We start from the raw sequence: 72,089 nt of genomic DNA on the forward strand, positions 1-72,089 counted from the left end.
TGTTGAATGGATAGCTGATTGCTTTAGTTGTAGAAAGTCCCAAATGATACCCCCTATATTGTTATTTATTGACTTGCCTCGTTAAATAAAGGTTAAATAAAGGTTAAAAAAAACATTTTAAGAAGCAGACCATAACTTGGTCATAGAGAGCTTTCCTTTATATCTCAGATTCTAAACCATAAAGCTACTGTTACTGGCTCTGTAGACTCCCATACATAAAGTTACCGTTACTGGCTCTGTAGACTCCCATACATAAAGCTACTGGCTCTGTAGACTCCCATACATAAAGCTACCGTTACTGGCTCTGTAGACTCCCATACATAAAGCTACTGTTACTGGCTCTGTAGACTCCCATACATAAAGCTACTGTTACTGTCTCTGTAGACTCCCATACATAAAGTTACCGTTACTGGCTCTGTAGACTCCCATACATAAAGCTACTGGCTCTGTAGACTCCCATACATAAAGCTACCGTTACTGGCTCTGTAGACTCCCATACATAAAGCTACTGGCTCTGTAGACTCCCATACATAAAGCTACTGGCTCTGTAGACTCCCATACATAAAGCTACCGTTACTGGCTCTGTAGACTCCCATACATAAAGTTACCGTTACTGGCTCTGTAGACTCCCATACATAAAGCTACTGGCTCTGTAGACTCCCATACATAAAGCTACCGTTACTGGCTCTGTAGACTCCCATACATAAAGCTACTGGCTCTGTAGACTCCCATACATAAAGCTACTGGCTCTGTAGACTCCCATACATAAAGCTACTGTTACTGTCTCTGTAGACTCCCATACATAAAGTTACCGTTACTGGCTCTGTAGACTCCCATACATAAAGCTACTGGCTCTGTAGACTCCCATACATAAAGCTACTGGCTCTGTAGACTCCCATACATAAAGCTACTGGCTCTGTAGACTCCCATACATAAAGCTACTGGCTCTGTAGACTCCCATACATAAAGCTACTGGCTCTGTAGACTCCCATACATAAAGCTACTGGCTCTGTAGACTCCCATACATAAAGCTACTGTCTCTGTAGACTCCCATACATAAAGCTACTGGCTCTGTAGACTCCCATACATAAAGTTACTGTTACTGGCTCTGTAGACTCCCATACATAAAGTTACTGGCTCTGTAGACTCCCATACATAAAGCTACTGGCTCTGTAGACTCCCATACATAAAGCTACCGTTAATGTCTCTGCAGACTCCCATACATAAAGCTACCATTAATGTCTCTGCAGACTCCCATACAAATCTGAAGTAACCAATTAAACTTTACTTTGCTAGATTAATCATCCAATAACAGACCGTGCTGTTTGTTTTCCAGTTCCATTGCATGCTCTAATGAACATGACCAATGCTGCAGCAGTTCAAATAATGCAAGGTCGACCATTTAATATAGTTATTTAACCTTTTTTCCCCCACCGGTTATTGTTACAGTTAACAGTGCCACCTTGGCGGTCAATCTGATTGGCTGCCTGGCGTGGATGTGCGGCGGGGGCGGAGCCACTAACTTTGGCATGGCCATTCTGTGGCTCATCCTGTTCACCCCCTGTTCCTACGTGTGCTGGTTCAGACCCATCTACAAGGCCTTCAAGTAAGTACATCCTTCTTTCTGACACTTGGGGTGCGTTCAGTTCGGTTCAACATTTTGCCAAAGTTTGGTCGTTCAGTAACAGTACCGATTCCGTTGAAATAAATGTTGAACACCGTTCTGTCTTACTCAACGCACGCACCCTTATGTTACGTTATACTGTCATGGATGAGGCAGAGAGAAGTGAGTCAAGTTAACGTACAGTACATGTATAATGAGAAGGTGATGGGGCAACAAGCATAGCTCATACATCTGGATTCCACTTTTGACCCTGTGTTACGTTATCATGAGGCAGAGAGGACGCCAGTCAAGGTACAGTAAACCATTTCCACAGTAGCTTAAATCCTGGATTTCTGACTAGATTTACTTCTCTTCTCCCCCCCCCCCCTTTTAGGACTGACAGCTCGTTCAACTTCATGGCATTCTTCTTCGTGTTCATGGCCCAGGTGGTGATCAGCATCATTCAGTGTATAGGCATCCCAGGCTGGGGCGTCTGGTAAGGATGGAGCCTGGTTCAGTCTGATGAAGGCCATCGACGTAGGGCTGGGCGATATGGGCAAAATATCATATATGGTATTTTTTTGAAACATTTTGACGGTATTTGACGGTATTTTATGTTTTTGATTCATAAAAGTTCTAAATTTGCTTCATGAGTAGTCGTGGCCCTACAGTGGCAACACACATATTCTAAATTATTTCAATGGGTCTTTCTCCATTCTGATTGTTTTATACTGTTCAATTCAACTTCAACCTAAAATAATTTCCTACAACCAAATGTTGAAATTGCGATTTAGATCAAAACACTTGGGTGAACTTTTGGAATCATGGAAATAGAATGTTTATTATAATTCTATAGTTAGAATATAAATAATAGTGGGCACTTTGAATACAGTGCTGTTTGACATGACAACAAATGAAAATGCCATGGATTAGTTATTATGACAGGGTAGGAACCAAAGTGATGTTCCGTGTTTTCTAGGGGACCCTATAATCTTTGGCTACATTAAATCTTTATTCATATAGCCAACATATTCATGCTTTTCCTATTCCTCTTTGAATTAGAAAACAAACAACATGCTGATTTAAGCCTTCATCAGTACTGGTATCAGGTTGTATTAGCTAGCTACGTTTGCTCTGACTCAGTACTTGTATTAGGATTAGCATTAGTGGCTAACGCGATTTAGCTTAACTTGCTAAGAAAATACAAACTAGCTGTTTGCAGATGTAAGAAACACAAACTAATATTATAATTATAGAACGCTTGTGGATTTATATTAAGATCAAATTGGTAACAACATTGTTGCATGACCATGCAGACTGAACGACAGTGTCTCGTGGTCAAGCAACAACAAATGTTCTCTGAGTGACGGGGGGTGGGACTAGGTCTGTGTGGAAGCGGCGTGGAGAGAGAGAGAGAGGGGAGGGATGACTCAAGTAGCGGAGTAAACTATAAAAATGAACGTTACACACGGCGTATCACATTTAACAAACCAAACATTCAAATACCGTTATAGAAGTTAAAGTAAAACCCAAACCGGTCCATGCATCAATACCGGTGTATATAGGAAAATACAGTATACCGTCTAGCCCTACACTGGTGGTCAAAACGTCAGTGGAAAAAAACTTGAAATAGCCTATTAAAACACCAGCGTTTTAAATTGTTGGCGAAAGTCGTGCCTATTGGCTGTGAAAGGAATGGCCTTTGAGTCTGGTCCCTGGTTTCTTCCTTCTAGGGAGCTTTTCCTTGCCAATGTCGCTGCTCTTTAATGGGGTCTAGGCTGGGTTACTGTTAACCATTTTGTGACAACAGTTGATGTAAAAAGGGCTAAACTATTTGATTGATTGACCTGGTTGTCGGCCATTGGCCTACAGTTTAATAGTATTGTTAGCATTAGGGAACCCTGCCTTAGAACAGTCCTCCACGTGTTTCTTCTTCTCCTTCTTTCCTCCAGTGGCTGGCTGGCTACCATCACCTTCTTTAGCACCAATATAGGCTCTGCTGTTGTCATGCTGATCCCCACCATCATGTTCACTGCCATGGCTGTCCTCTCCTTCACCGGGCTCACCAAGGTACAATATACACTTCAGCACAACCAAGCACTTTTTTCACTCTGACTACAGTATAATGCAACTCTAGTAACTATGTGTGGATCGTGTTACTGTATGTCAGGGTTTCCCAACTGGCGGCCTTGCGGGACGAATTTTTTATTGGTCCCCCAAGTTTTTTCTGAGCCTAAAAATTTGATACAATTTATTATTATTTTTTTTGTCATTGGACATAAAAGACTAAAAATACCAGCAAATCAGCTCCAAGTGATTTTAAAATTTAGGAAATCTGTAACAAAGTATTCCCACGCATAATAGAGATATACTGTATTTGATTGTATACACATGTAAGTATTGATTATGTTTTAGTCATATTATATCTGTTTGGCCTTCTTGTGGTCAATTTGCAGTCTACTAATTATTTGCAATTATGTTCCGGGCCCTCTGACCATGCGCTCTAGAAAAAAATCTGATGAGCTGCTATAGTAACAGGAGATCAGATCTTATTTAGAGCAAAGACAGTATTTATTTCTTGGTGACCTCAGTTTGACTTGGCTGTAATATGACTCACAAAGTCTCAGGGACTGGCGGTTAAAAATAATCCCTTTTGCGAACTCGGGCACATTTAACCCCTCATTGATGTTTGAACACTGAAATGTTAGTTAATATGCCCCAGTTAAAAATAATAAAAAATGAATCCATAAATATCTCTGACTCATGCAGGTCCACAACCAGAGACGATGGGGCCGTTGAAGATATATTTTTTGTTGTTGCCTGATCTGACTTTTTTACCTTTTTTTTGTTTGACGAGCAGTAATATGAATCTCTAACATCATCTCAATCTCTCCCTGACTCTCTCCAGGTCCACAACATGTACCGTGACACTGGGGCCAGTATTATATACAGTCTGGTCCAAAAGTATTGGCATTTATATGGTCAAATTATATGAAAATAGAGGTGTTTGGCCACACACACACACACACCAGTAGTGGGGAAGAAAATACCCTCTATGTACTGTAAAATAAGGTAATAAATCTTTGCTGTTATGGGGCTATTTTGCTTCCGTCCTGGGGCTCAGGTTAAGGTCGACGGCATCATGAACTTTACACAGTATTAGGACATTTAAAAACCCTGGTTGCCTTTGCTAGGAGGTTGAAACTTGGCCACAAGTGGATCTTCCAGTAAGACAATAACCCCGAGCACACATCAAGATCCACAAAGAAATGGTTAATTGACCACAAAATCAACATTTTGCAATAACCATCTCAGTCTCCCAGCCATGATTGAACCCCATTGAAAACAGGTGGCTTGAATTAAAGAGGGCAGTCCATAAGCGCAGACAAAGGATATCAAGGATCTGGAAAGATTATGTATGGAAGAATGGTCTAAATCCCTCCCAATGTGTTCTCCAACTCATAAAACATTTTAGAAAAAGTGCAGTGTTGTTATCCTACCAAGGGGAGGGTTCTGGGGTACCAAGGGGAGGGTTCTGGGGTACCAAGGGGAGGGTTCTGGGGTACCAAGGGGAGGGTTCTGGGGTACAGGGGTGGCAATGTTTTTGCCCTATTTTTTTATTTAATTAATTCTTTCTGTTGTTGTTTAACTAGTTAAACAAAATCTATTTCTCTGAGCAATTGTATAAAATATGAGTTTCCATTTCAGATCAGTATTTTCATTATTTATTTTATAGTTTTTTTTCTCATCTTTATCAAGGGTGCCGATAATTTTGGACCTGACTGTGTGTCTGTATGTCTCTCACACTTTCTCTCTCTCCACGTGCAAAACATGTACCGTTGCACCGAAGGACAGTCCTCTTTCTCTCTGTTCTCTGTTTGACTTTCTTGCTCGCTCTCTCAATTCAGTTCAATTGAAAGGGCTTTATTGGCATGGGACACATGTTTACATTGCCAAAGCAAGTGAAATAAACAAAAGTGAGAAGACACATCAACAAAAAATATGTTTTTGTCTAGGAGAGAAAAGACCGTATTCATTCTCAAGACCTCTGTATGACTTGCAGTAATTTAACTCACACATCATGTCTCCCTGACAACATGTACAGTGGCACCGGGCCAGTATTCTGTATGTCTCTCTCACACACTAGCTACAGTAATATAACTCAATCTAATACCATCTCTCTGACTCTCTCCAGGTGCACAACATGTACCGTGGCACTGGGGGCAGTATGAGTAAAGCCCAGGAGGAGTGGACCACCGGGGCCTGGAAGAACCCTCACGTCCAGCAGGCAGCGCAGCAGGCTGCTGTGGGGGTGGCGCAGGGAGCCATGCAGCAGCAACAACCCCAGTACTCACAGGCACCCACCTACAACTACGACGACCCGGGCATGTAGGGCAGGGTGGAGGAGAGTGTCAGGGTGGGAGATGGGGGAGTGTGAGAGGGGGTTGAGATATAGCCAGGGTGGAGGGGGGGTGAGATATAGCCAGGGTGGAGGAGAGGGGGAGGAGATATAGCCAGGGTGGAGGAGAGGGGGTTGGAGATATAGCCAGGGTGGAGGGGTGGAGGAGAGGGGGTTGGAGATATAGCCAGGGTGGAGGGGTGGAGGAGAGGGGGAGGAGATATAGGCTGGATGGAGGATAGGGGGAGGAGATATAGGCTGGATGGAGGATAGGGGGAGGAGATATAGCCAGGGTGGAGGAGAGGGGGAGGAGATATAGCCAGGGTGGAGGAGAGGGGGAGGAGATATAGCCAGGGTGGAGGAGAGGGGGAGGAGATATAGCCTGGATGGAGGAGATATAGCAAGGGTGGAGGAGAGGGGGAGAGGGGGAGGAGATATAGCCTGGATGGAGGAGAGGGGGAGGAGATATAGCCAGGGTGGAGGAGATATAGCCAGGGTGGAGGAGAGGGGGAGGAGATATAGCCTGGATGGAGGAGAGGGGGAGGAGATATAGCCAGGGTGGAGGAGATATAGCCAGGGTGGAGGAGAGGGGGAGGAGATATAGCCTGGATGGAGGAGAGGGGGAGGAGATATAGCCTGGATGGAGGAGAGGGGGAGGAGATATAGCCAGGGTGGAGGAGAGGGGGGGGAGATATAGCCAGGGTGGAGGAGAGGGTGAGGGTGGGAGATGGGGGGAGTGTGAAAGGGGTGCAAGATATATAGCCAGGGTGGAGGGGAGGGTGAGAGGGAGGTGAGATATAGCCAGGGTGGAGGAGAGGGTGAGAGAGAGCCAGGGTGCCAGTCTATTTCTCGTCAACTCCTTATGGAATTGTCAGTTGGCATGAGGGATAAAACGGAGCCACACAGGGTAGGTGAGGGACAGACCGAGAGATGAAAAGAGATGATCATCAAATGAGAACAAAATTCACAATTTAGGGTGCAATTCAGAATATGATGTAATGTTTTGATTTTGCTTCAAAAGGTTCCCCTAAGTGTAGGAATAATATGTTTTACTGAACTCCCACATCTATCCCCTAGGATGGACCAACACTTTAACCATGCACATAGTTATTATTACACATTGTCCACGCAAGCTGAATTTCTCTGCTTCCATGTGCCAGACAGACACTCGCACTGCCCCGTAATTCTGATTCGCTTTGAATAAAAGATTATAACACAGTCTTACTAGAGCCAATGCCATGTTTCAGAAAATATTATGGGTTTAGTGAGTGATCTGTCATTGCTTTTGGAAAGATGTTTTATTTTATGGAAGGAGCTTAGCAGAAACTAGTAGGATTGTGATGTCTTGTTTTTGAGAAACAGTCTATACTTGTTTTTGCAGTGCTGTATTATTATAAAGGATACAGTCTGGCCACGTGGACATGACAAAAAAATGCAGGAAAAATCTTATTTTAATCGTATTTAAAAAACGATTAGCGCAATTTTGTCCATGTTGAATTGTATTTAGATTCTCAGGAAAGGTGTGATATCCATCTACCTTGTTTTAGACATAGAAATGGATAGAAATACAATAGAAGTCTATTTCTAGTCTGTGTGTTTAGATCTTACCTAGTTGCTGGATAGGTAATAGCTACATGTCAGTCTTTGGCTAGCATTGCCTAGAGTGGAAATACCAGACTGCTGTTGGCTTCTTCATCTCCAGTCACAAGTCATAGCAAAGCCATGTTAGAAGTGTCTACTAGTTCCTTACCATTTTACATTTCAGGTTACGGGGAGTTTTTTTTTTTACAGTCATTATGCTATTGACTATCAGTAAAACAAAGAATAGGTGTTTGATAATAACAAGTCATTTAAAACACACACGTACAGTGTTCAGGTTTGCATAGGATGGAACATTCCAAGTAAGTATGGCAACTAACCCAGTTAAGAATTAAGTTGTAAATGTAGTCTTCCCCCATTTGAAGATATTGTATTTGCTTTTAGTAGATGTTATGAACGTTTATTCCCATTGGTCAATCCTCTCACTAATCCTAAAGTGAACCCTGTGAAGAGAATGCAACAACAACAAAGAAATGACCATATTACCCAGGGGGCAAAGTTGGTTGTAATGGTGTCATCAGTGACGTCATAACAATCCGTTTTGCTCTGGGTAATGGTGGATTGTAACCTTGACGAGCGAAAGCAAAATGTGGTTGTCAACGTTAGTACATGAGTGTGGTTATGACTAGAGGGAGTACAGCTACAACCGGAAGGGACTTTTCGTTGCAGGTTAGGAGAGCATTTTAGCTAATCCTAACCCTTTTCCTCCTAACCATAACCTAAGTCTCCTAACCTGCTGTGTAAATTAACCTAACCTGCTACGAAAACGTAACTTCCAGGTCGTAGGTGTACTCCGTCTAATCAGAACCCATGAGTATAGATGTGAAATGGTATATAAAAAATATAATATTGTTGACACATATCTCATTTTATGAACTGAAAATGTAAGAAAATAACTATCTAGCCTTTGTCTTTAGCCTCAATAACTCTTAAATGAAAAATTATTTGATGAATAGATATTACAAAAATGTGTATACAGTATTAGACTTGAAACAAATGTGAATGTGTACATGAACGACAGTTATTTCAAAATCCTGTGATTTGTCTTGTCTGATTTGTGTGATGATATTCAATATGATTTTCTTTTTAAATATTTCTCAATTTTTTTGGGGTGGGGGGGGTTTGTACAGACCTGCCTTTCCCTGTATATTTTCTATGATGTGTGTGAATGCAGCTCAGTTCTTTGTCTCTCTGGTTGTTGGTATTATATGTTTGTAGAGGCTTCTAATGTGTTTTATTCGAGGCACATAGAACCATTCACTAAAACTGGAATTTCAACCTCAGTACTTGCTGCATTCACTTTCACATGCACTGGAGCAACGTAAACGTGAATTTACAGATCAACTTGTGATCATAAAATGATGAACATCAGAGAAGCCCGTGTATGTTTGTAAATTGATATATAGGCACCACCCAGATGATAGATTGTGTTGTAATGAATTAATATTGCACCAGAAAAAAAAATCACATAGTGTAACCTATCCTGTAGACTATAATCTCTTTAGCCTGGCATCTGAACGGATGTCATTTACGTTTCACCAGTGTTAGTGGTGAGTGTCTGGTTTAACCAGGCTACAATCCTTAACCATGTCCATCTGTAGTAACAATGCTCTGTTAGGTTGACAGAAGCCTTGGTTCTTTACTGTTTAATTCTAGTACGTGCAACAGAACAAAACAACGTTTCTGTGTGTAGTGAGTCAATAGGTGTGGTTTTGGTGAATTCGTGAGTCAAGATAAGACCGTGTGCAATGTTGTGTACATAAAGTCACATAACAGTATGTGTGGTAATTGATGTTAAATACAAATGTGTCCAAGCTTACCATTTACAATGCTCTGTAGATTTTTTTTTATCTCTCAAATGGCACCTATTCCCTATGTAGTGCACTACTTTTAACCAAAGCCCATTCCCGATAGTGAACTACTTCTCATGCACTATATAGGGTGCCATTTCAAATGCAGACCTGGTCTGAAGTAAGGCACTATATAGACAATAGGGTTCCATTTCAGGGACACACCCTGTGACCAGAACTGTAGTCCTTTTGACAGTCGGCTATATTCAATCTTCCATGTTGTTGTTGGATATGTTGTTTCCACAGCTTTTGAAAGACATTTCTCATTGACCATGATCTACCCTGGTTCCCTTCTGTATGTGTTTTTAATATGTATTCTGTACTATAATAACATAAGTAGAGATATATCAATGACTTGAAATGAGGTAAATATTAATAACGTTGCCATGGATAAATAAAACACAGGTATCCAGTGCATTTGTATGGATTACAAAGAAAAAAATCTCATGTACTCACAATAGCCTGTAATGACAAAGCAAAAAAAACAGGTTATTAGGAATGTTTGCATATTTATTAAAATAAACTGAAATATCACATTTCCATAATTATTCACACCCTTTACTCTGTACTTTGTTGAAGCATCTTTGGCAGCGATTACAGCGTCGAGACTTCTTGGGGATGAAGCTACAAGCTTGGCACACCTGTATTTGGGGTGTTTCTCCCATTGTTCTCTGCAGATCCTCTCCAGCTCTGTCAGGTTGGATGGGGAGCGTTGCTGCACAGCTATTTTCAGGTCTCTCCGGAGATGTTAGATCGGGTTCAAGTCAGGGCTCTGGCTGGGCCACTCGACATTCAGAGACTTGTCCCGAAGCCACTCCTGCGTTGTCTTGTCTGTGTGCTTAGGGTCGTTGTTTCCCAGTCCCTGCTGCTGAAAAACATCCCCACAGCATTATGCTGCCACCACCATGCTTCACCGTAGGGATGGTGCCAGGTTTCCTACAGATGTGATGCTTGGCATTCAGGCCAAAGAGTTCAATCTTGGTTTCATAAGACCAGAGAATCTTGTTTCTCATGGTCTGAGGGTCCTTTTGGCAAACTCCAAGAGGGCTGGCATGTGCCTTTTACTGAGGAGTGGCTTTCGTCTGGCCACTCTACCATAAAGGCCTGATAGGTGGAGTGCTGCAGAGATGCTTATCTTTCTGGAAGGTTCTCCCATCTCCACAGAAGAACTCTGGAGCTCTGTCAGAGTGACCATCGGGTTCTTGGTCACTTCCCTGACCAAGGTCCTTCTCGCCCGATTGCTGAGTTTGGCCAGGCGGCCAGCTCTAACAAGAGTCTTGGTGGTTCCAAACTTCTTCCATTTATGAATGATGGAGGCCATTGTGTTTTTGGGGACCTTCAATGCTGCAGAAATGTTTTGGTATCCTTCCCCAGATCTGTGCCTCATCACAATCCTGTCTCGGAGCTTTATGGACAATTCCTTCAACCTCATGGCTTGTTTTTTGTTTTGTTGCTCTGATGCACTGTCAACTGTGGGACCTTATATAGACAGGTGTGTGCTTTTCCAAATCATGTCCAGTCAATTGAATTTACCACAGGTGGACTCCAATCAAGTTGTAGAAACATCTCAAGGATGATCAATGGAAACAGGATGCACCTGAGCTCAATTTCGAGTCTCATAGCAAAGGGTCTAAATTCTTATGTGAATGTATTTCAGCTTTTTTATATATATATAATATATATATATATATATATACATTTGCAAACATTTTTAAAAACCTGTTTTCACTTTGTCATTATGGGAAATTGTGTGTAGATTGAGGATTTGTATTTATTTAATCCATTTTAGAATAAGGCTGTAACGTCACAAAATGTGGAAAAAGTCAAGGGGTCTGAATACTTTCCAAAGGCACTGTATACAGTCTATATGTACATGCTATGAGCAGATGGAGAGTAATGTTATATGATCGTTCAGGAAACTGTTGTCTCCATGATAAGTAATGACTTTTAGGGAATTTTTTTGTTGTGTTTTTATATTATTTTTTTTATCTTTCACTGATGGATAAACAGTTTTTGTTGCATCTTGTGTCTGAGTGAGTTTTTTAAAATATATTCCCCATTTTCTGACTGGTGGATTAACGTATTGAGTGTATCGGTCCTAACTACTTTCTCTTGTGTGCTAACAGTAATTGCATTTCAGTCAAGGCTTTATATTATAACTATTAGAGCTACCAACCATTGATGTAGACTTCATGAGACAACGTGACGTAGTTTTCCGTCACAGACGGAAATTCAGAGTATCAAGGAGTGAGTGGGAGAAGTCCGGGAAAAAGTTACAGACCTATATTAAAACTACATATGACTCTGACTCCTAGTTGGTCTCAAGGATGTCTGATAAACATAGTCCATTTTCCTTTCTTGAGTAAATGAGCTTTTGAGTTGAACCTATAGCGCTGACGGGAAACAAATTCAGGAAAGGTAGTAGTGTAGCGGAGGAATCTCTTAAGTTGTTCATTAGCTGTTATTTGGAGAACGTCCAACTGTTTATTACATTTGAGTCATTTAGCAAACACTGTTACCCATAGTGACTTGCAGGAGCTATCAGGGTTCAGTGCCTTGCTCGAGGGCGAGAGAGAGATCTCAATCGCATTGGCTGTCCTGCCTTGAACTTTTTGAACCTTCTCCTGAGGGCGTGGGCAGTTATGTCAATGATTGGATGAACAGAGAGAGAGAGAGGCACACAGGCTCCAATGATTACACCTTGGCTTATTATCCTGAACAGAAATATATAAATGCAGCATGTCAAGTGTTTCATGAGCTGAAATAAAAAAATCCCAGAATTTTTTCTATAAACACACCAAAAAAAAGCTTATTTCTCTAAAATGTTGTGCACACATTTGTTTACATCCCTGTTAAGTGAACATTTCTCCTTTGCCAGGATATGCCACACCTGTCAGGTGGATGGATTATCAAGAAGCTGATGATTAAACAGCATGATCATTACCACAGGGGCACCTGATGCGGAGATAATAAAAGGCCACTCTAAAATATGCAGTTTTGTCACACAACACAATATCACAGATGTCTCAAGTTTTGAGGGAACGTGCAATTGGCATGCTGACTGCAGGAATGTCCACCAGAGCTGTTGCCAGAGAATTTCTTTACCATAAGCCGCCTCCAACATCAATTTAGAGAATTTGGCAGTACGTCCAACCGGCCTCACAACTGCAGCCTACGTGTAACCACGCCAGCTCAGGACCTCCGTATCCGGCTTCTTCACCTGCGGGATCGTCTGAGACCAACCATCCGGACAGCTGATGAAACTGAGGAGTATTTCTGTCTGTAATAAAACCCTTTTGTGGGGAAAAACTAATTTCTGATTAGGCTGGACCTGGCTCCCCAGTGCATGGGCAAATGCCCTTCCAAATCAAATCAAATTTTTATTTGTCACATACACATGGTTAGCAGATGTTAATGCGAGTGTAGCAAAATTCTTCCAGGCCCACCCATGGCGGCTCTCCTGCCCAGTCATGTAAAATCCATAGATTAAGGCCTCATTTATTTATTTCAATTGACTGAACCGTAACTCAGTAAATTTTTTGAAATTGTTGCATGTTGAGTTTATATTTTTGTTCCATATATAGGAAGAATAAAGGGGTTTACTAACATCTGTTGACAAGATTGAAGAACTGCATTGAATGACGACAGCTTTCTTTTGATATAGGACTGTTCATTATAGTGTGGAATATCAGATAAAATGATTGACACCTAATGATATTTCAGCTCTAAGGTTTTTTGTTTTTTAAAGATTATCCTGGTTTTCGATTTCGATAATTTTTTTAGACATGAAAAGCACTGTGCATTATGTGGGTTGAATGCTGTAACAACACAGAATAAAACAATTAATTAAAGTCCCATGATGGTAGTGACTGTCCATTACTGCTTATCACTTATTAACTTAAATTTAATAAAATATTTATGTTGTGTATATTACATTTGTTTTAGGCTTATTCGATAAATATTATTCAATTCCAAGTCATTATCTCATGACAAAATCTATATTTTAGTAGTTCTTCAAGGTAAATAAGGCATACTTTTATGAATGCTGAATACCACTATCAATCTTAGGTCATGTATTTTCAGGTAGAGACCCTCTTGATTGTATGTTCTTCAGTCTCTTCTCTCAGTCTCAGACTGGACAAGTAGGCACGCAATGGATTATGGTCATTGTAGTTAATTACCACGTTTTCTGTGCTAAACTTTGTCGAATATTGGCCTGTTAGAAACTGCAAATCCCTACTACATCGCACAGTTTGGGCTTGATCTAACGAAATGCAATTCAAATAATTGAACGGACCTTGGTCAATTAGTTGTTTGAAAACAAAAAAATGAATGGCAGGTCGGTTAATCACTCAGCCCAAATTCTCACTGTAGTTGAGGGGGTGTGAAGACACCTGATTTCTACCTATTTATTTGTTCATTAAGGTCGGTTGCTATGATTGTCAAACCCACCACACTAGTGAAAGAACATGTTGAGAGACTGGTTGTGTAACAGTTTAACTTTAGTCCGTCCCCTCGCCCCGACCCGGGCGCGAACCAGGGACCCTCTGCACATCAACAACAGTCACCCACGAAGCATTGTTACCCATCGCTCCACAAAAGCCGCGGCCCTTGCAGAGCAAGGGGAACCACTACTTCAAGGTCTCAAAGCGAGTGACGTAACCGATTGAAATGCTATTAGCGCGCACCACCGCTAACTAGCTAGCCATTTCACATCCGTTACACTTGGAAGGAAATTGTTTAATTGAATATAAGGCATGTGTGCCAAAATCAAATCAAATGTTATTGGTCGCATACACATGTTTAGCAGATGATATTGCAGGTGTAGCGAAATGCTTGTAAATGCTTGTGCCATTCAGAGGGTTGTTCTTAGGGGAAGGTGTTCTTAATGTTTTGTACACTCCGTGTACAGTAGGTCTACACTGACCCCTTTAGAATGGACGCAAAGTGTTCACTTGCATGCTTGTTCATAGCATAGAATTAATTATGATTTGTTCTATTGCTATGTTTCAGGTGTTTGGAAGACAAAGGTTAAATAAAGAGAAATATATAAATTAACATTTGTATTGTTCATTAAAATAATGACAACAATCCTCCATCATGAGAATTACTGTAGTCCTATAATAATAATTCTACACTGAACAAAAATATAAACGCAACATGCAACAATTTCAAAGATTTTACTGAGTTACAGTTCATATAAGGAAATCAGTCAATTTAAATAAATTCATTAGGCCCTAATCTATGGATTTCACATGGCTGGGAATACAGATATGCATCTGTTGGTCACAGATACCTTTAAATAAAAGTAGGGGCGTGGATCAGAAAACCAGTCAGTATCTGGTGTGATCACTATTTGCCTCATGCAGCGGGGCACATTTCCTTCACATAGAGTTGATCAGGCTGTTGATTGTGGCCTGTGTATGCAGGCCATGGAAAAAGTTGGACATTTTCAGCTTCCAGGAATTGTTTACAGATTCTTGTGATATGGGGCCGTGCATTATCATGCTGAAACATGAGGTGATGGCAGCGGATGAACGGCACGACAATGGGACTCAAGATCTCGTCACGGTATCTCTGTGCATTCAAATTGCCATCAATAAAATGCAATGGTGTTCGTTGTCCGTAGCTTATGCCTGCCCAAACCATAGCCCCACCGCCACCATGGGGCACTCTGTTCACAACATTGACATCAGCAAACCGCTCACCCACATGACTCCCTACATGCTGTCTGCCATCTGCCCGGTACAGTAGAAACCGGGATTCATCCGTGAAGAGCACACTTCTCTAGCGTGTCAGTGGCCATCAAAGGTGTGCATTTGCCCACTGAAGTCGGTTAACGACGCCAAACTGCAGTTGGGTCAAGACCCTGGTGAGGACGACGAGCACGCAATTGAACTTCCCTGAGACAGTTTCTGAAAGGTTGTGCAAACCCAGTTTCATCAGCTGTCCGGGTGGCTGGCCTCAGACTATCCCGCCGGTTGTGGTGGTTCTGGGGTGGCGTGGTTACACGTGGTCTGTGGTTGTCAGTCCGGTTGCAGGTATTGCCAAATGCTCTAAAATAACGCTGGAGGCGGCTTATGGTAGAGGAATGAACATTCAATTATCTGGCAACAGGTCTGGTGGACATTCCTGCAGTCAACATGCCAATTGCACGCTCCCTCAAAACTTGAGACATCTGTGGCATAGTGTTGTGTGACAAAACTGCACATTTTAAAGTGGCCTTTTATTGTCCCCAGCGCAAGGTGCATCTGTGTACTGATCATGCTGTTTAATCAGCTTCTTGATATGCCACACCTGTCAGGTGATTTGATTATTTTTGCAAAGGAGAAATGCCTATTAACAGGGATGTAAACACATATCTGGGTTGTGAAACCAACGCATTACATGTTGAATTTATATTTTTGTTCAGTGTACATAGGTAGCCTATATTTCAGATTCCATCTAGGTTCTACCTTGCTGAATAATCACAATAGCGGCCAGTATGATGACCATACCTACCAGAGGAATTTGGTTTATCTGACAGGACTGTGAGCCTCATGGCCTTTCAGGATGGTGCTGAGATCCCATCTCAATAAGTGCCCTGCACTGGCTCAGCATTGTGCAAAAAAATACATTTTACATATATATTTTTTTTACAGAATTTGATCTCAATCAATATTAACCATACATCTATCTACTTCACCCGTTACGTATTCAGAAACATTGGGACCACACACTATTTTGTTGTTGCTCTCACGCTAACGTGCGAGATCCAGCCCCGACTACGCGGTCTCAATATGCCCCAACTTCCCCCCTCCCCAGCGGACTGCCTGGTTTGAGATGAGTGGAAGATGTCGGTTTCGGGTCTGAAGGCCGAATTGAAGTTTTTGGAGTCAATTTTTGACCCAAACCACGAACGTTTCAGAATTATCGATTGGAAGCCTGATGAGCTTAGTTGTCAGTTTAATGTAACCGGTGAAAAACTGTTGATAATACATTGCAACATCACGGTAAGAAAGAAACTAGCTAGCTAACGTAGCTAGTTAGCTAGCACAGGCACAGGGCGATAAACATGACGAATTTGGATTTCTCAAGCCGAACACTGCGAAAACACAAATCAGCTAAGCTAGCTTTGTTTTTGGAGATCATTAGCTAGCCACATAATATATAAATGTGTTGAGACTTTTCAGTTAGTTTATACTCTAATAAAGGGGCCATATGTCCAGGTATAATTAGCTAACTCGTTAGAAAACAAGAAATAATATCATATTTGTAAACGTTACCGTTGGTTGTTAAGCTAATGTTAGCTAGTAGGCTAATGCGTCTAAAAAAAACTCAGAATGCCTTTTGCCACAAGGCCAATCTATAAAATGTATCTGATATTTGTACCTTATTTTACTTATACAATAACTTGTCAAAAGGTAACGTGACCTGCGAACACAATTGCTGACTAATGTAGATAAAGAATAGTCCTGCGTAAAAGGGTTGTTCACATTAGCTAGCTAACTAAAAACCAGGACATAACGTTACAAGTCAGCGCTACTAGGTAGGTAGTGCGTGTTGCATATTTATCGATGCTTCTATATGTCAAATATCATTCCTTTTATTCTGAAGTAGCTCCACCTACTAGCTACAGTTCAGTCCTGTTCCATTAGAGCTTTACCAAATAATGATGTGATCAATTGATCATCCCTCCCAGGAGTCATACCCCTCTACACCCCCAATCTGGTTTGTTGACTCTGATGACCCAAGTCTGACAGAGGTGTTGGAGCGCCTGGAAGATGTCAGAAAAGGAACATCTTTGGTAAGTCACTTACCTGTGTGTGTGTGTAGACTGTGGACTTTTCTTCCTTCATCTTCAACACTATGTGCTGTAGGATGTAGCTACCGGCTCTCACAGAAGGCATAGGCCCTAATATCACCTACAAAATTGGTTGATTGTAAAAAGGGTCCGTCACACTATATATGCCTTTTACCCGAAGTGAATTAGTCAATACGTGCATACATGAACCCACTACCCTTGCAGTTGTAAGCTGCATTTAAAAAAAAAATGAACCTTTATTTAACTAGGAAATTCAGTTAAGAACAAATGCTTATTTAATACCTCGGCCAAACCCTAACACGGACGACGCTGGGCAAATTGTGCGCCGCCCTATGGGACTCCCAATCACGTCCGGTTGTGATACAGCCTGGAATCGAACCAGGGTCTGTAGTGACGCCTCTAGCACTGAGATGCAGTGCCTTAGATTGCTGCGCCACTCTGGAGCCATGCTCTACTGACTGAAGGTGTCCGTGTGCCTCCCATCCGAGAAACAGTTTGGAACGTTTCGCATATGTATTATGACATTTTGTGATGTTTTTTTTAGTCTTGGTATTTGGCAAAGTTTGTTTTTTTCTGTCTGAAACGTTTTTCGAGGCAAGCTGAAGTCTACACCCATTCGTCAGTGAAATCGTCAACAGTAGGGATTCAGTGATTCGTCAACAGTAGGGATTCAGTGATTCGTCAGCAGTAGGGATTCAGTGATTCGTCAACAGTAGGGATTCAGTGATTCGTCAACAGTAGGGATTCGTCAACAGTAGGGATTCTTCAATTAAGTCTGTGTCACTCAAAGAGCAAATTGTTTTCATGCACATTTTTTCATTTGAAATCTAACCTTCATTTTTATTTAACTAGGCAAGTCAGTTAAGAACAAATTCTTATTTACAATGATGGCCTATCTCGGCCAAACCCTAACACGGATGACGCTGGGCCAATTGTGCACCCCACTATGGGACTCCCAATCACGTCCAGTTGTGATACAGCCTGGAATCGAACCAGGGTCTGTAGTGACGCCACTACCACTGAGACGCCTCTCGGGAGCCCCTATACAGAAATACTGAACCAAACATCTTAGTTAGATGTAAAATTCCACGACTAAGATCTCCTCTGCAAAAACATCAAAATTAATGACCGATTTCTTCAATTATCTTAGATTAATTCGGACTATTTTGAGAAGGTGGATACTGGCTACGGCATCTCAAGATGGACAAACAGTACTATTGCTGCTTTTTTCCCTTGTTTTTCAAGCGAAGGTATTTAAGGGAGTATGCGAGCACACTCGTTCGGTTCTCAGCTAGGCGCCAGCTGAACCAAAGCATGCGGAAGGCTTGAGCCACATAGAACACTGACTGTAAGTCGCTCTGGCTCTTATGAAAATCTTAGTACCTCCCTCATAATTGGTTGATAAGTTACTGTAAAGCAGGGGTAGGCAACTAAATATAGGGGGCCGGAACATAAATATAATAATTTGTATACTGCAAATTGACCACAACTAAGCCCAAAAAGAGATTTGTATTTTCAAATAAAAAGATTCCATACCTTGATAACATTAAGACACAATCACATAAAGTGAGCACCAAAAGTATTGGGACAGTGACAATGTTTTGTTGTTGGCTCTGTAGTCCAGCACTTTGGATATTAAATAATACAATGACTATGAGGTTAAAGTGCAGACTTTCAGCTTTAATTTGAGGGTATTTTCATCCATATTGGTTGAGCCGTTTAGAAATTAAAGCACTTTTTATACATAGTCCCCCCATTTTAGGGTACCAAAGGTATTGGGACAAATTTTCTTACAGTGGGGCAAAAAAGTATTTAGTCAGCCACCAATTGTGCAAGTTCTCCCACTTAAAAAGATGAGAGAGGCCTGTAATTTTCATCATAGGTACACTTCAACTATGACAGACAAAATGAGAAAAACATTTCCAGAAAATCACATTGTAAGATTTTTAATGAATTTATTTGCAAATTATGGTGGAAAATAAGTATTTGGTCAATAACAAAAGTTTCTCAATACTTTGTTATATACCCTTTGTTGGCAATGACAGAGGTCAAACGTTTTCTGTAAGTCTCCACAAGGTTCACACACACTGTTGCTGGTATTTTGGCCCATTCCTCCATGCAGATCTCCTCTAGAGCAGTGATGTTTTGGGGCTGTTGCTGGGCAACACGGACTTTCAACTCCCTCCAAAGATTTTCTATGGGGTTGAGATCTGGAGACTGGCTAGGCTACTCCAGGACCTTGAAATGCTTCTTACGAAGCCACTCCTTCGTTGCCCGGGCGGTGTGTTTGGGATCATTGTCATGCTGAAAGACCCAGCCACGTTTCATCTTCAATGCCCTTGCTGATGGAAGGAGGTTTTCACTCAAAATTTCACGATACATGGCCCCATTCATTCTTTCCTTTACACGGATCAGTCGTCCTGGTCCCTTTGCAGAAAAACAGCCCCAAAGCATGATGTTTCCACCCCCATGCTTCACAGTAGGTATGGTGTTCTTTGGATGCAACTCAGCATTCTTTGTCCTCCAAACACGACGAGTTGAGTTTGTACCAAAAAGTTATATTTTGGTTTCATCTGACCATATGACATTCTCCCAATCTTCTTCTGGATCATCCAAATGCTCTCTAGCAAACTTCAGACGGGCCTGGACATGTACTGGCTTAAGCAGGGGGACACGTCTGGCACTGCAGGATTTGAGTCCCTGGCGGCGTAGTGTGTTACTGATGGTAGGCTTTGTTACTTTGGTCCCAGCTCTCTGCAGGTCATTCACTAGGTCCCCCCGTGTGGTTCTGGGATTTTTGTTCTTGTGATCATTTTGACCCCACGGGGTGAGATCTTGCGTGGAGCCCCAGATCGAGGGAGATTATCAGTGGTCTTGTATGTCTTCCATTTCCTAATAATTGCTCCCACAGTTGATTTCTTCAAACCAAGCTGCTTACCTATTGCAGATTCAGTCTTCCCAGCCTGGTGCAGGTCTACAATTTTGCTTCTGGTGTCCTTTGACAGCTCTTTGGTCTTGGCCATAGTGGAGTTTGGAGTGTGACTGTTTGAGGTTGTGGACAGGTGTCTTCTATACTGATAACAAGTTCAAACAGGTGCCATTAATACAGGTAACGAGTGGAGGACAGAGGAGCTTCTTAAAGAAGAAGTTACAGGTCTGTGAGAGCCAGAAATCTTGCTTGTTTGTAGGTGACCAAATACTTATTTTCCACCATAATTTGCGAATAAATTCATTAAAAATCCTACAATGTGAATTTCTGGATTTTTTTTCTCATTTTGTCTGTCATAGTTGAAGTGTACCTATGATGAAAATTACAGGCCTCTCTCATCTTTTTAAGTGGGAGAACTTGCACAATTGGTGGCTGACTAAATACTTTTTTGCCCCACTGTATGTGTATTAAAGTAGTCAATAGTTTAGTATTTGGTCCCATATTCCTTGCACACAATGATTACATCAAGCTTGTTACTCTACAAACTGGTTGGATGCATTTGTTGTTTGTTTTGGTTGTGTTTCAGATCATTTTGTGCCCAATAGAAATGAATGGTAAATAATGTATTGTCTCATTTTGGAGTCTCCTTTTATTCTAAATAAGAATGGAATATGTTTCTAAACACTTCTACATTAATGTGGATGCTACCATGATTACGGCTATTCCTGAATGAATCGTGAATAATGATGAGTGAGAAAGTTAGACGCACAAATATCATACCCTCAAGACATGCTAACCTCTCGCCATTACGATAGTATTCGAGGTTAGTGTTTTGGGCCTCTGTTAGATATTTATGCCTCTGTAACTTTCTCACTCACAATTATTCACGATTCAATCAGGATTATCCGTAATCATTGTAGCGTCCACATTAATGTAGAAGTGTTTAGAAACATTATATTCTTATTTACAATAAAAGTGACTCCAAAATTACACAATACACGGTTCACCCAATATGGATGAAAATACCCTCAAAGGAAAGCTGACAGTCTGCACTTTAACCTCCATAGTCATTGTATCATTTAAAATCCAAAATGCTGGAGTACAGAGACAAAACTACAAAACAGTTTGTCACTGTCCCAATACTTTTCTCTTTTCTTTGTTATTCCTGGGAATACTTGGTCAACAGATTACCTACATGAAACTCATTTTTGACTGAATTCCTTGTGTTTTTCCATCTGTTAACGACCCCTGCTCCAAAGAGATACTGTGGAATGACAGTTGACCTGTTGTTTTTTTGTTTGTTTCCCCCAGCTCCTGCAGCAGCTGAAGCGTCTCATCTGTGACCTATGTCGGCTGTACAACCTGCCCCAGCACCCAGATGTTGAGATGCTAGATCAGCCCCTCCCTGCTGGGCCCATCAACCCAGAGCGCAAGGTAGGGCTCTTTCTAGAATTAAATTCTATTTCTTTGGTAGACCTGACAACCCCATATAAATAGAATCTAGAACTGGTGTACTCTGATTTGAATCACGTTTGTAGGCTAACCCCCCACAGTTTGAAGTCAGCAAATATTCAGTTGGTTTGAATCAGTGGAAATGAGTGGAAATTTCAGTGGAAATGGAAATACTGTTAGCCTCAAATGTGTATCAGACTAAGCTAAATATTGTGACTCAAGGATGGGGACAGCCCTATCGCAAGGCAATAATCATTCCATAACGTTCCATACCAAAATTGAGTCAGAAGGCATGCCTCGTCTTTAAACTCACAATCCATTTTTTGTCTTTCCTTTTCCTCTCTCTTTGTAGCATGGACCAGCCGATGAAGTGACATCCGAGGAGGAGGAGGAGGAAGAAATGGGCGAGGTGTGTGTGTACCGGTGTGTGTGTGTACCGATTTTGTTTGTTTGTTTTTGTGTGTGTGTGTGCATGTTTACCTACCTGTGTACAACGAACATTACATATAGAGATAATATCCACATTCATCTTAAACGTATTGTGCGTATGCTGTATATAACTTATCTTGTGTGTATGTATACTATATAAAACCTCTCTTGTGTGCAGGCCTTGAATTTAAGGGTGTCCTGTCATCCCTGGGATGATGGAAAAACATGTCTGGGACGGTTCAAAACAGACTCTGGGACAGTTCTTGGACGATAGATCCTAAATTCATACAACCACTGAACATAATTACAATGTTAAACAGTAATGAGGCGGATGCAATTGATCTGAACGTTTAGTTTAAAATGTTGATAAACAATATATTCACACGGCAGTAGGCTACGTGCAGATGTTCCAAAATGCAATTTTCGGCAAAACGCGCCGTTCTAAAACGCGCCGTTCTAAAACGCCACTGCACATCCGAGCGGTTTCATGTGACTGAAATGAAAGGGGAGATCTAAAGATGCAACAATTAGCATGGGTTGCTAATATGACTAGGATTATCGTCAACTAGCATGGGTTGCTAATATGACTAGGATTATCGTCAACTAGCATGGGTTGCTAATATGACTAGGATTATCGTCAACTAGCATGGGTTGCTAATATGACTAGGATTATCGTCAACTAGCATGGGTTGCTAATATGACTAGGATTATCGTCAACTAGCATGGGTTGCTAATATGACTAGGATTATCGTCAACTAGCATGGGTTGCTAATATGACTAGGATTATCGTCAACTAGCATGGGTTGCTAATATGACTAGGATTATCGTCAACTAGCATGGGTTGCTAATATGACTAGGATTATCGTCAACTAGCATGGGTTGCTAATATGACTAGGATTATTGTCAACTAGCATGGGTTGCTAATATGACTAGGATTATCGTCAACTAGCATGGGTTGCTAATATGACTAGGATTATCGTCAACTAGCATGGGTTACTAATATGACTAGGATTATCGTCAACTAGCATGGGTTGCTAATATGACTAGGATTATTGTCAAATAGCATGGGTCGCTAATATGACTAGGATTATCGTCAACTAGCATGGGTTGCTAATATGACTAGGATTATCGTCAACTAGCATGGGTTGCTAATATGACTAGGATTATTGTCAAATAGCATGGGTTGCTAATATGACTAGGATTATCGTCAACTAGCATGGGTTGCTAATATGACTAGGATTATCGTCAACTAGCATGGGTTGCTAATATGACTAGGATTATCGTCAACTAGCATGGGTTGCTAATATGACTAGGATTATCGTCAACTAGCATGGGTTACTAATATGACTAGGATTATCGTCAACTAGCATGGGTTGCTAATATGACTAGGATTATCGTCAACTAGCATGGGTTGCTAATATGACTAGGATTATCGTCAACTAGCATGGGTTGCTAATATGACTAGGATTATCGTCAACTAGCATGGGTTGCTAATATGACTAGGATTATTGTCAACTAGCATGGGTTGCTAATATGACTAGGATTATCGTCAACTAGCATGGGTTGCTAATATGACTAGGATTATCGTCAACTAGCATGGGTTACTAATATGACTAGGATTATCGTCAACTAGCATGGGTTGCTAATATGACTAGGATTATTGTCAAATAGCATGGGTCGCTAATATGACTAGTATTATCGTCAACTAGCATGGGTTGCTAATATGACTAGGATTATCGTCAACTAGCATGGGTTGCTAATATGACTAGGATTATTGTCAAATAGCATGGGTTGCTAATATGACTAGGATTATCGTCAACTAGCATGGGTTGCTAATATGACTAGGATTATCGTCAACTAGCATGGGTTGCTAATATGACTAGGATTATCGTCAACTAGCATGGGTTGCTAATATGACTAGGATTATCGTCAACTAGCATGGGTTGCTAATATGACTAGGATTATCGTCAACTAGCATGGGTTGCTAATATGACTAGGATTATCGTCAACTAGCATGGGTTGCTAATATGACTAGGATTATCGTCAACTAGCATGGGTTTCTAATATGACTAGGATTATCGTCAACTAGCATGGGTTGCTAATATGACTAGGATTATCGTCAACTAGCATGGGTTGCTAATATGACTAGGATTATCGTCAACTAGCATGGGTTGCTAATATGACTAGGATTATCGTCAACTAGCATGGGTTGCTAATATGACTAGGATTATTGTTAAATAGCATGGGTCGCTAATATGACTAGGATTATCGACAACTAGCATGGGTCGCTAATATGACTAGGATTATCGTCAACTAGCATGGGTTGCTAATATGACTAGGATTATCGTCAACTAGCATGGGTTGCTAATATGACTAGGATTATCGTCAACTAGCATGGGTTGCTAATATGACTAGGATTATCGTCAACTAGCATGGGTTGCTAATATGACTAGGATTATCGTCAACTAGCATGGGTTGCTAATATGACTAGGATTATCGTCAACTAGCATGGGTTTCTAATATGACTAGGATTATCGTCAACTAGCATGGGTTGCTAATATGACTAGGATTATCGTCAACTAGCATGGGTTGCTAATATGACTAGGATTATCGTCAACTAGCATGGGTTGCTAATATGACTAGGATTATCGTCAACTAGCATGGGTTGCTAATATGACTAGGATTATTGTTAAATAGCATGGGTCGCTAATATGACTAGGATTATCGACAACTAGCATGGGTCGCTAATATGACTAGGATTATCGTCAACTAGCATGGGTTGCTAATATGACTAGGATTATCGTCAACTAGCATGGGTTGCTAATATGACTAGGATTATCGTCAACTAGCATGGGCTGCTAATATGACTAGGATTATCGTCAACTAGCATGGGTTGCTAATATGACTAGGATTATTGTCAACTAGCATGGGTCGCTAATATGACTAGGATTTAGAGTCAAATAGCATGGGTTGCTAATTTGACTACGATTAGCATCAATTAGCATGGGTTGATAATATGACTCGGATTAGCATGGGTCGCTAATATGACTCGGATTAGGATCAACTAGCATGGGTCGCTAATATGACTAGGATTTAGAGTCAAATAGCATGGGTTGCTAATTTGACTACGATTAGCATCAATTAGCATGGGTTGATAATATGACTCGGATTAGCATGGGTCGCTAATATGACTCGGATTAGGATCAACTAGCATGGGTTGCTAATATGACTAGGATTAGCATCAACTAGCATGGGTTGCTAATATGACTAGAATTAGCATCAACTAGCATGGGTCGCTAATATGACTAGAATTAGCATCAACTAGCATGGGTCGCTAATATGAGTAAGATTGTGTCTTTGGCTGCTGGACAATGAAAGAAAGTTGATTTTGAAAACCAATAGAACATGAGAGAAAAGCTGTTTTCAATGTTTATAAAATAATTCCCTCAACGTTTCTATGGTCCTATTTTGGTTAGGTTTCCTTAAAACAAGGTTAAGACATGCCCCATAAAATGACATAAAACCTCCAGGTTTTAAACAATTACATTTATGGTTAATTAGTTACAAAATAGTGACTGCCTCCGCTCAGATTGCAAGGTGTGTGACGTGTGCGTTGCGCAACAGGCACTCTCACGCTCTTGTGACCATTCGATATGAACAAACCGTCCCTTGAGTGGCCTATGTCCAAAGTATCAAGCCTATAGACGTTAATGTTAATTATCCTACAATATATTTGTTATAAGCATATAAGCATCTGTCTGGACATGACAGGCTGTAGCCAATACGCATAGGCTATCACCTACACTTTGACATGTAGGCTAATTATTTATACTGAACAAAAATATAAACGCAACATGTAACACTTTCAAAGATTTTACTGAGTTACAGTTCACATAAGGAAATCAGTCAATTTAAATAAATTCATTAGTCCCTAATCTATGGATGTCACATGGCTGGGAATACAGATATGCATCTGTTGGTCACAGATACCTTTAATAAAAAGTAGGGGCTTGGATCAGAAAACCACTCAATATCTGGTGTGATCACCATTTGCCTCATGCAGCGCGGCACATTTCCTTCGCATAGAGTTTATCAGGCTGTTGATTGTGGCCTGTGTATGCAGGCCATGGAACAAGTTGGACATTTTCAACTTCCAGGAATTGTTTACAGATCCTTGCGACATGGGACAGTGCATTATCATGCTGAAACATGAGGTGATGGCAGCAGATGAACGGCACGACAATGGGCCTCAAGATCTCGTCACGGCATCTCTGTGCATTCAAATTGCCATCGATAAAATGCAATTGTGTTTGTTGTCCGTAGTTTATGCCTGCCCAAACCATAACCCCACCTCCACCATGGGGCACTCTGTTCAGAACTTTGACATCAGCAAACCGCTCGCCCACACGACTCCATTCATGCTGACTGCCATCTGCCCGGTACAGTAGAAACCGGGATTCATCCGTGAAGAGTACATTTCTCCAGCGTGCCATTGGCTATTGAAGTTGAGCATTTGCCCACTGAAGTCGGTTACGACACCAAACTACCGTAGGGTCAAGACCCTGGTGAGGACGACGAGTATGCAGATGAGCTTCCCCGAGACGGTTTCTGACAGTTTGTGCAGAACTTCTTTAGGTTGTCCAAACCCACAGTTTCATCAGCTGTCCGGGTCGCTGGTCTCAGATGATCCTGCAGGTGAAGAAGCAGGATGTAGAGGTCCTGGGCTGTCGTGGTTACACGTGGTCTTCCGGTTGTGAGTCCGGTTGGATGTACTGCCAAATTCTCCAACTGCTTATGGTAGAGAAATGAACATTACATTTTCTTGCAACAGGTCTGGTGGACATTGGCGCAGTCAGCATGTCAATTGCACGTTCCGTCAAAACTCGAGACATCTGTGGCGTTGTGTGACAAAACTACACATTTTAGAGTGGCCCTAGCACAAGATGCACCTGTGTAATGATCATGCTGTTTAATCAGCTTCTTGATATGCCATTCCTGTCAGGTAGATGGATTATCTTGGCAAAGAAGAAATTCTCACTAACAGGGATGTAAACACATTTTTGCACAACATCTGACAGAAATAGGTTTTTTGTGCGTATGGATTTTGTTGGGGGATCTTTTATTTCAGCTCATGAAAAATGGGACCAACATTTTACATGTTGAGTTCAAATCAAATTTTATTTGTCACATACACATGGTTAGCAGATGTTAATGCGAGTGTAGCGAAATGCTTGTGCTTCTAGTTCCGACAATGCAGTAATAACCAACAAGTAATCTAACCTAACAATTCCACAACAGCTACCTTACACACACAAGTGTAAAGGGATGAAGAATATGTACATAAAGATATATGAATGAGTGATGGTACAGAACGGCATAGGCTAGATGCAGTAGATGGTATCGAGTACAGTATATACATGTGAGATGAGTAATGTAGGGTATGTAAATATTATATAAGTGGCATTGTTTAAAGTGGCTAGTGATCCATGTATTACATAAAGATGGCAAGATGCAGTAGGTGGTATAGAGTATAGTATATACATACGAGATGCGTAATGTAGGGTATGTAAACATTATATTAAGTGGCATTGTTTAAAGTGGCTAGTGATACATTTTTTACATGTATGGCAGCAGCCACTCAATGTTAGTGGTGGCTGTTTAACAGTCTGATGGCCTTGAGATAGAAGCTGTTTTTCAGTCTCTCGGTCCCTGCTTTGATGCACCTGTACTGACCTCGCCTTCTGGATGATAGCGGGGTGAACAGGCAGTGGCTCGGGTGGTTGTTGTCCTTGATGATCTTTATGGCCTTCTTGTGACATTGGGTGGTGTAGGTGTCCTGGAGGGCAGGTAGTTTGCCCCCGGGGATGCGTTGTGCAGACCTCACTACCCTCTGGAGAGCCTTACGGTTGTGGGCGGAGCAGTTGCCGTACCAGGCGGTGATACAGCCCGACAGGATGCTCTTGATTGTGCATCTGTAAAAGTTTGTGAGTGCTTTTGGTGACAAGCTGAATTTCTCAAGCCTCCTGAGGTTGAAGAGGCGCTGCTGCGCCTTCTTGACCACGCTGTCTGTGTGGGTGGATCAATTCAGTTTGTCCGTGATGTGTACGCCGAGGAACTTAAAACTTTCTACCCTCTCCACTACTGTCCCGTTGATGTGGATAGGGGGGTGCTCCCTCTGCTGTTTCCTGAAGTCCACGATCATCTCCTTTGTTTTGTTGACATTGAGTGTGATGTTATTTTCCTGACATCACACTCCGAGGGCCCTCACCTCCTCCCTGTAGGCCGTCTCGTCATTGTTGATAATCAAGCCCACCACTGTAGTGTCGTCTGCAAACTTGATGATTGAGTTGGAGGCGTGCATGGCCACGCAGTCGTGGGTGAACAGGGAGTACAGGAGAGGGCTCAGAATGCACCCTTGTGGGGCCACAGTGTTGAGGGTCAGTGAGGTGGAGATGTTGTTACCTACCCTCACCACCTGGGGGCGGCCCGTCAGGAAGTCCAGGACCCAGTTGCACAGGGCGGGGTCGAGACCCAGGGTCTCGAGCTTGATGACAAGTTTGGAGGGTACTATGGTGTTAAATGCTGAGCTGTAGTCGATGAACAGCATTCTCACATAGGTATTCCTCTTGTCCAGATGGGTTAGGGCAGTGTGGTTGTGATTGCGTCGTCTGTGGACCTATTGGGGCGGTAAGCAAATTGGAGTGGGTCTAGGGTGTCAGGTAGGGTGGAGGTGATATGGTCCTTGACTAGTCTCTCAAAGCACTTCATGATAACGGAAGTGAGTGCTACAGGGCGGTAGACGTTTAGCTCAGTTATCTTAGCTTTCTTGGGAACAGGAACAATGGTGGCCCTCTTGAAGCATGTGGGAACAGCAGACTGGGATAAGGATTGATTGAATATGTCCGTAAACACACCAGCCATGCGCATGCTCTGAGAACGCAACTGTGGATGCCGCAAGGCCTGCAGCCTTGCGAGGGTTAACACGTTTAAATGTTTTACTCACGTCGGCTGCAGTGCCTTCACTGAGTCTGCAGGTTTTGGTAGCGGGCCGTGTCAGTGGCACTGTATTGTCCTCAAAGCGAGCAAAGAAGTTGTTTAGTCTGTCTGGGAGCAAGACATCTTCGTCCGCGACGGGGCTGGTTTTCTTTTTGTAATCCGTGATTGACTGTAGACCCTGCCACATACCTTTTGTGTCTGAGCCGTTGAATTGCGACTCTACTTTGTCTATATACTGACGCTTAGCTTGTTTGATTGCCTTGCGGAGGGAATAGCTACACTGTTTGTATTCGGTCATGTTTCCAGTCACCTTGCCCTGGTTAAAAGCAGTGGTTCGCGCTTTCAGTTTCGCGCGAATGCTGCCATCAATCCACGGTTTATGGTTGGGGAATGTTTTAGTAGTTGCCGTGGGTACGACATCGCCAATGCACTTGCTAATGAACTCGCTCACCGAATCCGCGTATTCGTCAATGTCGTTGTTTGACGCAATGCGGAACATATCCCAATCCACGTGATCAAAGCAATCTTGAAGCGTGGAATCCGATTGGTCGGACCAGCGTTGAACAGACCTGAGAGCGGGAGCTTCCTGTTTTAGTTTCTGTCTATAGGCTGGAGTTTGTTTTTGTTCAGTGTACATTTATACAAAAATGAATTTCATATTATTCCAATGTTGCCTTTTTTAGAGGTACATCTTTGTCTATTTGAATGTTCTAGAGTAGAACCCATGTTGGCATATCAAAACACAACAAATATTTTTATTCATTTGGGATGGTTTATCTTCAGGTTTGGGATGGTTGAAATTGCACTAAGGTAGGATTCTTGGATGGTGATGAGGAAAGTTAGCCTGGAGCCCTGCTTGTGTGTATGCATAACTCTATATGTGATAACAGCGTTTGTGTTCAGCAGGATATTGAAGACCTGGACCACTATGAGATGAAGGAGGAGGAGCCTGTACATGGGAAGAAGTCAGAGGATGACGGGATTGAGAAGGTGACTACTGTGATACACACCTCTTTCTCTCCCTCGCTCTCTGTCGGTCTCCCTCCCTCGCTCGCTGTCGGTCTCTCTCTCTCCCTCCCTCGCTCTCTGTCGGTCTCTCTCCCCCCTCCCCCGCTCTCTGTCGGTCTCTCCCCCCTCCCTCGCTCTCTGTCGGTCTCTCTCTCTCCCTCCCTCGCTCTCTGTCGGTCTCTCTCCCCCCTCCCCCGCTCTCTGTCGGTCTCTCCCCCCTCCCTCGCTCTCTGTCGGTCTCTCTCCCCCCTCCCTCGCTCTCTGTCGGTCTCTCTCCCCCCTCCCTCGCTCTCTGTCGGTCTCTCTCCCCCCTCCCTCCCTCGCTCTCTGTCGGTCTCTCTCCCCCCTCCCTCGCTCTCTGTCGGTCTCTCTCCCCCCTCCCTCGCTCTCTGTCGGTCTCTCTCCCCCCTCCCTCGCTCTCTGTCGGTCTCTCTCCCCCCTCCCTCGCTCGCTGTCGGTCTCTCTCTCTCCCTCCCTCGCTCTCTGTCGGTCTCTCTCCCCCCTCCCCCGCTCTCTGTCGGTCTCTCCCCCCTCCCTCGCTCTCTGTTGGTCTCTCTCTCTCCCTCCCTCGCTCTCTGTTGGTCTCTCTCCCCCCTCCCCCGCTCTCTGTCGGTCTCTCCCCCCTCCCTCGCTCTCTGTCGGTCTCTCTCCCCCCTCCCTCGCTCTCTGTCGGTCTCTCTCCCCCCTCCCTCGCTCTCTGTCGGTCTCTCTCCCCCCTCCCTCGCTCTCTGTCGGTCTCTCTCCCCCCTCCCTCGCTCTCTGTCGGTCTCTCTCCCCCCTCCCTCGCTCTCTGTCGGTCTCTCTCCCCCCTCCCTCGCTCTCTGTCGGTCTCTCTCCCTCCCTCGCTCTGTCGGTCTCTCTCCCTCCCTCGATCTGTTGGTCTCTCGCCCTCCGCTCGCTCGCTCTCTGTCGGTCTCTCTCTCGCTCTCTGTCGGTCTCTCTCTCGCTCTCTGTCGGTCTCTCTCTCGCTCTCTGTCGGTCTCTCTCTCTCTCTCTGTCGGTCTCTCTCCCTCCCTCGCTCTCTGTCGGTCTCTCTCTCTCCCTCTGTCGGTCTCTCTCCCTCCCTCGCTCTCTGTCGGTCTCTCTCTCGCCCTCCGCTCGCTCGCTCTCTGTCGCTCTCTGTCGGTCTCTCGCTCTCTGTCGGTCTCTCGCTCTCTGTCAGTCTCTCGCTCTCTGTCGGTCTCTAGCTCTCTGCCGGTCTTTCGCTCTCTGTCTGACTTGCTCGCTCTCTCTCTGTATGTCTATCTACACTGAGCGAAAATATAAACGCAACATGCAACAATTTCTAAGATTTTACTGAGTTACATTTCATATAAGGAAATCAGTCAATTGAAATATATTCATTAGGCCCTAATCTATGGATTTCACATGACTGGGAATACAATTATGCGTCTGTTGGTCACAGATACCTTTAAAAAAAACAGGGATGTGGATCAGAAAACCAGTCAGTATCTGGTGTGACCACCATTTGCCTCATGCAGCGCGACATCTCCTTCACATAGAGTTGATCAGGCTGTTGATTGTGGCCTGTGGAATGTTGTCCCCACTCATCTTCAATGGCTCTGCGATGTTGCTGGATATTGGCGGGAACTGGAACACGCTGTCGTACACATTGATGCAAAGAATCTCAAACTTGCTCAATGGGTGACATGTCTGGTGAGTATGCAAGCCATGGAAGAACTGGGACATTTTCAGCTTCCAGGAATTGTTTACAGATCCTTGTGACATGGGGCCATGGATTATCATGCTGAAACATGATGGCGGCAGATGAGTGGAACGACAATGGGCCTCAGGATCTCTTCACGGTATCTCTGTGCATTCACATTGCCATTGATAAAATGCAATTGTGTTCATTGTCCGTAGCTTATGCCTGCCCATACCATAACCCCACTGCTACCATCGGGCAATCTGTTGACATCAGCAAACCGCTTGCCCACACGACGCCATACATGCTGTCTGCCATCTGCCGGGTACATTTGAAACCAGGATTAATCCGTGGAGAACACACTTCTCCAGTGGCCATCGAAGGTGAGCATTTGCCCACGGAAGTGTGTAACAGCGACAAACTGCAGTCAGGTCAAGACCTTGGTGAGGATGACGAGCACGCAGATGAGCTTCCCTGAGACGGTATCTGACAGTTTGTGCAGAAATGATTTGCGTTTCCACTAGTTACCACAACTACAGTCAAAATTTGGCTATGTAGTAAAAATATATAAATATAAGGTTAAGTTTAGGATTTGATCCTGAGTCGCTTTACCACAGATATATCCTCCAATCACAAAGGTTATATAAATATTGGAACTTTTCTTTCTCCACAGATCGTGTTGGTGTCTGGTTACTAAGCAACCATTTTTTTGTTTTTCCATACAAAACCATTCTGTCAAACTACATTTTCACCTACATTTTCACCTTTCATGGCATTTCCAACTACAAACAAACAACTTTCCTTCCTAACAGCTAAACGTTTTTTGTTTTTGACTTTGTTATAAATCCTATTCTACTTTCGAGGCTCCTCCGCATGTTGTCATGGGAAAATATGAATGTTATTTCCAACAACCAATGAGCAGCTCCTCTGGAAATCATATTGAATGCTGAGATTTCTGAAAGACAATTCTCTTTGGCAATATGATCCAAGAAGTAGAATGTTATACTGGTTACCCAGACTGTCTTTACCTTGCATGTTTTTTGAAAATTGCTTCTTGTAATTGTGCAAGTAAGCGTTACATTGTACTGTGTACACTTTGCTGTATATTACTTATTTTTACTATTGTTTTGCTATTTGTTAACATTTAGTTTTTATCTTTCTAACTTTTTATTATCTTAATGAAGCACTTCCTACTGCATTTTGTACAAAATGTGCTGTATTAATAAAGTTGAATGTGCTTTGATTTGAAGGAGAACCTGGCCATCCTAGAGAAGATCCGTAAGAACCAGAGGCAGGACCACTTGAACGTAAGTGCTCATTCGGTAAGGCGTCTTTCTTATTTTTCGGGGGGGGGGGGGGAACGAGAACATTTCCACCGTTTTATAGTCTCTTGTCTTGCTCTAAGGTACCCTGGTTCTGATCCGTGTTGTGATGCCTGTTTCAGGGTGCCGTTTCTGGTTCAGTTCAGGCGTCTGATCGTCTCATGAAGGAACTCAGGGAGATATACAGATCACAGAGTTACAAGACAGGTGAGCGATCGAACAGGTCAGAGTTACAAGACAGGTGAGAGATCGACAGGTGAGAGATCGACAGGTCAGAGTTACAAGACAGGTGAGCGATCGACAGGTCAGAGTTACAAGACAGGTGAGAGATCGACAGGTGAGAGATCGACAGGTCAGAGTTACAAGACAGGTGAGAGATCGACAGGTGAGAGATCGACAGGTCAGAGTTACAAGACAGGTGAGAGATCGACAGGTCAGAGTTACAAGACTGGTGAGCGATCGACAGGTCAGAGTTACAAGACAGGTGAGCGATCGACAGGTCAGAGTTACAAGACAGGTGAGAGATCGACAGGTCAGAGTTACAAGACAGGTGAGCGATCGACAGGTCAGAGTTACAAGACAGGTGAGCGATCGACAGGTCAGAGTTACAAGACAGGTGAGCGATCGACAGGTCAGAGTTACAAGACAGGTGAGCGATCGACAGGTCAGAGTTACAAGACCGGTGAGCGATCGACAGGTCAGAGTTACAAGACCGGTGAGCGATCGACAGGTCAGAGTTACAAGACAGGTGAGCGATCGACAGGTCAGAGTTACAAGACAGGTCAGAGTTACAAGACTGGTGAGAGATCGACAGGTCAGAGTTACAAGACTGGTGAGCGATCGACAGGTCAGAGTTACAAGACAGGTGAGAGATCGACAGGTCAGAGTTACAAGACTGGTGAGCGATCGACAGGTCAGAGTTACAAGACAGGTGAGCGATCGACAGGTCAGAGTTACAAGACAGGTCAGAGTTACAAGACAGGTGAGAGATCGACAGGTCAGAGTTACAAGACTGGTGAGCGATCGACAGGTCAGAGTTACAAGACAGGTGAGAGATCGACAGGTCAGAGTTACAAGACTGGTGAGCGATCGACAGGTCAGAGTTACAAGACAGGTGAGCGATCGACAGGTCAGAGTTACAAGACAGGTCAGAGTTACAAGACAGGTCAGAGTTACAAGACAGGTCAGAGTTACAAGACAGGTCAGAGTTACAAGACAGGTGAGCGATCGACAGGTCAGAGTTACAAGACAGGTGAGAGATCGACAGGTCAGAGTTACAAGACAGGTGAGCTATCGACAGGTCAGAGTTACAAGACAGGTGAGCGATCGACAGGTCAGAGTTACAAGACAGGTCAGAGTTACAAGACAGGTGAGCGATCGACAGGTCAGAGTTACAAGACAGGTGAGAGATCGACAGGTCAGAGTTACAAGACAGGTGAGAGATCGACAGGTCAGAGTTACAAGACAGGTGAGAGATCGACAGGTCAGAGTTACAAGACAGGTGAGAGATCGACAGGTCAGAGTTACAAGACAGGTGAGAGATCGACAGGTCAGAGTTACAAGACTGGTGAGCGATCGACAGGTCAGAGTTACAAGACAGGTGAGAGATCGACAGGTCAGAGTTACAAGACAGGTGAGAGATCGACAGGTCAGAGTTACAAGACAGGTGAGAGATCGACAGGTCAGAGTTACAAGACAGGTGAGAGATCGACAGGTCAGAGTTACAAGACAGGTGAGAGATCGACAGGTCAGAGTTACAAGACAGGTGAGAGATCGACAGGTCAGAGTTACAAGACAGGTGAGCGATCGACAGGTCAGAGTTACAAGACAGGTGAGCGATCGACAGGTCAGAGTTACAAGACAGGTGAGCGATCGACAGGTCAGAGTTACAAGACAGGTGAGCGATCGACAGGTCAGAGTTACAAGACAGGTGAGCGATCGACAGGTCAGAGTTACAAGACAGGTGAGCGATCGACAGGTCAGAGTTACAAGACAGGTGAGCGATCGACAGGTCAGAGTTACAAGACAGGTGAGCGATCGACAGGTCAGAGTTACAAGACAGGTGAGCGATCGACAGGTCAGAGTTACAAGACAGGTGAGCGATCGACAGGTCAGAGTTACAAGACAGGTGAGCGATCGACAGGTCAGAGTTACAAGACAGGTGAGCGATCGACAGGTCAGAGTTACAAGACAGGTGAGCGATCGACAGGTCAGAGTTACAAGACAGGTGAGCGATCGACAGGTCAGAGTTACAAGACAGGTGAGCGATCGACAGGTCAGAGTTACAAGACAGGTGAGCGATCGACAGGTCAGAGTTACAAGACAGGTGAGCGATCGACAGGTCAGAGTTACAAGACAGGTGAGCGATCGACAGGTCAGAGTTACAAGACAGGTGAGCGATCGACAGGTCAGAGTTACAAGACAGGTGAGCGATCGACAGGTCGGAGTTACAAGACAGGTGAGCGATCGACAGGTCAGAGTTACAAGACAGGTGAGCGATCGACAGGTCAGAGTTACAAGACAGGTGAGCGATCGACAGGTCGGAGTTACAAGACAGGTGAGTGCTGGCCTGGCTTAGCACCTCATTGGCCCTAACCCTTCAGTGATTGTAGATCTGATGATGATAACATGTTGATTTAACAGTGATGTTCACCTGCATATCTTGTTATTCATTTCCAGGTATTTATTCAGTGGAGCTAGTCAACGACAGTCTTTATGAATGGCACGTCAAAATAAGAACGTAAGTATTCAAATCCAGGTATTATTTCTTAGAGCTGTGGTAGCTTCCCCTGTTTCCTAGCTGTCTAAGTCTGGATAATATTGTGTAATCATCCTGTCATTATTTTACAGGGTCGACCCAGATAGTCCGTTGCATAGTGACTTGCAGGTTCTGAAGGAAAAGGAAGGGGTGGACTACATTCTGCTCAGTTTCTCATATAAAGTGAGTTTCATTCGTTGATTAGATTTTGTTTTTATAAATGAATTGGTTTTTATGAGGCGGGAAAGAGGTTTTGCGATCGATGTGTTTTCTTGTTTGACTCTTGCAGGATAACTTTCCTTTTGATCCTCCGTTCGTACGGGTCGTCTCTCCTGTGCTGTCCGGAGGGTGAGTGCTACTCAGTGAAGTCTGGATGGACTTATTGTCCTACGCTTCTGTTTTTACCCTAGAGTATTCTGTCTGTCCTTTTCTTCATGTCCCTGAACGTGATCTAGTGAATTCTGTCTGTCCTTTTCATCATGTCCCTGAACGTGATCTAGAGTATTCTGTCTGTCCTTTTCATCATGTCCCTGAACGTGATCTAGAGTATTCTGTCTGTCCTTTTCATCATGTCCCTGAACGTGATCTAGTGAATTCTGTCTGTCCTTTTCATCATGTCCCTGAACGTGATCTAGTGTAGTCTGTCTGTCCTTTTCATCATGTCCCTGAACGTGATCTAGTGTAGTCTGTCTGTCCTTTTCTTCATGTCCCTGAACGTGATCTAGTGTAGTCTGTCTGTCCTTTTCATCATGTCCCTGAACGTGATCTACTGTATTCTGTCTGTCCTTTTCATCATGTCCCTGAATGTGATCTACTGTATTCTGTCTGTCCTTTTCATCATGTCCCTGAACGTGATCTAGTGTATTCTGTCTGTCCTTTTCTTCATGTCCCTGAACGTGATCTAGTGTCCCTTTTCTTCGTGTCCCTGAACGTGATCTAGTGTAGTCTGTCTGTCCTTTTCATCATGTCCCTGAACGTGATCTAGTGTATTCTGTCTGTCCTTTTCTTCATGTCCCTGAACGTGATCTAGTGTATTCTGTCTGTCCTTTTCATCATGTCCCTGAACGTGATCTAGTGTCCCTTTTCTTCGTGTCCCTGAACGTGATCTAGTGTATTCTGTCTGTCCTTTTCTTCATGTCCCTGAACGTGATCTAGTGTATTCTGTCTGTCCTTTTCATCATGTCCCTGAACGTGATCTAGTGTAGTCTGTCTGTCCTTTTCATCATGTCCCTGAACGTGATCTAGTGTATTCTGTCTGTCCTTTTCTTCATGTCCCTGAACGTGATCTAGTGTATTCTGTCTGTCCTTTTCATCATGTCCCTGAACGTGATCTAGTGAATTCTGTCTGTCCTTTTCATCATGTCCCTGAACGTGATCTAGTGAATTCTGTCTGTCCTTTTCATCATGTCCCTGAACGTGATCTAGTGTAGTCTGTCTGTCCTTTTCTTCATGTCCCTGAACGTGATCTAGAGTAGTCTGTCCTTTTCTTCATGTCCCTGAACGTGATCTAGTGTAGTCTGTCTGTCCTTTTCATCATGTCCCTGAACGTGATCTAGAGTAGTCTGTCCTTTTCTTCATGTCCCTGAACGTGATCTAGAGTATTCTGTCTGTCCTTTTCATCATGTCCCTGAACGTGATCTAGTGTAGTCTGTCCTTTTCATCATGTCCCTGAATGTGATCTAGTGTATTCTGTCTGTCCTTTTCATCATGTCCCTGAACGTGATCTAGAGTAGTCTGTCTGTCCTTTTCATCATACTTTAGCTTCTGCTAAATGACTAAAATTAGATGGGCCAAATTATTTTCTGGTTCGTTAACCAGTCTTGGTACTTCTCTGTCCTGTATTTCAGGTACGTTCTTGGCGGAGGGGCCTTATGTATGGAGCTTCTCACAAAACAGGTCTGGATTTTAATACTATTCATACATTGTTTATCCCTAACCAAAGTTCCTGAAGAAGCTGTCTGTTTCTCTTTGCTCAATTGTCTTTAAAAAAATATATATATATTTTTTAGTCTGTTCTCCTCCTCACCTCCTCTCCTTCATTGCCACTGATCTGATGAGGTTTCAGACAGACCAATTAGTATTTCTTTGTGTTGTTCCAGGGCTGGAGCAGTGCCTATTCCATTGAGTCCGTCATCATGCAGATCAATGCGACCCTCGTCAAAGGAAAAGGCAGGGTGCAGTTCGGAGCCAATAAGGTAAACGACTGTAACCGTTGGTAAACATTTAGATATTTTGTCACACCATTTGAGGTTGTTGAAGATGATTCTAATCTGTATTTTCACCTCATATTCTTCTAGAATCAGTACAGTTTTGCCAGGGCACAACAGTCATACAAATCCCTGGTGCAGATTCACGAAAAGAATGGTAAATGATCCTCATTGGACTATCGATCCATATAAACATGAATGAAAATAGACGACGATGATTATACAAATCCGTGGTTGTTGTGGCAACCTTGTGTGTTATTTTTTTTCCAGGCTGGTACACACCTCCTAAAGAAGATGGGTAAAGAGTTCACTCATTCTCCCTGGGAACATAATGTATTTTTTGGGTAAAAAAACAAACAATATATTTTTAATTTCTTTTGGAACTATTTTCTCCCTTCTGACTTATTGGGAGTTATATCATCTTTCTTGTGGAAACCAACTGGCAAATTCTTCCGTTTGGCCTGTCGTCAGCTCAGTAGACCAGTATCTCCCCTCTGCCTGGCCCAACAACGGGCTCGACTGTCTCTCCTCCCTCCTGTATCACTCCACTTCCCCCTTAGTACTTCACCTGAGGAGAATGTCTGTTATAACTGAGGGGCTCGGCGGTCCTCCTGCATCACTCCACTTCCCCCTTAGTACTTCACCTGAGGAGAATGTCTGTTATAACTGAGGGGCTCGGCGGTCCTCCTGCATCACTCCACTTCCCCCTTAGTACTTCACCTGAGGAGAATGTCTGTTATAACTGAGGGGCTCGGCGGTCCTCCTGCATCACTCCACTTCCCCCTTAGTACTTCACCTGAGGAGAATGTCTGTTATAACTGAGGGGCTCGGCGGTCCTCCTGCATCACTCCACTTCCCCCTTAGTACTTCACCTGAGGAGAATGTCTGTTATAACTGAGGGGCTCGGCGGTCCTCCTGCATCACTCCACTTCCCCCTTAGTACTTCACCTGAGGAGAATGTCTGTTATAACTGAGGGGCTCGGCGGTCCTCCTGCATCACTCCACTGCCCCCTTCACCTGGGCAGAATGTCTGTTATAACTGAGGGGCTCGGCGGTCCTCCTACATCACTCCACTGCCCCCTTCACCTGAGGAGAATGTCTGTTTATAACTGAGGGGCTCGACGGTCCTCCTGTATCACTCCACTGCCCCCTTCACCTGAGGAGAATGTCTGTTATAACTGAGGGGCTCGGCGGTCCTCCTGCATCACTCCACTGCCCCCTTTACCTGAGGAGAATGTCTGTTTATAACTGAGGGGCTCGGCGGTCCTCCTGTATCACTCCACTGCCCCCTTCACCTGAGGAGAATGTCTGTTATAACTGAGGGGCTCGGCGGTCCTCCTGCATCACTCCACTGCCCCCTTCACCTGAGGAGAATGTCTGTTATAACTGAGGGGCTCGGCGGTCCTCCTGCATCACTCCACTGCCCCCTTCACCTGGGCAGAATGTCTGTTATAACTGAGGGGCTCGGCGGTCCTCCTGCATCACTCCACTGCCCCCTTCACCTGGGCAGAATGTCTGTTATAACTGAGGGGCTCGACGGTCCTCCTGCATCTTTTATACATGCACATCATCTCTTCACATTTTGTTTTCCCTTATCTCTCTCAATGTGGAGAACAGCTTTTTCTCCTTCCATACATGCGCTGGTTTGACGACTTGGGCTCGACTAACGGATCATCTTGCTCAGTTCCTCCTCGGTGAGAGAACCTACCTACTGTACAGCAGACAGGTCTGACTAGAGATGGTTTGTTCGTATCCACAACCACCACCACCTGTTTTTAGTGTGAAGCTGTAAGCTTTACAGCCAGCCACAGCGTTGGCAGTTGGATTTGAACTGAAACCTCTGTGGTGACAGTTGGATTTGAACTGAAACCTCTGTGGTGACAGTTGGATTTGAACTGAAACCTCTCTGTGGTGACAGTTGGATTTGAACTGAAACCTCTCTGTGGTGACAGTAGGATTTGAACTGAAACCTCTGTGGTGACAGTTGGATTTGAACTGAAACCTCTGTGGTGACAGTTGGATTTGAACTGAAACCTCTCTGTGGTGACAGTTGGATTTGAACTGAAACCTCTCTGTGGTGACAGTTGGATTTGAACTGAAACCTCTCTGTGGTGACAGTTGGATTTGAACTGAAACCTCTCTGTGGTGACAGTTGGATTTGAACTGAAACCTCTCTGTGGTGACAGTTGGATTTGAACTGAAACCTCTCTGTGGTGACAGTTGGATTTGAACTGAAACCTCTCTGTGGTGACAGTTGGATTTTAAAGCGAAAATGAAGGAAGATGGAGGATCACTTAAGACGTTTCAATGATGTCATCTTTAGTGACGCTGCTCCTTTTTCTCCCCTGACTTTGTGTAATATTTACTGGTACAAAATGCAGACGTTGTTTAAAAGAAATAGTATATGCTTAAATGTATTGTTATTCTGCTTGCTGGCTTTTTTTGTTGCTTTTTTAAAATGTCCCAGCAGTAACATCATGTGCCAGATTGGTGACAAAATGGTGGGTGCCTAGGATGCAGGAAGGGGTCTCCCAAATGACACCCTAGTACCTAGATAGTGCACTTCTTTTGACCTTTGCCCTATGGGAATGAAAAAGCAGGATATGGACAACATTCTTACGAAAGCAAAGTAACTCTGGATCATTCATTTTTTTTCTGATAAACGTGTTGGTCAAAAAATACTGCACGATGTAGGAAATGAGTTGCCATTTTGGGATGAAATCTACCACTGCGTACTATCTCCCTGCTGTCCTGTATGATGCGACTGTTGATCCTCAGTTACATCACACCTGAACATATTTTTTTTTAGAATGGTTAAGTGAGCTAGCTCCACCAAGCGCCTGTCATGTCATGACCACTGTTGTGTTCTATTTAAGGGGATCACATAGTTGCATCACCAGCTTGTTACCGTAGTTGCATTACCAGCTTGTTACCGTAGTTGCATTACCAGCTTGTTACCATAGTTGCATTACCAGCTAGTTACCGTAGTTGCATTACCAGCTAGTTACCGTAGTTGCATTACCAGTTAGTTACCATAGTTGCATTACCAGTTAGTTACCATAGTTGCATTGCCAGTTAGTGACCATAGTTGCATTGCCAGTTAGTTACCATAGTTGCATTACCAGTTAGTTACCATAGTTGCATTACCAGCTAGTTACCATAGTTGCATTACCAGCTAGTTACCATAGTTGCATTACCAGCTAGTTACCGTAGTCTGCTTTAACTGGAGATTGAAGCATTGTGAGTCTTACATAGTTGTATGTTTTCAATAGATCATATTTTGAGTTATTAAAGGACAAAGAGTTTTCATTGAGCTAGTATACCAGTAGTGAGTTTTATTAGGGTTAGTTTTATTGGGTGATATATTCTAAATTCTATAGCTACCTAAATTGAAACGCAGTTAACTATACTGAACAAAAAATATAAATATGATTTTACTGAGTTACAGTTCATATAAGGAAATCAGTCAATTGAAATACATGAATTGGTCCCTAATCTATGGATTTCAAATGACTTGGCATAGGCCCACCCAACTTGGGAACCAGGCCCACCCCCAGCCAATCAGAATTAGTTTTTCCCCCAAAGGGGTTTTATTACAGACAGAAATACTCCTCAGTTTCATCAGCTGTCCGGGTGGCTGGTCTCAGACGATCTAGCAGGTGAAGAAGTCAGATGTAGAGAGGAGCTGGTGTGGTCACACGTAGTCTGTGGTTGTGAGGCCGGTTGGACGTACTGCCAAATTCTCTAAAACGAAGTTGGAGGCGGCTTATGGTAAAAAAATTAACATTCAATTCTCTGCCAAAAGCTCAGGTGGACAATCCTTGCTGTCAGCATGCCAATTGCACACTCCCTCAACTTGAGACATCTGTGGCAAAAACTGCACATTTTAGTGGCCTTTTATTGTCCCTCGTACAAGGTGCACCTACGTAACGATCATGCCATGTAATCAACTTCTTTATATGCCACACCTGTCAGGTGGATGAATTATTTTGGCAAAGGAGAAATGCTCACTAAGAAGGATGTAAACACATTTGTGAACAAAATATGACAGAAATAAGCTTTTTGTGCATATGGAAAATTTTGTGGATCTTTAATTTCAGCTCATGAAACATGGGACCAACACTTTACATGTTGTGTTTTTGTTCAGTATGTATGGAGAGGAGCTCTCCTGACCTGGCAAAATAATAACATCTTAAGATGCATCCTAAATTGCACCCTATCGCTCCCCATATGGCTCCGGTCTAAAGTAGTGCACTATATAGGGAATAGGGTTCTCTAGGGCTCTGGTCTAATGTAGTGCACTATATAGGGAATAGGGTTCTATAGGGCCCTGGTCTAAAGTAGTGCACTATATAGGGAATGGGGTTCTATAGGGCCCTGATCTAATGTAGTGCACTATATAGGGTTCTATAGGGCCCTGATCTAATGTAGTGCACTATATAGGGTTCTATAGGGCCCTGGTCTAATGTAGTGCACTATATAGGGAATAGGGTTCTATAGGGCCCTGATCTAATGTAGTGCACTATATAGGGAATAGGGTTCTATAGGGCCCTGGTCTAATGTAGTGCACTATATAGGGAATAGGGTGCCATCTGAAACACTGCTAGGGTCTTATCTGCATGTCCACCTCCATGCTTTTTGGCTTGTACCAGAAACATGGGTATGTGCTGGTCTTTGTTGTCTTTAGCCCCTAATACATATATCTAGGCTAGGCTACTATGGGTTTTTATTTCTGAGTGCGACAGGAGGTCTTTAAATATATCTTGTCTGTAATGGTAAGTATATTTTTTGCACAAAATGGCAAGGATGTGCCTCAGAAGTCAATACACCTGAACTAACAAATCAAGTTTTTTTTTTTTTTCTGCTTCTTTTCATTTTTTAAGACCTCACCTTTTCCGAATCAGAGGAAAATCTGTCTTTCTAAATGTAACTATTATGTCCTTTTAAAAAAAAATTGTTCAATTGATACCTGAATCATACAGGCTCCCAGAAAGGTGGCGAATGACGACGAAGCCACGGGTAGTTCACATTTCTAGGGGTCGACAGGGCAGAAGGGGGTGGTAGTTTAGTAGTACGTCTACTTGGCTCCGTATGACCGAGATTACGTCCCAAATGGTACCCTTTAATTCCCTAAATAGTGCACTAATTTTGACCAGGACCCATAGGAGCTGTGGTCTAAAGTAGTGCCCCTACATAGGGAATCCGGTACCGTTTGGAATGAAGCCAAAGCTTTGGTCCGTTACTTCTGCACAGAATTTATGTCTTGTGGTGTGATTTTCCCCCATCTTTTTTTTAGAGTAACTTAGTTCAGCTCAGTAGAACTTTTCTCTCACGTTTATGTAACTGCTTCCCACTTGATACCCAAGCCCTGTCCAAAAAACAAGCCCTAGTCCTCCCCCCCACCTACCCCCAGACACCGGTGGGATCTGAGGATGTATGTATCAAGTGTCTCACAGTGGGAGTCTTGATCTAGGAGCGTTTCTCTTCACAGATAATTATGAAATGATGACATGGACAAGGAGGGATCAGATCCTAGATCAGATCCCCATACTCTTGAGATGCTTGATACGGACTCTGATACAAATTTGATAGGTTTAAGCAATATGCTCTGATAGGGGCTAGGTGAATATATTGCCACATTTATTACACGTGTCCAATCTTCTCAGATCTCCACAAGTGTCTGGGGGGCGGGGGGTAGGTAGAGGGGCTAGGGGTTGATTCTGGACAGGGCCCAAATCTCTGGACAGAGGCGGAGGGCGGGGTATAGGAGCTCATTCACTTTGGGAAGAGTCAGTTCAGTCATTCATTCTGTGATTTTTAAATAGGTTTTGCACGTTTCTCTGTAACTGAACAATGTTTTTGATAAAAAGGTTAATCTGTCTTCTCTCTCTAGACTAATTGTAAAATCATTTTCTGGTCGTCAACAAATGGTTGGGACAGATTGTCAAGTTTTGCACCGTTGGCATGCTTTGTTTTTTTTGTTTTCAAGGGACATTTTGACCATGTACAGTAATTTGTAAACTTGCATCAAGTTTATGAATAAAGAATTTAAAGATTATTTGTCGGTGATTTATTACTTGATTTGTTACTTGGCAACCGAAAGCTTCAGTCAGGGTTGGAGATTGGGGCTTGAAGTCATCATGACAATTTTTTGGGGGGGGTTTGCTTATAGTATTCCTTCACAGCCAACAGGGGGCACTGTTTAATGTTTTACAGCTTGTGCTCAAGCAGCTGCTCAGGATAATACAGTGTGTACTTTGTAAAACACACAGATGCCATTTGGGATAGATGTTTTGCAAATGTTTCCCAATCTTCTCTGATAGGGTGAAAACTAAATTGTTTACCCGCTTGGGTCCACAGGACCAGAAACACTGAGATGGATTTAACATCCAGACACAATGAGTGCTGGGTAAGAGCAACGACAACGAGTGCTGGGTAAGAGCAACGACAACGAGTGCTGGGTAAGAGCAACGACAACGAGTGCTGGGTAAGAGCAACGACAACGAGTGCTGGGTAAGAGCAACGACAACGAGTGCTGGGTAAGAGCAACGACAACGAGTGCTGGGTAAGAGCAACGACGAGTGCTGGGTAAGAGCAACGACAACGAGTGTATCTATTAAGGAAAGTAAATTGGTTAAAAACGAAAAGGAACAAGGGATAGCTTGCTAGTTGTCAATTCATTGGTTCTGAGTGTCTATAGTACTCCGAAATATGGCACTGCCAGTCTGTTCTATCATACCCAACTCATTGTCGTGCCAAACTGATATTAGAATAGGCAAGAGCACACATTGATCTGCGACCAGGCTTTGGTGGGAGAATCTCGGTGGAGAAAAGGCCATTTTTACAAGACAGCAAGTTTAATCCAAATATGACGCTAAAAGGGATGGCCTGGTTGGATGCATAAAAACACTTTACTAAACTCTACGAAAGTAGAAGCAGATCATTTCCTTTGGTTGCAAAAGTATTTTTTTTGTATCATAATAAATGCTGCTTTTGTAATTTATGCTACTAGATTTAACACCATATGATCAATCAGTTGTTTGTGTGACGCCTCATTGTTGAGTTTCTGCCATATTCCTTCTCATTCTAGCCTCATTATTGATGGCCAGGCAGTGACCAGTGTCTATTTTATTTAGTATGTAGCTAGTATAATTGAGTTTTTCATTTAAAAAAAATGTGCTTTGTTTAATTTGTAAGTGATAATGTCACTCAAAACCTATTGCTCTGCAGGGATAAATCCATGCTGGATTAAGAATGACCGATTCTCACATTCCGATGCAACCTAGAACTGTCAGGTCAGTGAATATGAACCGGCCCCTTGCGGCAACAAGAACCCATCTCTAAGTGTCTCTGAACGCATCAGGTTTCTGGGACCTGTGATACAGAATCTGTTACCTTTATTGTTGGTACTTAACTTTTTAATTCATTTTCACTTTTAACTCTTAAGTCTAGCCTCATTCTTCAGAATAACTTTCAGTCGATTCTGATTTGGTTGATTTCGATGGTCCATTGAACTTTACAGTACTTTAACAGTCGACAACACTTGTGTGAGGATCGCCTGTCTATGCCGTCGCTATGATTACCGGACTGTCTGCCTCTGCTTTTGTATCCTAATCAAAGGTAAGTTTACAGATATGTCATTTCTTCTATTTTACATGTTTGTTGATGTTTCATTTAACATGTTGTAGTTGATCTAGCCTGGTCCCAGATCTGTTAGCCTCTTTGGTCATTACCATAGGAATTGGCAAGACCCCAGAAACAGTTCTGGAACCAGGCTAGAATTGATCCAACTTGAATATTGTCCAATGGGAAATGCAGTGTCTGGTTGAATATTATATTCCCAGCAGGGTTGGAGTCAATTCCATTTCAAGTTCAGTCAATTAAGGAAGTACACTGAAATTCCAATTCTCCACAACGTTTTTTCGATGAGGAAAATTTGGAATTGATTTTCTGAATTTACTGGAATTGATTTAACCCCAAAACAGTTTGGATTTAAGTATAACTGATGCCTTTAGTGAGAGGTCTAATGCCCTGCTTCTCGGGTGGTTTAGTTACGGACTACGAGGTGAGTTTGTAACGATGATGCTGTGAGTCCAGAAACAGGTGCAGGTGAAACGATTAAATAAAAAAACGAACAGGAAACAAGACAGCATGAAAACAGGAAACAATACCTACTGAGGAATGAACATAAGGGACATATAAAGGGGAGGTAATGAGGAAGGTAATGGAGTCCAGGTGTGAATCGTGATGATCTGCAGGTGAGAGTAATGAAGGATGCCAGGTGTGTGTAATGATGAATCCCAGGACCGGTGGGTAGTATTCCGGCGACGTCGTGCGCCAGAGGGGAGGCGCAGGAGTAGACGTGACAGTAGGCACGCCCGTCCCCCCTCACGGACGCGCGGCTCCTGCTACAGGACGACGCCGACCAGGGAGGTGACCCTGAGGACAAGGAGCGGGTCGGTCCGGGCGGCGAAGGTGGAAATCACAGATGATGTTGGAATCCAGAATGTCCTCCACCGGAACCCAACACCGCTCCTCTGGGTGAACACAGGGGTCTCACTGCGGTGGCGGTCTGCCTGTTCCTTTTGACGATGGGCGGTGCGCTGGAGTCTCACATGCGCGTCGCTCCACACTTCTTCTGCGCGCCGGTACCACTTTTCAACTGCAGGAGCGTCGATCTCGCCCGGGGTCCACGGGGCCAGGGCTGGCTGAAAACCCAGAGCACACTGGAAGGGGGTCAATCCAGTAGAGGAGTGACGCAGCAAGTTCTGGGCATATTCTGCCCATGGTAGGAATCGTGCCCACTCACTCTGCAGGTCCTGACAGTGACTCCTCAGGAACCTCCCCAGTCTTGTTTCATCCTCTTCACACCGTTGGGTGTAGGCCGGTACCCGGAAGTCAGGCTGACCGTGACCCCGAGCTTCTCCATTAAGTCCCTCCATAGTCATGTGAATTAGGGGCCACGGTCGGGGGGCGAGGTATGTTGATCAGTCTCACGTCGCTGTGGAGGAATTTTGGTCCACTTTTCCATGCAGAACTGCTTTAACTCAGCGACATTTGTGGGTTTTCAAGCATCAACTGCTCATTTCAAGTCCTGCCACAACTTCTCAATTGGGATCAAATCAAAATCCGGTGTAGACCTTACCATGAAATTACCATGGCTTCTGGTTGGGATATGTACGCACGGTCACTGTGGCGATGACATCGTCGATGCACTTATTGATGAAGCCGGTGACTGAGGTGGTGTACTCCTCATTGCCATTGGATGAATCCCGGAACAGATTCCATTCTGTGCTAGCAAAACAGTCATGTAGCGTAGTATCCGCGTCATCTGACCACTTCCGTATTGTAGTATTGAGCGAGTCACTGGTACTTCCTGCTTTAGTTTTTGCTTGTAAGCAGGAATCAGGAGGATAGAATTATGGTCAGATTTGCCAAAAGGAGGGTGAGCAAGAGCTTTGTATGTTTCTCTGTGTGGAGTAAAGGTGGTCTAGAGTTTTTTTTTTCTCTGGTTGCACATGTGACATGCTGGTAGAAATGAGGTAAAATGGATTTAAGTTTGCCTGCATTAAAGTCCCCGGCCACTAGGAGCACCGCTTCTGGATGAGCATTTTCTTGTTTGCTTATGGCCTTATACAGCTCGTTGAGTGCGGTCTTAGTGCCAGCATCGGTTTGTGGTGGTAAATAGATGGCTACGAATAATATAGATAAACTCTCTTGGTAGATAGTGTGGTCTACAGCTTATCATGAGGTACTCTACCTCAGGCGAGCAATACCTCGAGACTTCTTTAATATTAGACATCGCGCACCAGCAGTTATTGACAAATAGACACACATCCCCGTCCCTCGTCTTACCAGATGTAGCTGTTCTGTCCTGCCGATGCACGGAAAACCAAGCCAGCTCTATATTATCCATGTCGTCATTCAGCCACGACTCAGTGAAACATAAGATACTACAATTTTCAATGTCCCGTTGATAGGATAATCTCGAACGAAGATCATGCAGTTTATTTTCCAGTGATTGCACGTTGGCCAATAGAAGGGGTGGTAGAGGCGGGTTACCCACTTGCCGACAAATTTTCACAAGGCACCCCGATCTACGCCCCCTGAAATTTCCGTCTTTTCTTCAGGCGAATGACGTGGATTTGGGCCTGGTCTCGGGAGAAGCAGTTGCGTCGGACTCATTAAAGAAAAATAATCTTTGTCCAGTTTGAGGTGAGTAATCTCTGTTCTGATATCCTGAATCTCTTTTCGGGTCATACGAGACGGTAGCAGCAACATTGTATACAAAATAAGTTACAAACAATGCGGAAAAACAAACAAAATATCACAGTTGGTTAGGAGCCCGTAAAATGGCAGCCATTCCCTTCGGCGCCATTATAATGGGGGTCTGGACTTTGACTGGGCCATTCCAAAACTTCAATTTTGTTGCTTTTTAACCACTTTCATGTAGACTTCAGAGATCTCTTCTCTCAATTTATCCTCTGTGCGTGAATATTGAGAATGAGACAACACAGTAAAATGATTCATAGCTAATCAGAGAGAGAGAGAGAGAGAGAGAATTTGAGAATTTACGTACTATACTATTGTTTTAAAGGCGTCATTCACTATTAACAACGCCCCTCTTTTCACTATTAAATAATGGTCAACTATTCAGATTTTTATCGCCTTTATAATTCTAGTCTTACACAGTAATGCAAAGTGTGTGCACTGCATTCTGTACCCTCTCTAAGGCGTCATTGAGACCGTCACATGGTAATACAAGGTATAGCACAGTCATGGTCACGTGTTATAATCATTTTTCCCGGACACTCACCTTTCCTCTACTATTCTGTGTTCCAACCAAGTTCAACATGGTGCGTGCAATGCACCTTGGCTATGTTATCTTAACAGATTAAGATCATTTTATTGGTCAATTGCACACAAGGTCAACCCGAATGTTACTTACGCTTTTAACGCAAGACGCACCAGATTTTTTCCCCATCGGATCCTGGATACGAACGGGCAAGCTTCCAGTTGCTGGCTTGCCTCTCTAACCGCTAGGCTATCTGTCACCTTACAATTGCTACCAATGGCGAAGTGGGACATTTCTTTATGTATGGAACTGATATGCATTTATGCATGCTTGTTGCGAATTGTGGGACTGAACATTTTCACTTGAGCAAGCCTTTGAGTCTCATGCAACAAAAAAAAAACAGATGCAGAACTTGTTTGAACTTTAAACATGGTTTGTGTTCCAAATGGCACCCTTTCCCCTATATAGTGTACTGCTTTTAACCAGAGCCTTGGTCAGAAGTAGTGCACTATATAGGGAAAAGGGTACCATTTGGGACACAAACCATTTCTAATGTTCAAACAAGTTCTGGAATGCAGTGTTACACACACCTAATGTTTTTCTTTGCATAAGACTCTGGTTTAAAACAGTCCGCTTTGTAGGGAATAGGGTGTGATTTGCCACTGGTCACACAGAGATTGTGTAACCTCCAGACTCCCCAAGTAGTTTTGCGTTAACAAGGCACTGTTGTAGTAGAGTGGAGGAACCTAACTGACCTTTATGTCACATGTCTGATACCAACAATCAGAGGACACAACTGGACTCTCTTTCACTGATATGTGAATGAATTTAAAGTAGCTGTCTGGGCAGTTGGACAAACTAACACTGATTTGGATTTTAAAGCTGCTTGTGGACTTGGCTGATTTTGGTAGGTAATTTATCAGTTAGTGAGATAACACTGTACATTAAGGGTTTATAAAGGCTTTAATGTTACGTTAATAATGGTTATTTAAATATTTAGTTTATTTCGTTCAGTTAGTAAGTTACTGTGCCTCCAGAAAGTATTCATACCCATTGACTTATTCCACATGTTGTTGTGTTACAGCCTGAACATGTTTTTTGAAATGTTTGCACATTTATTGAAAGTGAAATACAGACATTTCTAATTTACATAAGTATTCACACCCCTGAGTCAATACTTTGTAGAAGCACCTTTGGCAGCGAGTCTTTCTGGGTACATCTCTAAGAGCTTTCCACGCCTGGATGGTGCAAAATTTGCCCATTATCAATTTTCTAAATTCTTCAAGCTCTGTCAAATTTCTTGTTGATCAATGGCTAGATTACCATTTTCAGGTCTTACCATAGATTTTCAATCAGATTTAAGTCAAAACTGTATCTCGGCCACCCAGGAACATTCATTGGTTTCTTGGTAAGCAATGCAGTGTAGATTTGGTCTAGTGTTTTGGGTTATTGTCCTGCTGAAAGGAGAATTTGTCTCCCAATGTCTGTTGGAAAGCAGACTGAACCAGGTTTTCCTTTAGGATTCTGCCTGTGCTTAGTTCTATTCCGTTTCTTTTTATCCTTAAAAACTAGTCCTTGCCGATGACAAGCATACCCATAACATGATGCAGCCACCACCATGCTTAAAACTATGAAGAGTGGTACTCAGTGATGTGTTGGATTTGCCCCAAACATAACGCTTTGTATTCAGGACATAAAGTTAATTTCTTTGCCACATTTTTTGCGGTTTTACTTTAGTGCCTTGTTGCAAACAGGATGCATGTTTTAGAATGTGTTTATTCTGTACAGGCTTCCTTCTTTTCATTCTGTCAATTAGGTTGTATTGTGGAGTAACTACAATGTTGTTGATCCATCCTCAGTTTTCTCCTATCACAGTTATTAAACTGTAACTGTTTTAAGGTCACCATTGGCCTCATGTTGAAATCCCTGAGCGGTTTCCTTCCTCTCCGGCAGCTGAGTTAGGAAGGGCGCCTGTATCTTTGTAGTGACTGGGGTGTATTGATACACCATCCAAAATGTAATTCATAAATTCACAATGCTCAAAGGGATATTCATTGTCAGCTTTAAAAATAAAAAAAGTTATATTTTTTTATAACCCATCTACGAATAGATGCCCTTCTTTATGAGGCGTTGGAAAACCTCCCTGGTCTTTGTTGTTGAATCTGTGTTTGAAATTCACTGCCCGACTACAGGACCTTACAGATAATTGTGTGTGTGTGTGTGTGTGTGTGTGTGTGGGGTACAGAGATGAGGTGGTCATTCAAAAAATCATGTTAAACACTATTATTGCACACAGAGTGAGTCCATGCAACTTATTGTGTGTGTGTAGAGGGAGGGGGGGGGGGGGGGGGACGTTCCGTTTGCATCATAAAGGAAATTTATTATGCAAAGATGGAAAACTAATTGGAAAAATGATATGTGATCTGTGTAACCTGGTGAAATCTAGTCTGTTTGTGCTAAGATACCACTCCTTGTCATGCCAAACAATGACAAGGAGCACAGGAAGTGGAACGTTTGCACAAAACCGGTTCTGGATTTCTAAGGATATAGTAGCAATAGGAGTTGATCCATGGATGCTACTCCTTAGCCGGGTTCCAGGTCTGTTTGTGCTGCCTTGCCAACTCCTACACTTAGAAAAAGGGTTCCAATAGGGTTCTTCGGCTGCCCCCATAGGAGAACCCTTTTTTGGTTTCAGGCACTGTAGGACCCCTCTGGACAGGGTTCTACATGGAACCCAAAAGGGTTTTACCTGGAACCTAAAGTGGTTCTTCAAAGGGTTCTCCAATGGGAACAGCCGAAGAACCCTTTTAGGTTCTAGATAGCACCTTTTTTTTCTAAGAGTGTATGGTGATTGTCACACCAAACAAACAGACTTGTCAAGACGGTACAAACAGATCTGGGACTAGCAGGCTTTTACATTTAATTTTTTTGTTTAACTAGGCAAGTCAGTTAAGAACACATTCTTATTTACAATGACGACCTACCGGACGGCAAAAGGCCTCCTGTGGGGACGGAGGCTGGGATTAAAAATACAGGACAAAACACAACAAGAGAGACACCACAACACTACATAAAGAGACAACAACACAGCATGGCAGCAACACATGACAACACAGCATGGTAGCAACACATGACAACACAGCATGGTAGCAACACATGACAACACAGCATGGTAGCAACACATGACAACACAGCATGGTAGCAACACATGACAACACAGCATGGTAGCAACACATGACAATGCAGCATGGTGGCAACACATGACAATGCAGCATGGTAGCAACACATGACAACACAGCATGGTGGCAACACATGACAATGCAGCATGGTAGCAACACATGACAACACAGCATGGCAGCAACACATGACAACACAGCATGGTAGCAACACATGACAACACAGCATGGTAGCAACACATGACAACGCAGCATGGTAGCAACACATGACAACACAGCATGGTAGCAACACAGCTAGCTGCTCCTCCCATCCACAACCCATTCTATGCTTCCTAATGTGATCTGCAGTAGTCAGAATATTCTCATTGAACAATGAGGTTGCATAACCATAAACCCTCTCTCAGATCAGACCTGGGTTCAACCACCATTTGAAATCTTTTAAATACTTTAAGCGTTTGCTTTTGGAGTGCCTGGAATGCCCGGATTTGTACTTTTTTGTACTTTTCTACTGGTCCCATTGTCACAGCAAAACTCAATCACAGCTAAGGTATTTGAAAATGATATCAAATAGTTTTTGAACCCAGGTCTGATTCAGATGTATCAGATATGACCTTGTGCAACTATGAGTCCATCTGAATATGACCCTGTAGAAATGGATTGGGATGATACAGTAGCTAGGTTACCTAGTAGATTAGTTGAATACTAACCCATTTCGAAACTTTATAAAAAAGGGCCAGAGAGACAATTCAATTCTCTGATTCCTATACAATTATCAGATGTTACAGAATGTGCTAAAAAACTATAGCTGACGGCTAGTTAATTATTGTGATTGATTGTTTGACATCTACTTCCTTGTATCTAATTAAGGTTTTCACTGAAGGATTCACCATGGACGGAAGGATGTATCAACCAACCCTTATCTCATTGGTCGTATTGCTCTTCACCCTGTCCAATATTGTCTATGGGGGTAAAATATTAATCTACCCAATGGATGGAAGCCACTGGGTCAACATGAGAGTCATCATCGAAGAGTTGCATTCCAAAGGCCATGACATCACAGTGCTGCGAGCGTCGAACAGCTGGTACATCAAGGAGAATTCCCCCCACTACACCACCATTACCATCCCCAACACCGGTGGCTTCGATGAAAACTTCTTTGGTGAATTTATATTAAGTAAACATCTGAAGATTCAAAGGGAGCAGGGGAAGAGTTTTTGGACCGAACTCAAGCTTCAGTCATCAATGAAGGAGACTTTTTTTGAGTTCCACAAGAACATGGCTGAAATGATCACTCGTGTCCTTGAAGACGAAGTGTTGATCCAGTCTCTCCAGGATGCTAAGTTTGATTTGGTTCTGACAGATCCTGGGATTGGTTCAGGGACGATCTTAGCCCGCGTCCTCCACCTTCCTCTGGTTTACAATGTCAGATGGACCATTCAAGGTGAAGCTCATTTGGTCATCGCCCCGTCGCCTCTCTCTTACGTCCCATACGTACCCACAGAGTTGACAGATAAGATGACCTTCCTCCAGAGAGTCACCAACATGTTAGCTTACATAATCGGGAGTTACACCTTGGCATCTATCACAGAACCCAACTACAAACCGATAGTCCAGCGTTACTTTGGCCCTGATGTCGATTACAACGCGTTTTTCCAGGAAGCAGATATCTGGCTCATGAGAAGCGATTTTGTCTTTGAATTTCCGAAACCCACCATGCCGAATATGGTCTACATTGGTGGGTTCCAGTGTAAGCCCTCCAAGCCTCTTCCACAGGACCTGGAGGAGTTTGTTCAGAGTTCCAGAGAGCATGGGGTTGTCATGATGACTCTGGGGACTTTGGTGGCAGAGCTTCCGGAAGATATCGCAGATGAAATCGCTGCTGCGTTCGCCCAGCTGCCTCAGAAGGTCATCTGGAGGTATGGATGGATAGATCCTTTAATTAATTAATTGAACAAATTATGAATAAAAATGGAGCAGGTTTTATAAGGCATGGTCCTGGACTAAAAACTATTTCAAATGTTATTCTCCATTGAGCATGCTTTTAGTCCAAGGAATTTATCTGGGCCAAGACTTAAAAACAAGTGTCAGATTTCCATGTATATCCACTGTGGTTCTCTTGTGGTTCTCAGGTATACTGGACAGAGACCCTCTACCCTGGGTAACAACACCCTACTGGTGGACTGGCTTCCCCAGAACGACCTCCTAGGACACCCCAAGATCCGGGCCTTCGTAGCCCATGGTGGAACCAACGGTGTCCAGGAGGCCATCTACCACGGCGTCCCCGTAGTCGGCCTCCCTCTCGCCTTCGACCAGTCCGACAACCTCTCCAAATTGAAGGAGAGGGGGGCAGCTAACACGGTGGATATCATCACAATGGACAGAAATGTGTTCCTGGAGGCTTTGAAGGCTGTGCTCCATGAACCATCCTACAGGGAGAACATGCAGAGGTTGTCCAAACTGCACAGAGACCAACCCATTAAGCCACTGGACAAGGCAGTGTTCTGGATCGAGTTTGTTATGAGACATAAAGGAGCTCGTCACCTGAGGACAGAGTCCTATAAGATGTCCTGGATAGTATACCACTCGGTTGATGTGATAGCGACTTTGCTGGCGTGTGTGTTACTTGTAACGCTGGTTTGCCTGGCAGTCGTAAGATGTGTTTGGCGTAAGGTGTTTTGCAGGAACAAAGTGAAAAGTGAATGATAATGTGTTTTGAGATGTGAATATTAAAATATTATCTTATCATTGCTCAATCAGCAATTTATCAATAACATTTATTGATATTTTATCAATAAAACATTGTTTTAGGATATGTGATATCTTTGTCATTCAATTTTTTTCTTCTTAAATGGATATGGATTTGAATCATCTATGCAGTATACCCAGGAGACGGGGGAAGAGATCACGATGACTTTATCATGTCCATTTACGATTGGCCCGAAATTCTGTCACCGGTAAATAGGAAGTCATCTTCTGTGAGGATCATTGTAATCATATGGCTGCTGCAGAGGTAATGGACAATCCATGTATTTTTTACCGAACATTGTAGAATCAGTAATACTATAAATCAAATCAAATTTTATTTGGTCACATACACATGGTTAGCAGATGTTAATGCGAGTGTAGCAAAATGCTTGTGTTTCTAGTTTCGACCGTGCAGTAATATCTAACAAGTAATCTAACAATTTCCTAACCATTTCACAACAACTACCTTATACACACAAATCTAAAAGGGTCGAATGAGAATATGTACATATAAATATATGGATGAGCGAGGGCCGAGCAGCATGGGCAAGGTGCAATAGATGGTATAAAATACAGTATATACATATGAGTAATGTAAGATATGTAGACAACATTAAAGTGGCCTCATTTAAAGTGGCATTGTATAAAGTGACTAGTGATCCATATGTTAAAGTGGCCAGTGATTGGGTCTCAATGTGGGCAGCAGCCTCTCTGAGTTAATGATTGCTGTTTAGCAGTTTGATGGCCTTGAGATAGAAGCTGTTCTTCAGTCTCGGTCTCAGCTTTGATGCACCTGTACTGACCTCGCCTTCTGGATTGTTGTGAACAGGCAGTGGCTCGGGTCGTTGTTGTCCTTGATGATCTTCACCTTCCTGTGACATCGGGTGCTGTAGGTGTCATGGCAGGTAGTTTGCCCCCGTTGATACGTTGTGCAGACCGCATCACCCTCTGGAGAGCCTTGCGGTTTAGGGCGGTGCAGTTACCGTATCAGGCTTGAGACCCAGAGCCTCCAGCTTGATGATGAGCTTGGAGGGTACTATGGTGTTGAATGCTGAGCTGTAGTCAATGAACAGCAGTCTTACATAGGTATTCATTTTGTCCAGATGGAATAGGGCAGTGTGATGGTGATTGCGTCCTCTGTGGACCTGTTGGGGCGGTATGCAAACTGAAGTGGGTCTAGGGTGGCCGGTAAGGTGGAGGTGATATGATCCTTGACTACTCTAAAAGCACTTCACGATGACAGAAGTGAGTTCTACGGGGAGATAGTTATTTTGTTCAGTTATCTTTGCCTTCTTGAGTACAGGAACAATGGTAGCCATCTTGAAGCATGTGGGGACAACAGACTGGGATAGGGAGCGATTGAATATGTCTGTAAACACACCAGCCAGCTGGTCTGCGCATGCTCTGAGGACACGGCTAGGGATGCCTTCTGGGCCAGTAGCCATGCGAGGGTTAACTTGTTTAACTGTTTTACTCACGCCGGCCACGGAGAAGGAGGGGGGGGGGTCGCAGTCCTTGTTACCGGGCTAGGGATGCCGTCTGGGCAAGCAGCCTTGCGAGGGTTAACTCGTTTAACTGTTTTACTCACATCGGCCACGGAGAAGGAGAGGGGGTGCGCAGTCCTTGTTAGCGGACTGCGATGTTGGCACTGTATTATCCTAAAAGCGGGCAAAGAAGGTATTTAGTTTGTCTGGAAGTGTGACGTCGGTTTCCGTGACGTGGCTGGTTTTCTTTTTGTAGTCTGTGATTTCCTGTAGACTCTGCCACATACGTCTCGTGCCTGAGCCGTTGAATTGCGACTCCACCTTGTCCCTGTACTGGCATTTCGCTTGTTTGATTGCCTTGCGGAGGGAATAACTACACAGTTTATATTCAGCCATATTCCCAGACCTCTGGTGCAACTTTTCCATGGTTAAATGCGGTGTTTTGCGCGAATTCCGCCATCTATCCACGGTTTCTGGTTAGGGTAGGTTTTAATAGTCACAGTGGGTACAACATCTCCAATGCACTTCTTTATAAACTCACTCACGAGTCAGCGTATAGGTCGATGTTGTTCTCTGAGGCTGACCAGAACATATTCCAATATGATCTAAACAATCTTGAAGCTTGGCTTCCGATTGGTCAGACCAGCGTTGACTGGTTCTCGTCACTGGTACATCCTGTTTGAGTTTATGCCTATAAAACGGTAGGGAGCAAGATGGTGTCGTGGTCGGATTTGTCAAAGGGAGGGCGGGGGAGGGCTTTATATGCATCATGGAAGTTAGAGTAGCAGTGATCCAGTGTATTAGTGCAATCAATATGATGATAGAATTTAGGTACCCTTGTTCTCAAATTTGCTTTGTTAAAATCCCCAGCTACAATAAATGCATCTTCAGGATATATGATTTCCTGTTTACATAGAGTCCAGTGAAGTTCCTTTAGGGCCGTCTTGTCTGCTTGAGGGGGAATGTAAACAGCTGTGACTATAACTGATGAGAATTCTCTTGGTAGGTAAAATGGCCGGCATTTGATTGTAAGGAATTCTAGTTTGGGTGAGCAGAAGGACTTGAGTTCCTGTATGTTATGATTACACCATGAGTCGTTAATCATGACGCATACACCCCTGCCCTTCCTCTGCCCCGAGAGGTGTTCATCGGCGCGATGCATGGAGATGCCCGGTGGCTGAACCGATACCGACTACATGTCCCGAGAGTGCCATGTTTCTGTGAAACAGAGAATGTTACAATCTCTGTTGTCTCTCTGGAAGGCAACCCTTGCTCGAATTTCGTCTACCTTCTTGTCAAGAGACTGGACATTGGCAAGTAGTATACTCGGGAGCGGTGGGCGATGTGAACGTCTACGGAGTCTGACGAGGAAGCCGCTTTGTCTGCCCCTTCTGCGGTGCTGTTGTTTTGGATCGGCTTCTGGAATTAGATCCATTGCCCTGGGTGGTATTTCGAACAAAGGATCCGCTGCGGGAAAGTCGTATTCCTGGTCTTAATGATGGTATATGATGGTATATCCAATAGTTCTTCCCGGCTGTATGTAATAAGACTTAAGATTTCCTGGGGTAGCAATGTAAGAAATAACCAGGGTCGGGGTCGGTCCAGTAACCAGGGTCGGGGTCAGTTCAGTAACCAGGGTACGGGTCGGTCCAGTAGCCAAGGTCGGGGTCAGTCCAGTAGCTAAGGTTGGGGTGGTCCAGTAACCCGGATTGGGGTCAGTCCAGTAACCAGGATTGGTGTCAAACTTATATTGATTCAATTCTGAAAGTAAACTGAATTAACAGTTCCACTTCATTTATTTTCAATAGGAATTTCACACTAAACAAAAATATAAACGCAACATGCATTTCAAAGATTTTACTGAGTTGCAGTTCATATAAGGAAATCAGTCAATTGAAATAAATCTATGGATTTCACATGACTGGGAATACAGATATGCATCTTTTTGGTCACAGATACTGTACCTGAAAAAAGAGTTAGGGGCGTGGATCAGAAAGCCAGTCAGTATCAGTCTGGTGAGTATGCAGGCCATGGAAGAACTGGGCCCTTTTCAGCTTCCAGGAATTGTGTACAGATCCTTGCGACATGGGGCCATGGATTATCATGCTGAAACATGATGTGATGGCGGAGGATGAATGGCACGACAATGAGCCTCAATCTCTTCAAAGTATCTCTGTGCATTCAAAATTGCCATCGATAAAATGGAATTGTGTTCGTTGTCCGTAGCTAATGCCTGAACATACCATAACCTCACCTCACCATGGGGCACTCTGTTGACATCAGCAAACTGCTCGCCCACACGACTCCATACAGTTGAACCCGGGATTCATCCGTGAAGAGCACATTTCTCCAGCGTGCCAGTGGCCATCGAAGTTGAGCATTTTCCCACTGAAGTCGGTTACGACGCCGAACTGCAGTCAGGTCAGGACCCTGGTGAGGACGACGAGCACGCAGATGAGCTTCCCTGAGACGGTTTCTGACAGTTTGTGCAGAAATTCTTCGGTTGTGCAAACCCACAGTTTCCTCAGCTGTCCGGGAGGCTGGTCTCAGATGATCCCGCAGGTGAAGAAGCCGCATGTGGAGGTCCTGGGCTGGCGTGATTACACGTGGCCTGCGGTTGTGAGGCCAGTTGGACGTACTGCCAAATTCTCTAAAACGAAGTCTGAGGTGGCTTATGGTAGAGAAAATAATGTAAAATTTTCTGGCAACAGCTCTGGTGGACATTCCTGCAGTCGGCATGCCAATTGCACTCCCTCAAAACTTGAGACATCTGTTGCATTGTGTTGTGTGACAAACTGCACATTTTAGAGTGGCCTTTTATTGTCCCCAACGCAAGGTGCACCTGTGTAATGATTCATGCTGTTTAATCAGCTTCTTGATATGCCACACCTGTCAGGTAAATGGATTATCTTGGCAAAGGAGAAATACTCACTAACAACAATGTAAACACATTTGTGTATGGAACATTTCTGGAATCTTCTATTTCAGCTCATGAAACATGGGACCAACACTTTACATGTTGTGTTTATATTTTTTGTTCAGTATAGTTTTCTTCCTGAATTAACTGAATTGACCCCCAACCCTGATAGACAATCCTGTAACATTTAAGATAATATTAGAATAACCCAGATGGAGATAGTTTGTTAATTCCCATGTTTGCTACACTAGGGGGAACGCAACGGGAAAGCAATGTATGAGAGCTCTCCACAGCCTCTGATGGATCAGAAGGACTCAGGATGATGATGGAACTATTCAGTGCTACAAAGAATGGAAGATCCTTGGAGCCTGGCTGTCATGTTTACTCCTGCTCCGGCGGTCGACGTCGCCGGTTTACTAACAACCGGTCCTGGCAACCTATCATTACGCACGCCTGGCAACATATCATTACGCACACCTGGCAACCCTTATTACGCACACCTGGCAACCTATCATTACACACACCTGGCAACCCTTATTACGTACATATGGCAACCAATCATTACGCACACCTGGCAACCCATCATTACGTACATATGGCAACCAATCATTACGCACACCTGGCAACCCATCATTACGCACATCTGGCAACCTATCATTACACACACCTGGCAACCCATCATTACACACACCTGGCAACCCATCATTACACACACCTGGCAACCCTCATTACATACACCTGGCAACCCTCATTATGCACACCTGGCAACCCATCATTACGTACATATGGCAACCAATCATTACGCACACCTGGCAACCCATCATTACGCACACTTGGCAACCCATCATTACGTACACCTGGCAACCCATCATTACACACACCTGGCAACCCTCATTACCCACACCTGGCAACCCATCATTACGTACATATGGCAACCAATCATTACGCACACCTGGCAACCCATCATTACGCACACCTGGCAACCCATCATTACTCACACCTGGCAACCCATCATTACGTACATATGGCAACCCATTATTACGTACATATGGCAACCCATCATTACGCACACCTAGCAACCCATCATTATGCACACCTGGCAACCCTCATTACGCACACCTGGCAACCCAACATTACGTACATATGGCAACCCATCATTACGCACACCTGGCAACCTATCATTACGCACACCTGGCAACCCTCATTACGCACACCTGGCAACCTGTCATTACGCACACCTGGCAACCCATCATTACGTACATATGGCAACCCATCATTACGCACACCTGGCAACCTATCATTACGCACACCTGGCAACCCTCATTACGCACACCTGGCAACCCTCATTACGCACACCTGGCAACCCATCATTACGTACATATGGCAACCCATCATTACGCACACCTGGCAACCCATCATTATGCACACCTGGCAACCTATCATTACGCACACCTGGCAACCCTCATTATGCACACCTGGCAACCTATCATTACACACACCTGGCAACCCTCATTATGTACACCTGGCAACCTATCATTACGCACACCTGGCAACCCTCATTATGCACACCTGGCAACCTATCATTACACACACCTGGTAACCCTCATTATGCACACCTGGCAACCTGTCATTACACACACCTGGCAACCCTCATTATGCACACCTGGCAACCTATCATTACACACACCTGGCAACCCTCATTATGCACACCTGGCAACCTGTCATTACACACACCTGGCAACCTGTCATTACGTACACCTGGCAACCTATCATTACGCACACCTGGCAACCTGTCATTACGCACACCTGGCAACCTGTCATTACGCACACCTGGCAACCTGTCATTACGCACACCTGGCAACCTGTCATTACGCACACCTGGCAACCCTCATTATGCACACCTGGCAACCTGTCATTACACACACCAGGCAACCTGTCATTGCGCACACCTGGCAACTTGTCATTATGCACACCTGGCAACCTGTCATTACACACACCAGGCAACCTGTCATTGCGCACACCTGGCAACCTGTCATTACGCACACCTGGCAACCTGACATTACGCACACCTGGCAACCTGTCATTACGCACACCTGGCAACCTATCATTATGCACACCTGGCAACCCATAATTACGCACACCTGGCAACCCTCCGTTTTTTGGTTTGCTGAATCTCAGATTGCACCTTTTTAAGGGTTTCATAACACGTGTTATAAGTAACACATTCATAAGCACGACATAAGAAGTTCACAAATGCTTATGTCAACAACTGATATTTGCTATTTCTGTCTGCTATTTCTGTCTGCTATCCCGTCTGTGTCCGCAGCCCCTGCTGGGTCCCAGTAGGGTGTACCAGGGCAGACGGTGTGTGAGGCCATCTGCTGTTTGGCAAAAAGAGGTACATGGCAAGACATCACTTATTGGAATCAACACATCATTTGTACCAATGTTTGTAAACGTTCCTATTTATAAATGATAGCTATGCTCAGATCAGACAAAATGTGTAATGTTTGTTTTATTGGTTGCTATACCTTACATACAAACTTGATGTCACATTTTGACAGTGACAAGAGTACATTTGTAATGCGCACCTCTGTTCATACACCTTGGTTGGATAGGGAGGTACCGGCAGCGTTCCTTTTGAAATGTCAATGAGAAGAGATTTGCAGTGTTGAGGGATTTGGAGAGGACACATTATACAATGTACCTGCTCCTTGGAGAGGACACATTATACAATGCACTTTCTCCTTAGAGAGGACACATTATACAATGCACTTTCTCCTTGGAGAGGACACATTATACAATGCACTTTCTCATTGGAGAGGTAACATTATGCATAATCTCTCCACATAGTTTCACAAGACAGGTGTTGGCATAATGATCAAATCAAATCAAATGTTATTGGTCACATACACATGGTTAGCAGATGTTAATGCGAGAGTAGCGAAATGCTTGTGGCTTCTAGTTCTGAACCGTGCAGTAATATCTAACAAGCAATCTAACAATTTCGCAACAACCACCTTATACACACAAGTGTAAAGGGATGACGTTGTTGAAGTCATGTCATCTCATACATCTCATAAGTGTTGTTGACTTCCTGCAGTTCCTCTTCCTGCTGGCAGCTCTCTCTGATCACGTACACTATGAGTCCCCACACAGATGAAGATCAGCAGAGGAATACTAATAACCTAGAAGAAGAAGACTTCTCCACAAGATTCTATCTTGTGTCTTCTTCTTCTTCTAGGTTATTAGTATTCCTCTGCTGATCTTCATCTGTGTGGGGACTCATAGTGTACGTGATCACGGACGACATGTGTTTATCTTACTTACAACCCAACTCTCCCAGGAAAAGCAAGCCGTACACCCAGAGGCTCAGCCATGGTGCAGTGAACCTGGAGCAATATTAGGGGTGCAGTGCACAAGTGCGTTGCTCGAGGGCACAACGGCAGGAGACGTATCCTGTCGGACTTGGGATTTGAACCGGAAGAAAAACTCCAGTCGTCAGGCACCACCTATGCTTCCTGCCACCCCATTTGTACTAAGGTCAAGGGTCATGGAGGATAAGCATATACAGTATACACTTTTGATCATGAACACTTTGTTTTATATATGACATTACATAGTTTTCTATTTTCCTGGTACTTTTCTTTGCTTAATGCCACAGACATCAATGATAATAACCAGAAGCCGGTTTCCCGGACTCAGATTAAGCCTTGTTCTGGATTTAAAAAATATATATATCTCAATGGCAATTCTCAATTGAAAGTGTATTTTTGTCCAGAACAAGGCTTAATCTGGGTCTAGGAAACTGACCTCAATGTGTTTTAGTCCAGGACAAGGCTTAATCTGGGTCTAGGAAAATGACCTCAGTATATTTTAGTCGAGGACAAGGCTTAATCTGGGTCTAGGAAACTGACCTCAGTGTATTTTTGTCCAGAACAAGGCTTAATCTGGGTCTAGGAAACTGACCTCAGTGTATTTTTGTCCAGAACAAGGCTTAATCTGGGTCTAGGAAACTGAGCTCAGTGTATTTTCTCACTTGAGACTCCACAAATAATTATTGAGAGTGCACTATGAGCTCCTGCAGCATGCTGTCGTCATGGCAGCGGCTTACACCACTTCTGAGGAGCTGCCTTGTCAACAATCACAAACCTGCTGCTCCAATCCATCAAGTACTGTCCATCCAGGAAGAGCCGGATCAGTCAGACGATGGAGGGGAACCAGCCTGGAGATGGACACCGTCCTGGTGCAGCCGCTCAGGTCGTACCTGCAGTCCTGGATAATTAGCATCAGCGTAAGGATCATGATGGCAGGAATCACGAAGAAGGCGGAGGAAAAACAGTCCAATCCATTTGGGGTTGCAGGGGACACTCGATCTCCAGCTTCTCCAAGCCTATCAGGATGAAGTTGAAAGCCACGTCGCAGACCAGGGGGCTTTTGCCAAATTCACTCTTCAGTCGGGAGAGCCATTGTTGCTTCCTTTCCATACTAGATGCTACAGGGAAACTGGAGGGAAACATTAGTCCCAAAACATATCATTTAAAATGGCGCCGGAAGAAATGGCAGAAGTTTTACAGGCGCCCAACCAATTGTCCTATCGTGTTTTTTTCCCGCGTTATTTGTAACTTATCTTGAACATAATGTTTCTGCAACATTCTCCAACATTCTCCATTCTCCAAACACCCGACAGGGCCGACATCCCCGTTATTTTCAAGAGGAAGCGAAGCAGGTAAAGAGGACAAAGAGCCGGATGCCTCGTGAGGACCCGGAGAAGGCGAGTGGGAAAGCTGCCGTTACCGTCAATACTACTCGCCAACGTGCAATCATTGGACAATAAATTAGACGAGGTACGATCACGAATATCCTACCAACGGGACATCAAAAACTGTAATATCCTATGTTTCACAGAATCGTGGCTGAATGACGACATGGATATTCAGCTAGCGGGATATACGCTGCACCGGCAAGATAGAACAGCACACTCCGGTAAGATGAGGGGGGGCGGTCTGTGCATATTTGTAAACAACAGCTGGTGCACGAAATCAAAGGAAGTCTCCAGATTTTGCTCGCCTGAAGTAGAGTATATTGTGATAAATTGCAGGCCACACTATTTGCCTAGAGAGTTTTCAGCTATACTTTTCGTGGCTGTTTATTCACCACCACAGACAGATGCTGGCACTAAGACCGCACTCAGTCAGCTGCATAAGGAAATAAGCAAACAGGAAACCACTCACCTGGAGGCGGCGCTCCTAGTGGCCGGAGACTTTAATGCAGGGAAACTTAAATCAGTTCTACCAAATTTCTATCAACATGTTAAATGTGCAACCAGAGGGAAAACAATTCTAGATCAACTGTACTCCACACACAGAGACGCGTACAAAGCTCTCCCTCGCCCTCCATTTGGTAAATCCGACCACAACTCTATCCTCCTGATTCCCGCTTACAAGCAAAAATTAAAGCAGGAAGCACCAGTGACGGTCTATAAAAAAGTGCTCAGATGAAGCAGATGCTAAACTACAGGACTGTTTTTCTATCACAGACTGGAACATGTTCCTGGATTCTTCCGATGGCATTGAGGAGCACACCACATCAGTCACTGGCTTTATCAATAAGTGCATCGAGGATGTCATCCCCACAGTGACTGTACGTACATACCCCAACCAGAAGCCATGGATTACAGGCAACATTCGCACTGAGCTAAAGGGTAGAGCTGCCGCTTTCAAGGTGCGGGACTCTAACCCGAAAGCTTACAAGAAATGCTATGACCTGCAACGAACCATCAAACAGGCAAGCGTCAAAACAGGGCTAAGATTGAATCATACTACACCGGCTCCGACGCTCGTCTTATGTGGCAGGGCTTGCAAACTATTACAGACTACAAAGGGAAGCACAGCCGCGAGCTGCCCAGTGACACGAGCCTACCAGACGAGCTAAATCACTTCTATGCTCGCTTCGAGGCAAGCAACACTGAGGCATGCATGAGAGCAACAGCTGTTCCGGATGACTGTGTGATCACGCTCTCTGTAGCCGACATGAGTAAGACCTTTAAACAGGTCAACATACACAAGCCTGCGGGGCCAGACGGATTACCAGGACGTGTGCTCCGGGCATGTGCTGACCAACTGGCAGGTGTCTTCACTGACATTTTCAACATGTCCCTGATTGAGTCTGTAATACCAACATGTTTCAAGCAGACCACCATAGTCCCTGTGCCCAAGAACACAAAGGCAACCTGCCTAAATGACTACAGACCCGTAGCACTCACGTCTGTAGCATGAAGTGCTTTGAAAGGCTGGTAATGGCTCACATCAACACCATTATCCCAAAAACCCTAGACCCACTCCAATTTGCATACCGCCCAAACAGATCCACATATGATGCAATCTCTATTGCACTCCACACTGCCCTTTCCCACCTGGACAAAAGGAACACTTATGTGAGAATGCTATTCATTGACTCCAGCTCAGTGTTCAACACCATAGTACCCTCAAAGCTCTTCACGAAGCTAAGGTTCCTGGGACTAAAACACCTCCCTCTGCAACTGGATCCTGGACTTCCTGACGGGCCGCTCCCAGGTGGTGAGGGTATGTAGCAACACATCTGCCACGCTGATCCTCAACATTGGAGCTCCCCAGGGGTGCGTGCTCAGTCCCCTCCTGTACTCCCTGTTCACCCACAACTGCATGGCCAGGCACAACTCCAACACCATCATTAAGTTTGCAGATGACACAACAACAACGACGAGACAGCCTATAGGGAGGAGGTTAGAGACCTGGCCGGGTGGTGCCAGAATAACAACCTATCCCTCAACGTAACCAGGACTAAGGAGATGATTGTGGACTAGAGGAAAGGAGGACCGAGCACGCCCCCATTCTCATCGACGGGGCTGTAGTGGAGCAGGTTGAGAGCTTCAAGTTCCTTGGTGTCCACATCACCAACAAATTAGAATGGTCGTCCAAACACACCAAGACAGTCGTGAAGAGGACACGACAAAGCCTATTCCCCCTCAGGAAACTAAAAAGATTTGGCATGGGTCCTGAGATCCTCAAAAGGTTCTACAGCTGCAACATCGAGAGCATCCTGACAGGCTGTATCACTGCCTGGTACGGCAATTGCTCGGCCTCCGACTGCAAGGCACTACAGAGGGTAGTGCGTACGGCCCAGTACATCACTGGGGCTAAGCTGCCTGCCATCCAGGACCTCTACACCAGGCGGTGTCAGAGGAAGGCCCTAAAAATTGTCAAAGACCCCAGCCGCCCCATTCATAGACTGTTCTCTCTACTACTGCATGGCAAGCGGTACTGGAGTGCCAAGTCTAGGACAAAAAGGCTTCTCAATAGTTTTTACCCCCAAGCCATAAGACTCCTGAACAGGTAATCAAATGACTACCCTGACTATTTGCATTGTGTGCCCGCCCCCCAACCCCTCGTTTAAGTTGCTGCTACTCTCTGTTGATCATATATGCATAGTCACTTTAACTATACATTCATGTACATACGACCTCAATTGGGCTGACCAACCAGTGCTCCCACACATTGGCTAACCGGGCTATCAGCATTGTGGCCTGCCACCCACCACCCGCCAACCCCTCTTTTACGCTACTGCTACTCTCTACTCTATATGCATAGTCACTTTAACCATATCTACATGTACATACTACCTCAATCAGCCTGACTAACCGGTGTCTGTATGTAGCCTCGCTACTTTTATAGCCTCGCTACTGTATATAGCCTCTCTATTGTATATAGCGTCTCTACTGTATATAGCCTCACTACTGTATATAGCGTCTCTACTGTATATAGCCTCTCTACTGTATAACATCACTACTGTATATAGCCTCTCTACTGTATATAGCCTCGCTACTGTTATTTTTCACTGTCTTTTTACTGTTGTTTTATTTCTTTACTTACCTATTGTTCACCTAATACCTTTTTTGCACTATTGGTTAGAGCCTGTAAGTAAGCATTTCACTGTAAGGTTGTATTCTGTTGTATTTGGCACACGTGACAAATACATTTTGATTTGATTTGATTTGATTGATAAATATGTATCTTTTTGATCCAACACATTATTCAAGGAATGCTAACTGAAAATAGTATTTAAATGTTACAGAAAAGCAAAATAGGATTGTGGGAAAAAAAACGTATGTGTAGACCACATAACTGTCATATAGACGTGTATTGTGTAATACAGATTTTACAATGTGTATACATTAGTAATTACAATAACATTAAAACTAGTATATTTTAGTTCCATTCAAAAACACATAAAATCTCATCTCTGAACCTGTATAGGAAGGAAACATGTGACCTTCCAGCTAGACCTCTTCACGTATAATATTGACGCTTCGAACACTCCGTTAGAGTCGTTGCGCAAAATAGTACGCAGCATCATCTGGATATGTGTGCAACAAAAGTTCAACATTCACCTTCTGCTACCATTTCTGTCAATCCGTCTACTCATACAGTTTGACGTATACGTTCGATAAATCCAACGTACGCACCACACAGAACGCACTGCAACTGCCTCTGCAACGCAAGGCTGCAAGGCAAATGCAGCGTTTTCATTGGAAATTAATGTAATTCTGGTGTACCAAAAATGCAATAACGCTGCCGGAGTGTTCGAAGCGTGACACTGTCTCAGTGTCCGGGTCATCTACTGTATCTGTACTGTAGGGGGAAGCAGAAGAACGATCTGACACCATTCAGGCAGACTACAAATGTGCTATTTTTTTTGTTGTTGCTGGATTACCTGAATTTTGGTAGCAATGCATCGATTTATGCTTGACAGATGGCCACGTTTGTGTTGAAAGCTTTCTGGCATGCCTTTCAACCTTTTCAACTTGACCTTGTGATCTGGAAATTGTACGCCTAATTCTTTCAGGGAAGGTTAAAAAAGCAATACAAGGTGTCATGTAAGGTAAACATGAAGGGTTTACAATAGGCCTAGTGTTTATCATGAAGGGTTTACAGTAGGCCTAGTGTTTATCATGAAGGGTTTCCAGTAGGTCTAGTGTTTATCATGAAGGGTTTACAGTAGGTCTAGTGTTTATCCTGAAGGGTTTACAGTTGGCCTAGTGTTTATCATGAAGGGTTTACAGTAGGTCTAGTGTTTATCATGAAGGGTTTCCAGTTGGCCTAGTGTTTATCATGAAGGGTTTACAGTAGACCTACTAGTGTTTATCATGAAGGGTTTACAGTTGGCCTAGTGTTTATCATGACAGGTTTACAGTAGGCCTAGTGTTTATCATGAAGGGTTTCCAGTAGGTCTAGTGTTTATCATGAAGTGTTTACAGTAGGCCTAGTGTTTATCATGAAGGGTTTACAGTAGGTCTAGTGTTTATCCTGAAGGGTTTACAGTTGGCCTAGTGTTTATCATGAAGGGTTTACAGTAGGCCTACTAGTGTTTATCATGAAGGGTTTACAGTAGGCCTAGTGTTTATCATGAAGGGTTTACAGTAGGCCTACTAGTGTTTATCATGAAGGGTTTACAGTAGGCCTACTAGTGTTAATCATGAAGGGTTTACAGTAGGCCTACTAGTGTTTATCGTGAAGTGTTTACGGTAGGCCTACTAGTGTTTATCCTGAAGGGTTTACAGTAGGCCTAGTGTTTATCATGAAGGGTTTACAGTAGACGTACTAGTGTTTATCATGAAGGGTTTACAGTAGGTCTAGTGTTTATCATGAAGGGTTTCCAGTTGGCCTAGTGTTTATCATGAAGGGTTTACAGTAGACCTACTAGTGTTTATCATGAAGGGTTTACAGTTGGCCTAGTGTTTATCATGAAGGGTTTCCAGTAGGTCTAGTGTTTATCATGAAGTGTTTACAGTAGGCCTAGTGTTTATCATGAAGGGTTTACAGTTGGCCTAGTGTTTATCATGAAGGGTTTACAGTTGGCCTAGTGTTTATCATGAAGGGTTTCCAGTAGGCCTAGTGTTTATCATGAAGGGTTTACAGTAGGCCTACTAGTGTTTATCATGAAGGGTTTATAGTTGGCCTAGTGTGTATCCTGAAGGGTTTACAGTTGGCCTACTAGTGTTTATCATGAAGGGTTTACAGTAGGCCTACTAGTGTTTATCATGAAGGGTTTACAGTAGGCCTAGTGTTTATCATGAAGGGTTTACAGTAGACCTACTAGTGTTTATCATGAAGGGTTTACAGTAGGCCTACTAGTGTTTATCCTGAAGGGTTTACAGTAGACCTACTAGTGTTTATCATGAAGTGTTTACAGTAGGCCTACTAGTGTTTATCATGAAGGGTTTACAGTTGGCCTACTAGTGTTTATCCTGAAGGGTTTACAGTAGGCCTAGTGTTTATCATGAAGGGTTTACAGTAGGCCTAGTGTTTATCATGAAGGGTTTACAGTAGACCTACTAGTGTTTATCATGAAGGGTTTACAGTAGGCCTACTAGTGTTTATCATGAAGGGTTTACAGTTGGCCTAGTGTTTATCATGAAGGGTTTACATTAGACCTACTAGTGTTTATCCTGAAGGGTTTACATTAGACCTACTAGTGTTTATCCTGAAGGGTTTACATTAGACCTACTAGTGTTTATCATGAAGGGTTTACAGTAGGCCTACTAGTGTTTATCATGAAGGGTTTACAGTAGGCCTAGTGTTTATCATGAAGGGTTTACAGTTGGCCTACTAGTGTTTATCCTGAAGGGTTTACAGTAGGCCTAGTGTTTATCATGAAGGGTTTACATTAGACCTACTAGTGTTTATCATGAAGGGTTTACATTAGACCTACTAGTGTTTATCATGAAGGGTTTACAGTAGGCCTACTAGTGAGGAGAGATCATTTTGTGGGTCATTGTCGGTGTTCTTCCATTGCCAGGCTGCCATGTTCTCCTGCTGTTTGAGTTCACGGTGAAACAGGTCCTACAGTATATACTAGGCTTTATCCTCTAGCTTTGGAGAGAGATCATTTTGTGGCTCATTCAGACACGAGATAACTTGGCAATCATTGCCTGACTGACTGCCACCTGTCCCACTGCTGTAGTATGAGGGAGTTGACAGTGAAATAGGATTAAAAGTCCCAATAAAGCTTGGCTGCTGGCTGCAAACTGAGGTCAGGGCTTAGCCAGGTGTCTGTCTGTGGGGCGGGGTCAGCTTGACCCATTGAACAAGGTAGCAATGAACCAGTTAGCATTGAACCAGGTAGGATTTAACCAGGTAGCATTGAACCAGGTAGCATTGAACCAGGTGGCATTAAACCAGGTAGCAATGAACCAGGTAGCATTGAACCAGGTAGCTGGCTACTGACCATATATGCCATTTAGCAGACGCTTCTATCCAAAGCGATTTACAGTCATGCTGCGCACATTTTATACATGGAATGTAACCCACAATCCTGTTGCAAGCCTCATGCCCTACCAACCTACCAATACGTCATGTCACGTGACCTATTGTATTCTATTCTACTTTATTGTATTCTAGGCTATATTCTTCTAATCTATTCTATTTTAAATATACTATTTGTTTATTGAACGACCATAATGATAAGGGTGGCTTCATTAATCATTAATATACACTGTAGTGTACACAGCAACTAACGTATATTGTTCTATCCGTGCAGCCTACAAAATGTAATCTCGCGGGATTTGCCACCGCAGATGAGAAGGGTCCCTACCCCATTGAACTTGACAAGTAAAATGGTTAGTGTTTGGTAGGGATTGTGGTTAAGGTAAGGATTTTACGGTTAGGATTTAGGGTATGGACGTACCAGGGATCCCAGATAGCACTAACCGACGAGAAAGGTGGTTCCTTCGAGCGATTTCATCACCGCGCACCGCCACTGCACAGGTGGCGTGGCGTCATGCACTCGTCGGTTGAGCGAGCGCGCCGCGGTTTTTTTGCGTAACCCGATTTGAGTATTAGAGGAAGCTTCCTTCCATTAGATTGGTATCTACCCGGTAACCCGGTCCCCTCACTCCACACCACCACTTTCCCCATTACCGGCATCTACCACCCGAGTCGATGTTACCTGGAAAACGAAGTGTCGAAATTATGTCGGTTTCGGTGGCGTTCATTGGAGTACTGATGCTGCATTCGGTCTCCTCGCAGAACGGTAAGAATGTGAAGTGCACGGCTGCCCTGCCGCCCGGTAGAAATACCGGGACATCATGGCTCCTTGCGGGTTTTTAACTGGACACTCAATGATCTTGCTTCAAATTCTGTCATAATATTGTGGCCCTGGATTTATTTTTTTTGCGTCAAATCCTTGCAGTGAATAGTGATTTATAGACTATCCACATGTTTTTCAGTGGATGTAGTAGAAAATGGCAGCAAATTACAAGGACATATTTCGACCCTCTTATTTATATTTTATTGTATTAATTATGTTCATACCCGAAGCAATGCGGTGAATAGAATTACAGAATTAAGGCTATGAATTGAATTAAATTATTATCGAATAATAGCTTATTAGCACCCATGCGAGTCATTTGTTACAAAGTGCCAATAAACCATGTATGGCCATCACTGTCAATTGGATGGATTGTTTCCCGTTATTAATACAGGCCTGCGATTAATTTATACATTCCTTTAAACTAGCCTAGGCCTATATGTTTATCTATGTCCACAAAATACTTTTTTTATTTCCTAATGACATTACATCTTCATTAGAATGTAAAGGGGACTAGACCATGAGGAGCCGTTCCTTGATTAACAAGGACTTGTTATATGTGTACAGTAAGTTGTGATATCATCACATAGTCTATGTCCTACCCGACCATGGCCCCGCTCAAATGTAAAAAACGTTTAGTTCTCCCTCCTTGTCCTCTCTCAAATAACCCGACATGACTCAGGCATTCACCTGTTACTGGTCTTGTCGTGGCTACATCAAAGCATCATTTCAACTCCTACAGGTTGAAATGAACCAGAAACACCTCACGGGGCCCAAAGCTTTTCATCAGACAGACGTTGAGAACAGAACGCCATTCAATCATGTTGTGTGTCCAGATGTAATTG

The 72,089-nt window shown here is 43.6% G+C and overlaps 4 protein-coding genes across 13 annotated transcripts in view; all 4 read left to right on the forward strand.

Annotated features, from left to right (window-relative positions):
• The window catches only part of LOC120066773 (secretory carrier-associated membrane protein 5), a 13,282-nt gene extending 7,279 nt beyond the window's left edge, over positions 1-6,003 (forward strand). The window contains exons 4-7 of the mRNA XM_039018240.1: positions 1,450-1,606; positions 1,998-2,099; positions 3,556-3,673; positions 5,799-6,003. Coding sequence (XP_038874168.1) covers positions 1,450-1,606; positions 1,998-2,099; positions 3,556-3,673; positions 5,799-5,996 — 575 coding nt within the window. The 3' untranslated portion in view covers positions 5,997-6,003. The remainder of the gene's footprint in view (positions 1-1,449; positions 1,607-1,997; positions 2,100-3,555; positions 3,674-5,798) is intronic.
• A 10,223-nt stretch (positions 6,004-16,226) lies between these two features.
• Positions 16,227-44,448, forward strand: LOC120066453 (ubiquitin-conjugating enzyme E2 Q2-like). 5 transcript variants are annotated; one of them, XM_039017830.1, is made up of 14 exons: positions 16,227-16,443; positions 17,133-17,237; positions 21,496-21,618; positions 21,989-22,045; positions 29,965-30,051; positions 32,965-33,036; positions 33,159-33,243; positions 35,716-35,776; positions 35,887-35,977; positions 36,084-36,142; positions 37,642-37,690; positions 37,894-37,989; positions 38,092-38,158; positions 38,272-42,051. In XM_039017830.1, exons 1-14 carry the CDS (start codon positions 16,285-16,287, stop codon positions 38,301-38,303), a joined length of 1,143 nt encoding a protein of 380 aa, XP_038873758.1. In that variant the 5' UTR covers positions 16,227-16,284; the 3' UTR covers positions 38,304-42,051. The 5 variants fall into 5 exon arrangements, with proteins under 5 accessions (XP_038873758.1, XP_038873761.1, XP_038873759.1 ...); XM_039017833.1 differs by having other exon boundaries at positions 32,965-33,021; XM_039017831.1 differs by having other exon boundaries at positions 16,228-16,443; positions 29,968-30,051.
• Positions 44,449-44,459: 11 nt separating this feature from the next.
• Positions 44,460-54,789, forward strand: LOC120066452 (UDP-glucuronosyltransferase 2A1-like). 6 transcript variants are annotated; one of them, XM_039017828.1, is made up of 3 exons: positions 44,460-44,566; positions 52,840-53,888; positions 54,102-54,675. In XM_039017828.1, exons 2-3 carry the CDS (start codon positions 52,861-52,863, stop codon positions 54,673-54,675), a joined length of 1,602 nt encoding a protein of 533 aa, XP_038873756.1. In that variant the 5' UTR covers positions 44,460-44,566; positions 52,840-52,860. The 6 variants fall into 6 exon arrangements, with proteins under 6 accessions (XP_038873756.1, XP_038873753.1, XP_038873751.1 ...); XM_039017825.1 differs by having other exon boundaries at positions 44,477-44,589; XM_039017823.1 differs by lacking the exon at positions 44,460-44,566 and adding an exon at positions 45,535-45,621.
• Positions 54,790-70,987: 16,198 nt separating this feature from the next.
• nptna (neuroplastin a) overlaps positions 70,988-72,089 on the forward strand; it is a 56,023-nt gene continuing 54,921 nt past the window's right edge. The window contains exon 1 of the mRNA XM_039017836.1: positions 70,988-71,187. Within this exon, the coding sequence (XP_038873764.1) occupies positions 71,097-71,187 (91 nt within the window). The 5' untranslated portion in view covers positions 70,988-71,096. The remainder of the gene's footprint in view (positions 71,188-72,089) is intronic.

Source organism: Salvelinus namaycush, chromosome 21 (genome assembly GCF_016432855.1).
Source record: "Salvelinus namaycush isolate Seneca chromosome 21, SaNama_1.0, whole genome shotgun sequence".
Taxonomy (NCBI): Eukaryota; Metazoa; Chordata; class Actinopteri; order Salmoniformes; family Salmonidae; genus Salvelinus; species Salvelinus namaycush.

Coding starts and splice junctions, on each gene's coding strand:
- LOC120066453 (XM_039017830.1), top strand. CDS start 16,285: ATGTCGGTTTCGGGTCTGAAGGCCGAATTGAAGTTTTTGGAGTCAATT. Junction 33,244..35,715: donor ATCACAGAGTTACAAGACAG/GTGAGCGATCGA, acceptor ATTCATTTCCAG/GTATTTATTCAGTGGAGCTA. Junction 38,159..38,271: donor GCAGATTCACGAAAAGAATG/GTAAATGATCCT, acceptor TTTTTTTTCCAG/GCTGGTACACACCTCCTAAA.
- LOC120066452 (XM_039017828.1), top strand. CDS start 52,861: ATGGACGGAAGGATGTATCAACCAACCCTTATCTCATTGGTCGTATTG. Junction 53,889..54,101: donor CCTCAGAAGGTCATCTGGAG/GTATGGATGGAT, acceptor TGTGGTTCTCAG/GTATACTGGACAGAGACCCT.